Here is a 72,089-nt window from a genome sequence, read left to right as displayed (position 1 = left end):
ATTCTCACAAACAGCTATACAAATTCACATCTACACAAATGATGGATCAGGGCACCCCTCTTCCAACATCCTCACCAGCACTTGTAGTTAGCAGTCTTTTTAATGTGCACCAGTCTGATGGATGAGAAGTGGCATCTTAGTGTGCCTTTAATTTGTATTTTCCTGTTTACTAGTAAGCATCTTTCCATCGGCTATGAGTTTGTTCTTAATTTGAGTTTGTGAGACAGAATGGTATTTGAGATTGTGAGGCAGAATGGTATTGATGATGTTAAGCATATTTTTTGGCTCTTTGGATTTCCCATTCAACTGCTATTCCTATCCTTTGCCTGTTTTTTTCTTCAGGGTTTGTCTTTGCACTATCAATGTGCTGGAGCTCAGTGCAGGGTATTTATTTTTTGACATTTTTTTAAGTTCTGGAGGACCTGTGCAGGACGTGTGGGTTTGTTACATAGGTAAACATGTGCCATGGTGGTTTGCTGCACCTATTACCCATGCATGATTTTCTGACATCAAACATTGACCATTTGAAAATTATTGATTTTCTGAGTTATGTAGATTTTCTAACTGTTGACACATTTCATTGTATAATATAAAAAAATCACATCTATTAATATCACCACTGATCTTACCAGAAAAAAAAATCTGTAAGTATTGGGAGACTGCCAAGCTCACTGTGGCAGCTACAAATTTTTCAAAATTCTAATTTTTGCTTGAACACTCACATTTTATCATTGACATCAAATGCTGTCAGTTGCTCTCCTTGAAACGACAGGCTCACTTTGTTCATTTTTGAGAAAATGTCTGCCAAATACCCAAGTCTGAATAACCAGTTGGCCTGTCAGTCATTTTTTCACGAAAAAAAAATGGTGTTCCATGACAATAGTGGCTAGCTCAACTCACAGCTCAATCACACAAGTACTTTCCCTTGAAAATTTGTTATGCAGCAGAAGTGCTTTATGTTTGCGTCCCATTTTGTTGCAGAATATATTTAAAAGTATATGCAAGGGTAGAGATGCAATAAAATTAATAATATTTACTGCTTCATCATAAATATTCTTAGGAAAATGGACTTTTTCCCCCCTATGAGGATGATGTCGATGAATGCAATGACAGTTGAGTGCCACTACCTTGATTTGTTAGGCTGGCAGTTAGATCCACCATTGCTTTTTCACCATTACTGCAAATGCTAACACAGTGAAGATGGCAAATAACATCTAAGTATTACTAAGAATATAGTTTCGACTTTGCAGACTTCCTGAAAGGTTTTTAGGGCCCTGGAGACCCCTAGACTGTACTTTGATAACCGTTGAGCTAAAGTGTTGAAGAACCTTATTAAAATGCAAACGCCATCTAGAAGGGATGAGTAAAAATATAAACTCTTGGCAGTCACTGACAGCTTCGTGTGGAGGCAAGAGAATGCAGCAAGGCTGACCCTCAACTTGAGGAGTCAGATAAATCTGAGTTAGAATACCAAATCCTACACTTTCTAGCTCTGTAAATCATGTAATTTTTGAGGTCTCTCTCATTCTTTTTGTCTGTAAATGAACATAATGATCCTAAACCTTTACATTTGCTAAAAGAATTTAATAGGACAAGTGAGTACCTAATGCATAGTTTGTATAATTAACTCAATAATTATTCACTGCTTTTATAATTTATGTTCTTATAACCTAGTGAAAGTAGGATACAAGATGGCTAAGTTTTTATGGGTTTGGGGAATTGGAAGCTTCCTGGAAGTCACAGGGTAGATATTTCCTGAGTATCAACCAAGATGAGCCTTCTAGGGAGTACACAGAAAAAGGAATGAAGAAGGGACTCCAGGGGCTCCACTTTTTCATTCATTCATTCAGCGAACATTTGATGATCACCTACTGCATGCTAGTCTCCACTTTTGTCCTAAGAAAGGCCATAACGTGATGACAGTAACTGATAGGATAGACAAGATGTTGGACTCAAATCAAGGAACCTGGCTTTTGGTAGCAGTTTTATACTGGTTGTGTCACCTGGGGCATGCCCTTTAAGTTCTCTGCAATTCTGTTTCCTTGTTCACAAAATGGGAAAGATAATAAATGCTTCACTGTGATGTTTCAAAGAATAAATGTAAAAATGCGGTTAAAGTAGTCTTTCATTCGTGGTGGCTGTGGTTCTTGAAGTGACTCACTTTTTGACATCTTGAAAAGCAACATCACATGGGAAAAGGAATCCTTTCTGACTTTTTTTGTTTTTTTGAGACAGGGTCTTGCTCTGTCATCCAGGCTTGAGTACAGTGGCTCAATCATGGCTCACTACAGACTTGACCTCCCGGGCTTAGGTGATTCTCCCACCTCAGCATCCCGAGGAGCTAGAACTACAGGTGCATGCCACCATGCCTGGCTAATTTTTTGTATTTTTCTGTAGAGATAGGTTTTTCCATGTTGCTCAGCCTGGTCTCAAACTCCTGGGCTCAAGGAATCTGCCTGCCTCAGCCTCCCAAAGTGCTGGGATTGCAGGCATGAGCCGTCGCACCCAGCTCTTCTGATTCTCGATCTCTTTGACTGTAAATTAGAATAGTAATACCTGCCTCCTTTTGAGGGGTCTTATGATGTATAGTATCAATATAGTTCATATGTGGCACATAGTAGGTGCTCAACAAATAGCTACTAGTTATGACTTTGTGGTGGGACAGATATACCTCCCATGGAAGCTGGCATATAGTAAGCCAGTGTAATAAGTGGAAGAGAAAAACTTTTAGCACAATACCAAATAAAACATATACCTGCAAAGATTTAATATTGATGGATGAAAGTTCTGATCATTTAGAAACTCATTCTGTGGCTAAGTCATGGTAAAGGCATCTTCTTCCCTTCCTAGCTCCATTCTCAAGATCTAACCTCCTACCTTTAAGCAATGTTGGAAGCAAAAGAGCTGTATATGTGACTAACTGTGCTGGTCAGAGCAAATGATTAGGCAGAATCTTGGTGAAAGGTAAGAAGTAAACATAGGGGAAACAAAAGAATTGAAAGGATTAAGAAAATATGGGAGCAGACAGACAAAGTGGCACCTAAGAAGCGATGTGAGATGCCTCTGTTGACCACTGGAGCATGCTCCATGGAGCACCCCAGCCTGCAGCTGATATCCCAGGCCTGTCAGATGAGCTAGATGGCACAAGAAGCCTTCTCTGCTCTACCTCACAGCAGAATGTGGATGAGATGGGAAATGCTACCTAACTCAAAGACCAAACATTTTCCTGGATTCCTCACGGGAGCTTGGCAAGCTGGCAGTTAGTCTATTTGGTTGTGGGCTTTATTTTATGATATTTTACAACAAATATTCATATAGCATTTGCTAAGTTCCAGGAACTACTGTAATTCCTTTATGCATATTAATTCCTGTAATCCCCTAACAACTTTACGAGATAAATCAGAGTGCCTATTTTATAGATGAAGAATCTAAGGCAAAGTAACTTGCCTAAAGTCATTCCATTCATAAGGGGCAGATTCTCTTGAGCCAGAGGATCAAGCCCCAGTGTTCAGATGCCTAACTATACAGCTCTACCCTTACAAAGGGAGCAAATGGGGACTTCAATGATTTGGATGCTGGTGACAGTGATCAATGATGATGTGATGGTGAGAAGGAGGAGGATGGTGCTCATTGTCAAGGCAATCTCTGCACCACAAGATAAGATCTACAGACTGCAAACAAAATGAATGCTAATCCCAGTCTTTAAAATGCAAACAGTGTGTTTTAACTCCCAGCTTAATGTGCTGAGGAACCATGTGATGTCTACACAGGGGCAGCTTGGTGGAATAGGAAAGTGAGAGAGCTTATTAATATCTTCTTCCCCTATCCAACCCTTTTCCTAAACTCCTCATCCTCCCCCAAGACTCCCCACAGGAAGCAACTAGGCTCACCAAGTTGCTGCCACTGGAGCCCCTAGAGATGGACTTCCAGGAACCAGTCATCTCCTGCTAGAAAACAAATTGCTGGAGGATGGGAGGAAGAGAGATGTGAATTGCATTCGCTTGGGGTTTTTCAGCATGAAATGAATTTTCAGAGTAGATCTAAAGCTATAGTTCACATGATCCAGTGTAACCAGAAAGCCCCCAGAAAACCTTCTTTACTATGGCTGCTTCTCAAAGAATTCTCTTGTCCAAGAACAGCACTTGGAGTGCTGTGGTATCCCCATCAGACTCTAGTCATCCAACACTGAAGCTGCCTGCTAACCATAAAGGGAGATGAGAAAGAGCCCAAGAGGGTCGTCTAAACCTGAAGCTGGAGCCCAGAATCCATGACAGTCCAATTAAATCAGACTACCTGTGGGTAGGACCACCATTCTTTTATAAAAACTCTCCAGGTGATCTCTTATGATGACAGACACTGACAGACAAACTTAAAAATCCTTCTGCACAGCAAGGACTATTCCTGTAGCTTTCTGGTCACTATGGAAGGCTTCAGTGTAGAAGAGGAGATGTCATCACAGCAGCATTGAAAAAAGCCCAGGCTGTGGAGTTCTGAGTTTAAATTCTGGTTCAGATAGTTATATTGTATACTGTATAATTTAAGCATTATGTTTCTTGGGTACTAAGAAACATGGCAGAGACAAACGAGACATGGGATCTGTCTGGAAATGAAAGGGGCCTGGGGTGGGGCCCAGGTTCTTCCAGTCACCCATTAGCTGTGTGACTTCACATCTACATCTCTTCATCTGTAGAAAGGGTATGTGATTCCTCCCTTGCAGAGGGTTGTGCTTTGAGATGATAAATTCTGTGAGTGTAGAGCTGAGCATATGGTAGCTATTATTACAAGGACTTTAGACTCTCTTACATAATCTCCCCACCACACCCCAACAGGCCTGTGGGGTCTGAGATTTCTAAGAAGCTGGGGTAGGCAGGGGCTAGATTTGAGGTAGATTTGAAAAGACCTCTGTAATTACTAGGAGCAGCATGCAATTTATAAAAAGTATGGAGAGGTCTAATTTACCCTTTGGGAAGACCCCTGTGGCTGCTGTGTGATGAATAGGTTGGAGATGGGTGAGAATGGAAGCTGGGGGCTAGGGTAGTAGTTCTGGTGGAAATGCCTGAGGTTCAGAGGAAGGCAGTGGCAGGAAGGATGAAGAGACACTGTCTCAGTAAATGAGTTTCGAAAGTAGCATGGGGAAGCTTTGTGGAACCATTTCAGGTGAGAGGAAAAAGGCAGGTTAGCATGTTTCCCAGGTTTCTGGTTTGGACATCTAGGTGGAATATGGGTCTATTTATCAATATTGGAGAACAGTTTTGGAGGGCAGTTAAAAGTTGAGTTTTAGACATGTAAACTTGGAGATTCATGTGAGTCATTAAGTTGAGAAAACATATAGACAGTTAGGCATGCGGGTGTGAAGCTCCAGGGAGAGGACGGGACAGGTGATATATGTTTCTCAGTCATCTTCATAGAAATGGTGTGAATCCGTGAGGATGACCAAGCTCATCTAGGTGAGAATAGAAAGGGAAAATAGAAGCACAGGAAAGGAACTCAGGATGCGTCCCTGCAGAACACTCAAAGAAGCTTGCTGTGCTTTCTGCACGGAGTATAAATTCCCCAATGTCAAGGACTGTATCTTATATACTCCTTGGCTCCTATTACCTGACACACACTTACCAAATATTGAATAAATGAATGAATGAATCAACCAATTAATGAATCAATGAGTGGACGAAATCTCCAAAAAAATCTCTCTTTCGTATAATCCAGACTGGGGGTATCCACGTGCATGTTTGCATTTTCTGTGACATAGGAGCAGAGAGTTTTGGAGGAAGGGCCCAGCCCCTGGGCCAATATGAGGGCTCTTGGTCATTCAGAGAATTATCACTACTGTAGCTCCATGGCTCCCACTGTCTTGCCCGAGGAAGTTATTCAATGTTCAGGCCTCCACACAGACAGGTATTTAAGGCATTAAGAAGAACAAAAATGGTTTCATTTAATTACATGCTTTCAACCCATTTGTTCTATTTAATGAGGCTCATCTCTTGAGACACTTTAATCAAGATTCAAAATAATTGTTTCTGAATGAGACTGACATTTCCGCAGAGACCAAGGTGGGGGCTAGTTCATCTCTGATAGCTGTGACCCGCTGCCTATTTCTGGTCACCTCTTCATGCCGTCTCTGAGCTGTAGCCTCACTGCACTTTAAGATTCAGTGAATTCTCCCATTACTTCTTGTGCAGCTCTGGCTCCCACAAAGTAGCAGTTCCTCTCCTGGGCTCCCTTTAAAAAAAAAGCCACCGGCCACCTGGTTTTGATTTGTCAATAATGGTATGTTAGAGACCCAAAAGGAGGTTATTGAGGCACGTAGGAAAAAATAAAAAGAAATTATAAGGAAGAATGTTCCAGCTGGTCTCTTTTCTCCCACTTCTGGGTGGGACAGGAGAGCAGTGCAGTGGTTAAGAACACCGGGTCTCAAGCCAGCATGGCTTGGCTCCTTGCTCTCCTGATTCTTAGCCATGGTACCCTGAGCACATTGCTTCTTCTCTCTATACCTCAGTTTCCTCAACTATAAAATGCAGAGAATAAAGTTACCTATAGCCTAAGGCTTTTGGGAGGAGGACATGAGATCATGTGTATGCAATGTGTTTAGCACGGTACCTGCCCCAAAACAAGTACTCGGGAAATATACACAATTATAGCTGAAAATGTCCCAGGTTCCCTGTCCTTCAAGCCATCAGTTATGAATACAATCTCAAATTAGCATTCTAGGTATCTTCAAAGCTGTCTACAGAAATGATGACTGGTGGACCAAAACTGGGGGCTTTCCCAAGTGGCTATTATCACTCTGGATCTCTCTGATTGCTTTCTGATGCTTTAAAAAGTCCAAGTCACATCTTGACATACCTAAGCAATCAAGTATAGATTTAAAAGTATGCACGCAACATTAATAGAACTTTCCCCAACAACATGCAGATTAAGAAAACACGTTCATCACTTAGAATGGGAGTCATGTGTCCAAGGTGTCTGCATCCCATCCCTGGTGCAGAATATTTGCTGGACTAACGACTAAGGATTCTACTGGTGCATACATATGTAAATTAAACCTCTAGCTGCCTGAAACACCTTGAGGAATAAGAAATAACAGACACCATGTTTTTCATGTCTGGCATTTATATTACATGCAGGGCCCTATCTAAGCACCATTCTGGAACTCTATCAGGTACATTTTTTACATTACAAAAGCTGTTTTCTCAGATCTCGCCATGTTCCTTCTGGGAGCTCTTTTCTGAGACAGATATTAACAAATAAAGCTTGTTTAATGAGGACATCCAGGAGACAGAAGGGTTGAAATCATGTCATAAATATGTGGCAGGGGCCCTGTTAGGAAGATAATTTTGTTGTTTAGGAAAATATTTTGATAAATAGCTTTGGTATTGAAGATAAGACCCTGTGGGCATAGCTTTGAAGGGGAGAGCTCTGTGTAAGTAATGAGTAGGAATTTGAATGTTGTTAGAGAAAGGAGTAGGAAGTGGGGAGAGTCATGGAGAGGGGCAACTAGGGCAATATGCTAGACAATATAGCCTAAGGAAAAAGGCAAATAACTAATTCCTGGTGACAGAATGGATAAGGGATTTGAAGAACTATAATGTCAAATATTTTATTTTCAAATTAATTATTTGGCAGCAGAAATTGCCTCTATTACCACCTTTGGTAAACTCTGCCATGCACCCAAAGGCACTGTGAATGCAGTTTGGAGATTCAAGGGGCTGAGTACCACCATGTCAAGATGGCCATGCAGAAAGTTGAGAAAATCCAAGGCAAAATAAAAATAAAAACCCACACATGAGCTCTGTGGAATTAGGAGCTCAAAACAAGGGGTCACCTTAAGAACATAAATCCCCAGGAATTCACAGAAACCTTGGTTTGAGCTTTGGATTTCCCGCAGGATGTGGGATAGGAGGCTGTAGCCAATTTTATTTCAATCTCAAAGAACAAAGTGTCCTCTGTTGACATCTGGTTTACATGAGTAATAATGCAAGTTGCTGGCATATCTGGACTGGAATGGAAGTTATCAAGTAGATCTATGAGCTTGAGCTATAGTTCAATATCTGAAAGAAGACTAAGGGAAAAACAAACAAACAAACAAACAAAAAACATGACATATTCCATGTACCTCCAGAATGTAGAATCAGCACTAACACTCTGAATTTGCAGATCATTTGCCTTATCATAAAAGAAGACTTTTCTAAGAATAAGAATTCTTTAACAATAAACTATGTTGCCTTGCAAAAATGGTGAATCCATTAATTGCCCTCCCTCTTTGGATGTTCCCCAAAAAAGGAATCTTTCAATGAGTCAGGTTGAATTAGATGACTTCTAAGGTCCTTTTATAACTCTAAGATTTAGGCGATTTCATTTTAAGAAATATTTATTGGGGACTGTACTAGGCACTGAGATGTTATAACAGTCGAGAGAGCCTACCCAAAGAAGAAAATGGTCTATTGGAATCTGCAGTTCTTTTTTTTTTTAACTTTTATTTTCAGTTCAGGGGTACAAGTGCAGGTTTGTTACACAGGTAAACCTGTGTCATGGGGGTTTGTTGTACAGATTATTTTATCACCCAGGTTTTAAGCCTAGTACCCATTAGTTATTTTTCCTGATTCTCTCCCTCCTCCCACCCTCCACTCTCCAAAAGGCCCCATTGTGTGTTGTTTCCCTCTATGTGTCCATGTTGTCTCATCATTTAGCTCCTACTTATAAGTGAGAACATGTGGTATCTGGTTTTCTGTTCTTGTGTTAGTTTGCTAAGGATAATGTCCTCCAGCTCTATCCATGTCCCTGCAAATGACATGATCTCATTCTTTTTCATAGCTGCATAGTATTCCATGGTATATATGTACCACATTTTCTTTATCCAGACTATCATTGATAAACTAGGTTTAGGTTGATTCCATGTCTTTGTTATTGTGAATGGTGCTGCAATGAACATATGTGTGCATGTGTCTTTATAAAAGAATGATTTATATTCCTTTGAGTATATACCCAGTAGTGGGATTGCTGGGTTGAATGCTATTTCTGTCTTTAGGTCTTTGATGAATTGCCACTCTGTGTTCCACAATGGCTGAACTAATTTACACTCCCACCAACAATGTATAAGTGTCTCTTTTTCCTCCACAACCTCGCCAGCATCTGTTATTTTTTGACTTTTGAATAGTAGCCGTAATGACTGGTGTTAGATGGTATGTCATTGTGGTTTTGATTTGCATTTCTCTAATGATCAGTGATATTTAGCTTTTTTTCATATGTTTGTTGGCTGCATGTATGTCTTCTTTTGAAAGGTGTCTGTTCATAAATGTATCTGCCTTTGTAGCCAAGTAATGATATTGAGTACTACTGCATGCCAGGCATATTGCATAATTACCTTATCCAATCATCCCATCAAAGCTAATTACTATTTACCATTTTACAGATGGAGAATATAAAGTTTAAAAGCTATGTAAGAACTTACTAAATGTGTCAATTTGGATGACTAATTAAACTTTCTTTGCATCAATTACTTCATGGATTTGTTGTGATCATAGCGAGTTTAAACATGTAAAGTACTTAATAATTCATGTCAGTCTTTATAATTATATTTTACTACTGTCATTATTGCATAGTTTTAATAGTGAAACTTAAATGGAACATAAGCCTAATGCATTCAGATTGCCTTGGCCTCACACAGAATGGGGCAGGATGAGCAGTGAAGGAGCTTGGAACCCTTTATTTTTCTTGAATAGGAAAACAAAAGTCATTAGAGCCACTGGATATGGAGGACAGGTATCTGAATCTCCAAACTGATATCATCTCATTTCAAGTCTCACTAAACTTGGCAGTCACTCCTGCCAACAGAGAGCTCTCAGCTGAAAGATGAAAGGGGAAGAAATTAAAGTACCCCCATAGACTTCGTGACCTTTTATTCATTCCATATTTTGAGAAATTAATACACTGTGTTGCCTCTCCTATAGACCATGTAATCTTGGAGAGTGTTAAGTAGATGAAGGCTAGAAAGACTAATAGGATTTATTTTCCAGCAGACACAAAAAACAAAACATGAGATAAAAAACAAACCAGACAAATATCTCTTCTATAGTCAATGGATAATTAGTTAAAACTTTTTAAGAAGTAGAAAAGGGTTCAAACCATTCTTTAATGATTTCTGCCCACTCCCTCCTGATTATTTTAGCCACAGAAGTAAATCTGAACTGGGAAAATGTTTTCTTTCAATTTGCATAACTTAAAGTTCTCAATGAGGTGCTAATTATATGATCATTTTTCCTCCTGCAAAAGAGATTTAATGGTTGCTGCATAGATGTAACAATTGGTAAGATGTAGTCCTTGCTAATAACATGATGATAACAATAGCTATTTCTGGTTAAGAGTTCATTATGTGTCACATATTTTGCTAAATATTTTGTTTATATATCATTTGGGTTCTCACAGATCAATATTTATGGACCCTATTTTATAAATGAAGAAATAAAATTTTGTTGGGTAATGGTAGATTAAGCAATCTTCCTGCTGAAGAAAATTTTTTAAAATTCTAGAAGAAAATGTAAAACATACTACTCTAAGAGCATCAAAGAGTAATCAAGTTAGATTAGAAATATTAGGCAAAGATATGGGAGAAAACAGACATCTGAAAAGTGAGCCTACATTTGGTCCTTTTTTAGCCCAGAGGATATTTACTAATGTGGGAGAAGTAGATGAGAGGCTGAGCAGTACTTTTCACAGTGTCGTATACAGTTAGGCAAACAAAAGTCGAAATCCAGGGCTTGCCAAAGTAAGGAGTCCTTATAAAATACTCTACACCAAGGATTAGGACCTGGAAGGACTTGATCCTAGAAATAATCACAAAATCACATTCATATGGAGTGCACCCTGGTTTTAAGTCATTTTGGTGGCCTAGAAAATTTCAAGCCCTAAAATTGAATTCAGATGATTTTATATTGCTATTATCCCCCACCCCTACAAGTACCTGGAAAAAAACAAGTGAGAATCCTCTCTGGACAAAGACAACAGCATGATAGTCATCAAATTATTTTTATAAATTAATTATTATATACAATAGCCAGACCACAATCGATAACAAGCCAGGAAGAGATAAGAAAATATTAGAAAAGAAAAGCAGAACAACAGAAATGGACCACAAGTACTTCAAATAGTGCAATTTTCAGGCATAGACTGTAAAAACAATTAGCTTACTATTTCCATAGATATGAAAGTTGAATTTAAGGTATTTAGCAAAGAACTGGAAATTATGAAAGCTGGCTTAGCAGATTTGGAAAATAACTAAAACCTATAGAGCTGAAAAAGGGACTCATTGGTTGTACTCAACAGTCTGTTAAATACAGCTGAAGAGAGATTTTATAAACTGGAAGAAAGGTCACAAGAAACTATTCAGAAAATAGCATGGGGAGAAATAAGTATATAACACAGAGAAGAGCAGGTAGGATCCTAAAGGATATAGTTAGGAGATCCAACATACCTGTAACTGAAGACCCAGAAGAAACAGGGAAAAAGAGATAATGGCTGAGAGTGGTTTAAAATTGATAAAAATATTAATCTACAGATTCGAGATATACTAATAAGTCCTAAGCAAAATATAAAAATAAGCCCACACCGAAACACATTATATTGAACCTTTTAGAAAAGAAATATTTTTTAAAATAACTAAAGGAAAACACAGATAACCTTTAAAAGAATAGCAATAAGAGTGACAGATAAGTTTTAATGGCAATCAGGAAAGCCAGCAGAGTGGAATGACAGCCTTTTATTTGCTTTAAGAAAATAATGCCATTATAGAAATCTATTTTCAGCAAAAATTATTTTCAAGAATAAAGGTGAGAGGAGAATTCTGGGAAGATAGCTATAGTGATGGCAGTGAGTGTTTTTCAATCTTTCTAAATCATTTTATAAAAATTAGAGAAAGTGAGATTGCAAAACTAAGAGACCAAGAACAATATCTGAAACAAAAATAAAGTATAAGGTATCTTCACCTACCCAAGACACAAGTGATTTGGATAGATAGCTACTGGACATGTGTGGTGTAGCATGTATGTAAGAGAAATCAGAGGGAAGCAACAGGGCATTTGATTGTCCTGAAAAGAAAACCACAGGATCCCCAGTAGTTATTATCTGAAAAGTGTGAGTCCAAATTGAGATTTAGGAGCTTTAACTGGGAAGAATTTTCACATTACAATTGACAGTTGCAGGCAAGGGACCTGTGGTAAGATTTCAATAGCTGGAACAGCCAGACCCCTACAGATTCTCAAAACTAACCAGCTCAAGGTTTCTTTCAGGATGAAACCCCACACGAGAGAAAAACTTCTATAAAAGATTTCAAATTGAATACAACAGGATCAAAAACAGAACAGGAAAGTGAAGAGCCAGATAAAAGTAGGGGAAAGGTAAAAAAGCCAGGAGGTCTCAGGAAATATGAGGCCATTTTTTTTAACACTCTACAAAACAACAGAAGGAGGAACTCTAGAGTAGCAAGGTTAGAAAAACTATAGTGATTCACTCTTCTTCCTAAATGTTCAATAACACAAATTTCATATAAAAAGAAGGAAAATGGAAGATAACATTAATCATTATCCATATGAAGTTACGATGAAAGAAATAAAATGAAGAATATAATAACATTTCTACAGGGCTGAAGATACACCACAAAGACATGTCCACAAAGATTGTAACCTAATATAGCAAATCAAAATACAAGAGATTAAGAAAACCATAAAAGACATAAAAGAAGAGCAAATATTAGAAATTTTAAAACTCAGAAATAAAGTAATAGAATTCCAGAAAGAATAAAAAATGAAAACAAATGTATTTCGAAATAATGATTAAACTAGAAGGAACACATGAGCAAACAAAATAGATAATGGCTCAAGAGAACTAGAAGGTGAAAGGGAGAAAAAAAATAACTGAAGTGAAAAGACTAAAATTATTCGAGCGAAAATAAGAGAATGGAAGTGAGGAACCATATTAAACTACAATTTACCAGGCGCAGTGGCTCACGCCTGTAATCCTAGCACCTTGGGAGGCTGAGGTGGGAGAATCACTTGAGTCCAGGAGTTTGAGAACAGCCTGGGCAACATAGTGAAACCCCATCTCTAAATAAACAGAAAAAAATAAAAATAAACTACAATTCAAGAAAACTTTGTAGAAATTGAAATGAAGAGACATGAAAATACATATTGAAATGACACACTACTTAGCTGGGAAAATCAAAACTGAACAACTAATATCAAATGTATTCTAGAAAAACAACAGAACCTCATAGAAATAGAAAAATTCCTTTGAACATCCAGACAAAATTATGAAGTCACTTATTTAAAAAATTATACTGTCATCTGATATTTCAATAGTTATATTTTATGCCAGAAGACAATGGTGTAATATATTTAAAATTCTCACGTGGGAGAATGTGAGCTGGTTATGTATTCAGTTAAACTCTCTTTCAATGATAAAGGCCCCAAACAAACCATGAGCATGTAAGAATATTATTGTCATTGGTACTTTTGAAGAAGGTACTAGATGAGAGGCAATAACCAAAATTAAGAGAGAGTTACTGGCATAATATGGATGGAATTGATCATCAGTAACTTCTGTCACCAAAAAAAGGGCAATCTGATATTATGTACCTCTTAATGCATATTATCATTATCACTCAATATCATGCCTAACTGGGAAGGCTTGTTTTCATATTTAGGTCTACAATCCACTTAGAATTATTGTTTTGTGTGTGTATTGTGTTAAGATAGTAGTCAAATTCCTTTTTCCCCATGCACATATCTAATTATCCCAGCAATGTTTATTGAAAATGCCATCCTTTCCTCACTGCTCTGCAGTGACACTTGGACATAAATCAAATAGCCATGTATTGTGTAGCTCTGCTTCTGTTATGCCCAATCATTGAATCTGAATCCAATAAATTCTTTAGATCTAACTATCAATTTGTGGAAAATACAAGAGAGAGAGGAGCATGTTAAGTGACACTCCAGAAAGGCCATCAGCAAAAGCTAAGTTAACGGGAAACTACACAGGATAAGTAACAGTAGCTTCAAAAAATAAATTGCAAGAAAAGAAAAGCTCTATAGAGATAAAACTACAGGTTAAAAGGATTAAAATTTTTATTAACAAATTATCATGTATAGACTTCATTAGGATCCTTATTCAAACAAACAAACTGGAAAAAGATGAAAGTGAAATATAGACATTTTCAGACCAAAGAGACAATGGAGAGAATTTGCCACTAGTGGGTCTGCACTAAAGGAAATAATAAAGGATGCTGTTTAGACAGAAGGAAAATAATGTGCAGGAAGGGTCAATGCATAATGAAGATGGTAAATATGTGAGATAATCTAAATGAAATGACTAAAATAATCAACAAGATCAATATAAAAAAATCAACTGCATTTCTAAATTTAAGCAGCAGTTTGAAAATCAATTTTATAAAAAGATGCCATTCATGATAGATTTTAAAATATCAAGTTTCTAGGAATGAATCTAACAAATATCTGCAAAACCTCCTCACAGAAAATTATGAGAGAATTTTTTTAAAATCCTAAACAGATGGAGATATACCTTGATTGTGAATTAGAAGACTCATTGCTGCAAAAACGTTCAATTCTCCCCAGATTGATTTTGCATTAAAAAAATCCAAACTGTTTGCTTTAGAAATTTTAAATATGATTTTAAAATATAAATAGAATTTCAAAGGGACAAGAAGAGTAAGACAACTTACAGAAGGAAAATAAAATGGAAAGACTTGCTCTATTGGACATTAAGATTTATTATAACGTTATAGTAATTAAGATAATGTTTTGGGCCAGGCAAGGTGGCTCACACCTGTAATCCCAGCACTTTGGGAGGCCAAGGCAGGCGGATCCCTTTAGGACAGGAGTTTGAGACCAGGCTTGCCAACAGGGTGAAACCCTGTCTTTACTAAAAATACAAAAATTAGCTAGGTGTGGTGGTGTGCACCTGTAATCCCAGCTACTTAGGAGGCTGAGGCACAAGAATCACTTGTACTCGGGAGGTGGAGGTTGCAGTGAGCCAAGTGGGCAGCCACTGCACTCTAGCCTGGGCAACAGAGTGAGACTCTGTCTCAAAAAAAAGAAAAGAAAAAAGAAAAGGTGATGCTAAAAGGTAAAAGATGGGCAATATCAAATGCTGATGAGAATGGAAAGCAACAGAAATTCTTATACACTGTTGGTAGAATTATAAATTAGCACACATTGGAAACACTTCTGCATTATCAACAAAATTTGGACATAATGCATGCCTGCAACCCAGCAATTCGGAAATCCATGCCCATGTGCCCCAGGAGACCAGGACAAAATTCACAGCAGCATTACTGATCATGGCCCCAACTGAAAATAACCCAAATACCTATCACAAGTAGAAGGTCTACACAAATTGTGGTATATTCATACAATGGAGTACTACAAATAACAAGAACAAATGAATTATATCTACAAACAAAAAGGAAGCTGAATCACAAACATAGAGGAAAATAAGCCATGCACAAAAGAATACATGCTGCAGAGTTTCACTTAACTACATTCTAAACAGGCAAAACAAACTACAGTATTTGGGAATATTTAGGTGGTAAAACTAAAGAAATGCAAGGAATTCCACCATATAATTCAGAATTGTGGGTGTATTTAGGCAAGAGGGACAGAGTGTAATAGATAAATGGCACAGAGAGGGCTTTTAAGGTCCTGGTAAAATTGAATATCATGCCCTGATTGGTAGTGACCTGGATGCATTCACTTTATATGAACTCACTAAGTTGTATACTTATGTATATGTATGTTTTATATGTTTTTTGCATGTCTATTTCACGTTATACAGTTTTAAGGGGTTTTAAAAGAAGATAGAAAATCAATGCTCAGAGATTTTGAGATTTCCAAGGAGATATACTCATCAACTCAAGGCTGCCCTGGTTTTCCTAACCCCTGAAGCCTGCACTCTCAAGCGCTACCTACAAGTTGGTCATCATCTAGTAAAGGATATTGGTTATATCTATAATACAAGAAAGAAAAGAGACAATGATATCAGAGAGGCAGAAGGAGAACCAAACAAAGGAAGAGATCGTGTCAACCCAGCTATTGGAAGGGATGTAGCATGTACAAGTCCAAAGGGCCACAGCTTTAGACTCTCAAAGCTACCAGGTTGTATGGATGTGGTCATCCTAACCTCGAAGGGTAAATACGATCCCAGTGTTGCATCTGGTAGCCTGGAGACACAGCCTCTTCAGCACTCTCTGAAACAAAGGTAAGACTTATTTTCGGAGTAAGCAGCCTGGAGAACAACCATCTCAGACCTGAGCACCCACGTTTTCCACACAGGAAATCATGCCTTCCATGAATAAACTTTGCCACAAAATTGCAGTTCTTTTCAAATTACAGAACATTTAAGAAGGACCAGCTCTGTCAAGTTGTCCGACAGGTGGTGTAGACATGACCTAGACTCATGCCCATTCTCAGAAGGACAGTCTAGCAGGTGAGTTGCCACATTAACACATGAATGCCTTTTAAAGGGACTAGTATTATCACGGAGAAAGATTAGAAGGTGCTAGGGGAGTGGATGTATTCTACCTGGGAGAGCATGGAAGGCATACTAGAAGAGATGGCATTTGAACTGGATGTTGAAGGATGATTTGGTTTCTACCAAATCTAACAATAGCTTAATGAGTCGAATGAATGACCCATATGGATTAAGTTTCTCCTGCAAATTTATAGATGACCTCAATGAGCAAGAGGGAAAACACGTGAGAGTAACCATCTCTAGAGAGCCAATCAAACCTCGTGGGACTAGAGGGAGGAGACTGGGAGCTTAAAGCCAGCTAAAAACAAATCTAGATGTCCCCCACCCAGGCGATCTTCTTCTCCCCACTCTCAGCCTGAACTTCCACCCCAATCTTCATGTTTCTTCACAGGCATCCAGGAGCTTCTGAATCTTCATTCTGGTTCACAGAGAAGTGACTCACAGCAATAAATGCCAAGAAAGGAGCCTTCCATAAATAAAAGGGAAGGATCAGGACCAGCATAAAGCACCCAACTCTCCTTTCTATGAAACAGATAAATAAAGCAATACCAACAACCTAGATAAATAAAGCAATACCAACAACCTAGAAGTGATGTGCCTCCTATCTACGTTCCCTGTCACATGCCCAAGTGTCTTCACTGCATCTGACAACATGGCAAGGCAGAAACACTCACCAGTTCCTGTCATTCTGGCAGAGACATGGTGTAATTTGCAGAGACTTTTTCAATGCCCCCCAAAACTGGCACAGTTGGCCCATCTCCTGTGAAAAGAAACACTGTTTGTAATTCATATAGTACATCTGGGTTGGAGGGATCCATCTTGATTTTTTTCCCAGTAATCAGACCTCTGGACACTTCCTGATCTGCTTGTCTCATAGGCAGTTTTTGCAGTTCTTTTCAAATTACAAAACATTTAAGAAGGACCAGCTCTGTCAAGTTCTCTGACAGGTAGTGTAGACATGACCTAGACTCATGCCCATTCTCAGAAGGACAGTCTGAGGACAGGTGAGTTGCCACATTAACACATGAATGCCTTTTAAAGGGACTAGTATTATCATGGAGAAAGATTAGAAGGTACTAGGGGAGTGGATACATTCTGCCTGGGAGAGCATGGAAGGTATTCTAGAAGAGATGGCATTTCAACTGGATGTTGAAGGATGATTTGGTTTCTACCAGTTTCACAAGGGGAAGGGCCAATACAGATAGAGGCAAAAAATGTGCAAAGACATGGGTACTAATTTGATATTTGTCCTAATTCTAATTTCAATTCCAATTGGTAATGCTCATGCTAATTCTAATTTATTGAGGATTATTGTGAGTTGGGATGCTATACCAATCTCTTTACATTACTTGTTTTATTTAAATCCTGTAAAGCCCATATGGTATAGAAATTATTATCATCATCCCCATTTAGATAAGGACCTGTGGTTGGAGGAGTCATACTCCTGGTAGTTGAGGGAACCTGGATAGTGAGATATTGAGGCATGTATTTGGGCACTAGGTTACACTACCCTTGGGGGTATAGGCACCCTAACCAAGAGTGGAGTTAAGATTCAATAAGGAAGATAATCCAATATTTAGAGCCTTTCCATTTCTCCTAGAACACCAAAGAGATGAGAAGGGAGATGTGTGAGTGGCTCTTTAAACACGTATCTGTACTTGTGAAGAAATTCTTTCTTGTAGGAAAGAACTAAAGAGAGGTGTGTAATAGCATGCTGGGCGTTGATAGAGTGAACAGAGATAGGTTCAGACAGTCCCAGAAAACTAGACCTCCAGGGGTCAGATCAGCAGTAGCTAAAAGTGCTATTTTACAAACCAGGCAGGAATCCTTGGATTCATTAGCTTGTGCACATAGAAATAACTCTAAAAATGGTTTAGGTAAACTCCTGAATAAAAATCAATATGTTTGGGATATAAAGCTCGCATCAAGAACATACACGTCTACTTGGGCCCCAGCGAGTCTTGCCCCTGCCAGTCTGTGCTATAACTATGGAGAACAGAAAATAGGGAAGCCAGCTTCAGAGAATCCCATAGGATAAGGCTGTGTCTTTAATTTAGGACATTTATAAACACCTTTTAAAAATTTATGTTTAACTGAAAAACAATAACTGTACATATTTATGGGGCACATGTGATATTTGATACATGTATATGATGTGTAATGATGAAATCAATTTTATCATTTCTTTGTGTTGGGCACATTCAAAATTCTCCCTTCTAATTACTATGAAGTATACAATAAATTATTGTTAACTATAGTCACCCTGCTGTGCTATAGAACACCAGAACTTATTGCTCTAACAGTAATTTTGTCCTTGTTAACCAACCTCTCCCTATCCCCCAGTACCCTTCCCAGACTCTGGTAACCACAATTCTACTCTCTGCTTTTATGAGCTCAAATTTTTTAGTTCCCACATATGAGTGAGAATATCTAATATTTGTCTTTCTGTGTCTGTTTTATTTCACTCAACATAATGTCCCCAGCCTCATCCAAGTTGCTGCAAATGACAGAATTTCATTATTTTTATGGCTGAATAACATTCCATTGAGTATACATACCACATATTCCTTATCCATGTATCTGCTGATGGATACTTAGGTTGATTCCATATCTTGTCTATTGTGAGCAGTGCAGCAATAAACATGGGAGTGCAGATGTCTCTTCAACATGCTGACATCCTTTCCTTTGGATATACAGCCAGTAGTGGAATTGCTGGATCATATGGTATTTCTATTTTCAGTTTTTTGAAAAACTATTTATACTTTTTTCTGTAGTGGCTGTAATGATTACATTCCTACCAAAATAAGGGTGGTTTTGATTTGCATTTCCCTGATTATTAGCAATATTGAACATTTTTCGTATATTTCTTGGCCATTTATACGTCTTCTTTTGAGAAATGTCTTTTGAGACCATTTGCCCATTTTAAAAATCAGGTTATTATTATTATTTTGTTGTTGAGTTGTTTGAGTTCCCTATATATGCTAGATATTAATACCCTATGGGATGATATCCAATTATTGTAGAGATCTTTCATCTCTTTGTGAGTGAGTGTGAGAATATCCCCCTGTAAGTAGCATCAGGAGGCCCAAGGAGGAGAAAGACCATATCTGGGGCTTGATGCAGGTAACTCCCACTAGCATTAGAGGCCCAGCAAAGTCCCTTGCTCAACCCCTTGAGTCAGCAGTGCTTTGTTAAGGTGAATATGTATATGTGTAGGGGTGGGAGTGGGGGTATAGAACTTCCTTCCCTCTAGACTTAGGCAGAATTTTGAAGAAGAGGGGTGAAATTCTTCTTCTCTGCACAAAGGCCTTTCCTCAGATTAGGATGCCCCATTAGGCAAACTCCATATGAAAATGACCTAATCTAGAAATTATCATTCACCAAGATGAAAACTGACCCTGGGTCCTGTGTCAGTGAGACAGGGTGTGTCTGTATATAAGTGCACCTACATGTGTGCTGTGAACACAGCTGGAGAGAGACAGTGCCTTGGTAAAGAGAGCCATCCCTCACTCCTTGTACTCACAGGAACACATAGTGAGACTGTGGAAGAAGAGTCATTTTTATATGAAACATAGCACTTATTCTGTATATATTTTGTGAGTGAAATATAGCATTTATTAACACTATACAAGCAGAGCAGTGGTGAGTGCTTGAGTCACAAGCTTCAGAAGCCCTCTTCCTTCTAGCACCTTCTCCTTAGACCAGCTAACCTGCCATGAGACTGTTGTGTAGCCATCTCCACCTCCTCATCTTCAGGGAAGGGGATGGAAATATCTGTGCACTGCAGATGTAAACTCTCTCTCTCTCTCTCTCTCTCTCTCTCTCTCTCTATATATATATATATATATATATATATAGTAGGCCCTCCATAACCTGACGTTCCACATCTGCCTATTTTACCAACTCTGGTCCCTGCTACTCAGGACGCTACTTGGGCCCCAGCCCAAGGGAGGACTGCTTGAGCCTGGGAAGTCGAGGCTGCAGTGAGCTATAATCATGCCACTGTACTCCAGCCTAGGGGACAGAGCAAGAACTGTTTTTGATGGATTTGGGGGCAGGTCTTTGAAGCTGTGTTGCCTCTTCTCAGCACTTGGTTCTCCTCTATCTCCAAAGAGGAACTTCAATCCCAGCCATTACAATGGGATACAGCTCAGTGATTCTCTCCTACTCCATGAGGAAATAACTTGTCTACCTATTTCAGACACGTGTCCTTTCATTTGGACCTAAAATATTTCTGGGAAAATGACATCACAATTTCATTTGAAAACTCTCCTCAGTGTCCTGAGAGGAATTCTTCCAGTTGTCCACTTGCAATGGGAATCTATATCCTTTCCCTAGGTCCTTGCTGGAAAGTGTGGGTGGACTTTATTAAGCCATTTGTTGGCACTGACTCCTGTCACTAGGTAATCATGATCCAGTCAGCATTTCCTCATATCCCACCTGTCAATAATTAATCAACCTCTCTTGAGATCTCTGAGAGCTTTGATAAGCTTAAGTGACAATATCCAGAGTCCATCTTGTCTGACTGTCAGGTCTAAGACTTGCCTCACTTCCCTTGCACTATGAGAGGCCATTCCTGCTGAAATGTGTAGATATGAACTAATTTTTCTCATTAGGAAATCTAGAAATCTGTGTTTTCAACTACTCATTTCATTCTACTATCCTATCTGTGACCTGCTAAATTGTAGGATGACTGGTGCCAAGCTGGGCCTTCCAAAATCACAGTCAAGAGACAGAGAGATGTTCAGGCCACTTTGATGGAGGCTGGTGGCATTTTGGGTTTTGCAAACAAAATATTGAATCACTTCCATGCATTCAGGCATCAGCATCACAATTTGAAAATGACATCGTGAATTTGATGTAGGAGATGGACCCCTGCAAAGCTGGGAACGTGCAAAATTTTTGGAAACCAGAATTAACTTCCCATATGGATTGGCAACCACATTTCAAAGTTCCTGAATTTCTGATTCATTGTGGTCAGTTTTAGGTTTCTCTCCAAATTCTTACTCCATCCTATTCCTAGACGAATAGTTAATTTTATGAAAAACAACAATAAAAACCCAAACTTTGTGAAACTAGTGGTGGCCTCTATTAAAGAGCAGATTATTTTCATAAAGGAAACTCTTTAGCCATAAGAAATGAAAATAGATATGTCCTATTACAATGATTCCCACACTTTTAGATTTTACTGAGTAGTAAAATAGCCTCAAATATTTTAGGACTGACAGAGGACTGACAACATTTTATTTTGCCAAGTTAGGATATTATAAAATAAATGTTAAAAACAAATAAATACCATTTGCAATTATCCTTATTTCATAATAATAGATGGGATATCAACACCGAAATGCAAAAAGGCTATAATCTCAAAATGAATTAAGAGATGACAGTTGGCATTAGTGCGCTGGTTTTTAAATAGAGATTTTAAAAGCTTCTAAATGTTGAAAAATTGCAAGATACATTTAATTTGTGGTGTTATTTTGAATGTAACTGATTTTTTGGTACAAGTTTGATCATGTTAGAAACACACATTCACCAGAAGTACATAAATAGAAGCTCAAACATTCAATTTTTGTTTTTATCATAGACCTTATTTAAAATCCAGGTTGGACCAGGCGCAGTGGTTCACGCCTGTAATCCCTCCCTTTGGGAGGCCGAGGTGGGCGGATCACAGGTCAGGAGATGGAGACTACCCTGGCTAACATGGTGAAACACCGTCTCTACTAAAAATACAAAAATTAGCTGGGTGTGGTGGCACGTGCCTATAGTCCCAGCTACTTGGGAGGCTGAGGCAGGAGAATCACTTGAACCTGGGAGGCAGACATTGCAGTGAGCTGAGATCACGCCACTGCACTCCAGCCTGGGCAACAGAGCGAGACTCCATCTCGAAAAAGAAAAAATAAAAATAAAATAAAATCCAGGTTGACACAGGCATGTGGACCTAAGTGGAAGCAATATAACTAATAATACCATTGCTCTCAGTGAACATTGTTGTGGGTTGAATTTCATCTCCCAAAAAGATATGGCAAAGTCCCAATCCCCAGTACCTGTGAATGTGACCTTGTTTGGAAATAGAATCTTTACAGATGTCATCAAGTTAAAATGGGGTTATACTGGATTTGTGTGGGCCCTGGTCCAGTGATGGGGGTCGTTATAAGAGAAGGGAGGGGGACACAGAGACACACACAGAGGAAAAACAGCCATGTGAAGACAGAGGCAGAAATTGCAGCAATGGGTCTACAAGCCAAGGAACACCAAGGACTGCTAGCAACCACGAGAAACTACACAGAGGTGAGAAAACAGTTTTCCCTAGAAGCTTCAGAGGGGGCATGGCCCTATCAGCACTGATTTTAGATTTTTGCTCTTCAAAACTGTGAGACAATAAATTTCTGTTGCTTTTTTTTTTTAAGCCATCCAGTTTATAGTAAATTTGTCACAACAGTCCTAGGAAACTAATGCCAAGACTATCCTGGGTGAACTAAAGAAGCCAGGAAATATAGCCCCTCACTTTCTAGTTCCTTGCTCTGTCTTCTTGCTACATGGTCAAAAAAAGAAGAGCAGGGAAGGTAACCAAGGGTCTCAGCAACAGGGGTTGCAGGAAAGTGTGCCCATTCAGCAGAGTCATATGTGGGGACAGAGGTTTGCAGGGCTCTGGTCACTCTCAAGAAGTAGAAATTTACATAAAAGGATTGCAATAAATTTCATCCCAGATAGCATTGGTCATCAGAGCTTTCCCAAATGGTAAAAAACAAAACAAAACAAAACAAAACAAGCAATCATGACAAAATAGCAAGAACACTGTGCAAGTTCCCATTTTCACATAGTAGATTTTCTTAAAGCGAGGCACCCTTGAACTGAAACATCCCATGGACCAGGAAGGCTCCTCTGGAAACCTAAGCCCAAATGGCCAAGACTGAAAAGAAACTCCAGGGTCTGTGGCCTTCTGAGTGAACAATTATCCTCCTCTGCCTTACGGGCTCTTCAGCTGCCTCCATTAACCTTAAGTTTCGGGCAGAGCCCAGCTGTCCCCAATGGTGATGGGGCAATATCTCTAGGGGGACCACTGTGCGGGCCATTCAGAGCACTTAAACAGCCCTATCAGAGCAGCTCCTGGACCAAACACAAGTGTTCCCATCTGTGTTTGCCTTCCTCCACTCTTGTTTTCAGGCCTAGGGAGGGTGGTATCTGTCCAGAGGCTCCTGGGTTATGGAATGTATTTAAATGCCTGGTTCAAAACCTCGTCCACCTCTCTCAAATTTGACAATTGTTTAAGTATTATTGCTTGACTGGATGCAGATGTTCGGCTCATCTTTTGTTGGGAGGAGTACTTCTTTAGAAGAAGGGGGAAAATTGGCTTTTTTCTTCTTTTTTTTTCAGACACATATTTTATCTTTATGTTTGTATCACGGGCTGCCAAGAGATGCATCTGGTCCCCAAATCAAGAATCTCACACTCCTCCTCCCAACTCACAGCTTTCCAAGTGTCTTTCTTTGTGATCTCTGCCCAAGCAAGCTGTCGGCAGAGCTCAATGGACAGATGACCAACACCTCCTGAAGGAAAGCGGAGCCTGTTCTCATCAATGCCAGGAAGAACAGCACCGATGGCATTTTTAATGTCATCTCCTGCCTTTTACTTTTTTTATACAACTCATTTTCTGATTAATATTTTCAGCCGCTAGAGCAAATGCCAGTTTAATTACATTTCCACACCATCCCCCCTTTATCCAATTAGTGGGTTCACTGGCTCCTCAACAACCTTCAGTGTCTGCGTTTTCAGTGAATGCTCAGTTGCTTTTGCTCTCGCCAAAAAAAATCTGTTACATATTAAGTTATAATAAGATATAGGCAATTATAGTAGCAGCAGGACAAATAGATTTGTATGGTTCATTACAAGGGATTTCTGGAACATACGTAGTGTAAATAACCAGTTTCTGGGGCAAAGCATATTTTGGAGGAAAATATTAAAAAAAAAAGATTGGAGGGGAAGAGGCCATTATTAGTTATGATAAGAAAGCTCTGAATGTAAAGAACTCCTACCAGTTCAGTAGCTCTCTGTTATTTCAACACATGAACCAGAAACAGAAATAAATGATGAAGGGGCTTTCCATGGAAAATGGGTGGTGATCTGTTTTTCATATTTAGAAAGAAAGAGTAAATAATACCATTGTCATTGCCTTAGAGGAGACTGAACAAACAGGAAAACAAACTAACCTGAAGGGAGCATGTGATATGTGATAAGCCATGTGCCCACACTTTGCCATTTGCACACATTACCTCATTTAAATCTCATGACAACCCTGGGAGATATTAGGGTGAGATATTGGAATGACAATTTCATAGAGTTCACCCTAATAGCTATTGTTTTATAAAGGAGAATACTGAGGCTCATGAAGTTGGTGACTGCTCAGGGCCACCCAGCTAGTAAGTGGCTGAGTCAGAAATACATTATGGGTCTTTCTGGCTCCACAGACAGTGCTATTTCCATGATACTATTCTAGGCCAAGACACTCTTCTAGGGTCAATACCTAAATAAAGTAAAAGAGGAGCCTTCCTGCCTGCAACAATTTCAGAAATGTCAGAGAAGTTCCTCTCCTAAATTAATTAATACATTGGCTGATGAACATCACTCAATATACATTAGATTATGCATCATGTCTAGCAGATCTTAGTAATGAAGTAAAGGACTGGCATTCCACTTCAAGGGAAAGAAAGGGGCTTCCATAATGGGAATGAAAAGATATCAAAAGAAATGATAGATTAGGGAAAGCAAGATTGCCTGCATTTACAATTTTTTTCTAAGTAGACCCAAAGCTGGTTGACCTTAATGACTCAGCTCTGCCTCAAGGATGTAATTTTTTAAAAATCTGACATTGGGAAATATATCTTCTTCTTTACTTAAGAAAAATACTACTTCCTAAGAGCTGCACCTGAACAAAACCTTGAGAAATCTTGCTCTTCCTGTCACCCAACTTATCTCTAAGCCATAAGCATTATTGTTTTTATCTTTAAAAAATAAAACTTCCAGGAAGGTGGTTCTTCAGCACTCTTCAACGTTCCATATGGAGAACTATTTTTCAACCAATACCACTCTGCAGAATCCATTTTATGACTCCCAGGATAAATGCACGGCATTTTGCCTAATTCTTCAGCCCACATTGAAAAGTTGGGTTGAAAAATCCCATATAAGTAAATACTCCATGAGTTTATACAGGCTGAAGTCACTAAGCTCAGAATATTATCCAGCTCCCCAGAGAGCCTACTGCAGCATGTGAACATGACTTTAAAGAGATGTGCCAAGATGCTGACCTCTTTCCCTTTGAGAAACAAGGGTGGGAATGGAAGATTCTGAGCCAATGCTGGTCACTGGGATGGGTACAGAGTGGGGCTGAGTGAAACTTGCATTCAATCTTACAGGCAGGTCAGCTGGATGCAGATGCCAGCAGCCAACCTGGCAGCAGAAATCTGGCTGTTGAATTCTCAGGTGGTGAGCAGGGGGGTTGGTGGTGTCAACATGAGCCCACCTGCTATCTTTTGAGCTCCGTGTGTCCACTTTCACTGGCTCCTAAGTTGCCTCTTCCTTCCAAGGAAGCAGTGCAGTGAAGTGATGAGTGCTGGATTTGGAGTACTGAGAGGTGAGTTTTGTAGGTCTCTGCCTTTACATACTTACAAAATGTTTAATCAATCCATTTCTAAAGTCTCTGTTTCCTCATCTCTAAAGTAAGGGGTCCAGAATTTATAACCCATTCTCTTTTCAAGCACTGAGATACATGAGTGTATTCTCTGAGTCATGGACAACAAAGGCCAAGGTTAAATTCCAGGATTCATAGAGTCTATTCTAATAGAACTCATATGTGGCAGAATTTAAAAAGCTGCAAACTGGACATCAGACATAATAAGACAGAGGAACTCAAACGTACCTCTCTGGACTCCTGGTCCCTTTAGAGTTGCACTACTTTATTATCAAATCCTATGGGAAAGAGCAAAAGAAAAATAATTTGTATGAGACATGTCTCCTAGAGGGACCTCCCCACCCATGGTTGTATTGAGAAGGCAAACCTGGGTTGCTATGTTGAATGCTGTTGGGCCCCACCCAAATCTAGCCATAGCTGATGGGACGGGGTCCAAGAGAGCAATCCACGTGCTGTCCAGTGAATCTCAGATCAAGCGGAGTCCTCCATCAAGATTTTAAAATTTGAGAACTGGATGATGAAGCCAGTAAGAGTAGGGACAGGAACTGAAACAGTATCCTGGAAAAGTGTCTAGAGAGTCCAAGGGCAATTGTCAGGGTGGATCATGAGTAAATTAAAGCTATGAGGGAGCATACGGTATGGGTGAGCAAAAGAGTGGTCCTGTGGTACCAGAGATGGCCCTTCCAGTCCACCAGTCCTCTTGGCATTCATGACCTTTCATAGTCTTCTCACTTTGAATTGGGACTGACCCTATAACTGGTCAAACATGGTGGAAATAACAGAGTGTGGTTTCCAAAAACAGGCCATAAAAAGCCTTGCAGCTTCCACCTGGGTATCTTGGGATGTTCTCTTAGAACCCAGCTGCCACGCCAAGAGAAATCCAAGCCACATGGAGAGGACACAGTTACTGGAATTGGCAGCCTCAGCTAAACTCCCAGCCAGTAGCCATGTTAGTGGGCCACCTTGCAAGTCTAGCTAGGTTCAGCCTTTGGATCAATCTAGCCCCAGCTGCCACCTGACTGCAACTACAAGAAACACCTTGAGAAAGAACTAGAGAGTGCAGTCAACCCACAGAGGCATGAGAAATAGTGATCACTGTTCTTTTGAGCCACTCCGTCTGGGAGTGGTTTGTGGCATAGCAACAAGACCATAGAGAAGGAACCACCGTAAATATTAGGTTGGTGCAAAAGTAACCGTGGTTTTTGCAATTACTTTTCGTGGTAAAAACCACGATTATTTTTGCACCCACCTAATATATATACCTACTATATACTCACAAAATTAAAAAAAAATTTCTTTGAGACAGAGTCTCACTCTGTCACCCAGGCTGGAGTGCAGTGGCGTGATCTCGGCTCACTGCAACCTCCACCTCCTGGGTTCAAGTGATTCTCCTGCCTCAGCCTCCCAAGTAGCTGGGATTACAGGCGCCTGCCACCACACCCAGCTAATTTTTGTATTTTTAGTAGAGACAGGGTTTCACCATCTTGGCCAGGCTGGTCTTGAACTCCTGACCTTGTGATCCACCCACCTCGGCCTCCAAAAGTGCTGGGATTACAGGTGTGATCCACTGCGCCCGGCCAAAAAAATGTTTTTTTCAAAAGAGACGATATCGGATAGATGGAGAGAAGACACTCTCCAAGAAAGATATTGGTGCCCAAGATTTCTAGCTCTCAACAGAGCCATATCTATCTTTAAACCAGCATTCTTTTATTTGAAGCAATTTGAGGGGATCTCCTTTCCTTATTACATAAACCAACTAAAGTCCAACTGGAACAAGATAGAAACAGATACTTAGTGAGTAGAGAGTCTAGGACAGAGGTTTCCAGAAGCTAGTCTATGAATAATTACTTGCACTAACAAGGTTTTTACAACTCTGTAATGTAATGAGAAATACAAAAACAATGTAAGAATTTATGTGCATGAACCTAACTTTATTCACACTAATAAAGGCAGCCTGTGAAATGATCTACTCTGAGAGTCTGAAATATGAAGCAGAAGAGCATCAGATCCCCAGCACCAAGGGTTACTCACCAGATTCCTGGTCATCAAGAGATGAAGACATTTATGTCTCTCCCTGCCTCTCCTCCCTCTGTCTTCCTTTTTCTCCCTATAAGCCCCAGAAATGCAACGGCCGAGAATTGCTTTTACCTCCCCTTCCTGGTCGCCTGTACTGTGCTTAGGGAAGAACTCTCACTTCTGCTATGTCATGTCCTTCTTCCTCTCTACCCCGGAACCATGGCTGGGCATCAATAGCGATGGCAAAAAAAGGAAAAACAAATATTGGGGAAAGGGAGAGTATGCATAGCTTTTATCAGAGTCAATAAAGGAAGCCCCCAATATGACAGGTGGAGAATCTATTATTTCTCAATGCCTTGGCCTTGTTCTAAACTTAGCTACTTAACATATATTTGAATAAGATAAATAGATATCTGTTAAACAAGATGCCCTCTCCTGTCTAGCTCCTCCAACACTTCACGTGGTGCACATTACTGGAACTCAGGTAGTTTAACGGCTGCTGCTTTTCACAAAGACGAAAGAACAGTCCTTCCTCAGACTCCACCTCGCCCAAGGTTACAGAGAACCTGGGGCTGGGGCCCATGGCATTCCCTGCCAGCCTTCTCTTGGGTAGGAGATCAAAGCCTGGGCAGAGAGCCCGCCGACCCTGATTTGCATCGTGGAAGTCACCTGTCCAGCTCTGCCCCAGAGGCAAAGAGATCAAAGCTGGAAGGGCAGCTGGGAGCAGGGAGGAAATAAAATATTGATTTAATGAGATGCATGGTAATTCTCCTCCATCCACCTTCTCAGTAATGAAAGTGAGGCTGTGAAGTGACCGTTATCCATGCTCCTTCCATGAACCCACATTATGGCTCCCACTTGCCCTGCCATATGGGCCTCATGCAGCCTTTCCCAGAAAAAGAAAAACAGGAGGGAAAAGACTGAGAGAGGCCATGCAATCAGATGGTTTCCCAAGCACCTCCATCACCTTGGTGGAAGTATGCCATAAGGAGGTGTGTTCTGAACTGTTTCAGTCCCAGTTCAAAAATAATTACATGCAGAAACTCAAAATCTAAAACAGATAAAAGAGCATCTGCTCAAAAGACATGGGGGAAGGGTACTCTAGAGCCCCCGATGCTTCTTCTCCAGTAACTGAAGAAGCCACAGAGGACAAATGGAAAATAACTTTGCTAACTTTGAGAATTTCTACTGCTGAAGTGCTCTGAAGTTTACCATACTCGAGCTGGGCTTCAGTTAAATGGGGTGAGGGTGGGCAGACATGAGAATAAGAAGGCATGTCAAGCTTGGTGGCAAGCGGAGATCTTAAAGCAGCAGACAAAACTCAAGTAATGGGCCTATTTTCTGGCTGGAAAGGCAAAGGAGGGCAGAGACATATTGATTTCGAGGTCTTGGGGGAATTCTCCGTCTGAAACTCCTGCCGAAGATGACGTCACTGACCCTCATCAGAGGCTGGGCCCTGGGGAGCTGTGGCTCACCACAGAAGCAGCTACAGTTTCTGTGTAAGAGGAGCCAAAGCCCTTTTGGCCCTGGCTGCAGAGCGTGGGAGGGCAACGGAGGATTTAAGGATTAAGTGGTGAAAATGTTAAGTGAGCACGGGCTCCTTATTCATTGTCTAGCTTTTAACATCTTTCAGCTTTACTCCGATACCCAAGAAGGACCGTTTATGTGTTTGTTCACCTTATTTTTTAAAATATGATTAAGTTTGTCTTCAAAAAAACTGGCCTCTCTCCCCAGGACAGTTACCCTGGTGCCATTTGCAATCTGGTCAGTCTGGTTTCCAACTGAATTTGACTTGCCTCAGCCACCGTGAACTTCTTACTGGTCCCCAGCCATGTCGGGCCCTAAATGAAGGGGTGCTTCATCCTTTATCCTCTATATGCACATCATCCTCTTCACAGATGGTCTTTCCACCTTTTTTAAAGCAAAGTACTGCCATCAACAACAGGGGATTTGGGATTCTGGGTTCAAATTCTGGCTCTACAATTTACTGGTTACGTGACTTTGGGAAGGTTATTGAAAGTCTCTGAGCCTCCGCTTCTGCATTTATAAAGTAAAGTAAGGATGAAAAGAGACAACCGATATGCAGCTACCTCTGTGCCCAGCAAGAGCATGTGCTCGTGAAGACTTGCCATTTCCCTGGCAAACTCCAACACCATGCTTCAACATGGAGCTCTGGGGAAACAAGCCCTGAGAATTGCCAGTGACTGGGGGCTCACTTCTTCCCAAGCAAGTCTCTGCATGATTGATAGAAAGTTGCCATTGCATTGCAGCAAAACTGACTTCCACCAGCAGACGCCAAGAAATGAGCACGCCCCACTTCTGTCACACTGTCTGGGGGAGATAGACCATCTGCTGCCCCAGCGTGCCTGACTCCCGCCTAAGGAGTCACAGTGGAGCCAGGAGGATGAAATTTGCCTCTTCGAGGTTCCATGTGGATCCAAACAGGAAAAGAAAGTCACTGAAGGTCTCCTTTTTCACTATCTCTGAATCCAACCATCTCATCTCCAGTAATGCAGCAGCCCAATGATTTTCAAGCCCAGTTATTTCTTACACCATTCATCTAGGCCCAAATGTCCTTTCTTTGCCAAGAATCCACCCAAAACATCTGGAGCTTTGAATGTAAAGCAGGTATATTGAATGCTAGAATCTAATTAAGGAAGGAGAAAAAAAGAACCTTTAGAGATAGCTGAAGACTGGCTGTGATGCAGAAGCCTGATGGGCTTATACTTGTACGGCCTCAGGGTGATGGGGTAGAATGTTCCAGTGGGCAGGATGTAGACAGTAAGAGAACTGGAGTCTGCAACATTCAAGGTGTCTGTCCCAAAACCCAAGCTCAGCAAGGGGAAGAGATGGAATCTCCATGGTACTAAACTACACAAAAGCGAAAGAAGAGACCAAAATAGTCTGATAGGGATTTAAAACAAGATGGCCCTGCAAATATGTCTCAGTCAGAAGAATTTTCTTGGCTTCTGCTACTTCTCATCGCTCCCTAGGGGATCCCGTATTTTCAGCAGACCATCAGCCCCAAAACACATAGACCACACAAAGATATCTTTCATTCATTCATTCACTCACAAATCTGTATTGCAGGTCCAGTACTCTCCAGACACTGCTCTAAGGAACATTTAGACACAGTCAAGAAAACAGATGACAGTTCCTGCCCTCATGGAGTTTACATTCTAGTGAGGCATTCTTGTCTGGCTAATGCAGAACACATCATTGAGATTCAAGGCCAGGATTCATAAACCCAATGCATCCAGGGGCTGGACAGGGAACAGCCATGGGCAGAGTGATCCAGTTGCAAGGCAATAGGGAAAGGTGTGGACTGTGGGGACCAGAAATCTCATACCTCATCTAAAGGAGGAAGCTGCTGTTTGGTTCCAGGCCATTGTCTCCACAAAAGAATATAATGTCATTGCTTCCAGATTTCCTGGTTTTTCAGTAGAAGTAAAAAATCTAGAATTCTGTGAAATTCTCTGATTTTTATTTTTTTATTTTATTTTATTATTATTATTATACTTTAAGTTTTAGGGTACATGTGTACAATGTGCAGGTTTGCTACATATGTATCCATGTGCCATGTTGGTGTGCTGCACACATTAACTAGTCATTTAGCATTAGGTATATCTCCTAATGCTCTCCCTCCCCCCTCCCCCCACCCCACAACAGTCCCCGGAGTGTGATGCTCCCCTTCCTGTGTCCATGTATTCTCATTGTTCAATTCCCACCTATGAGTGAGAACATGCGGTATTTGGTTTTTTGTCCTTGCGATAGTTTAGTGAGAATGATGGTTTCCAGTTTCATCCATGTCCCTACAAAGGACATGAACTCATCATTTTTTATGGCTGCATAATATTCCATGGTGTATATGTGCCACATTTTCTTAATCCAGTCTATCGTTGTTGGACGTTTGGGTTGGTTCCAAGTGTTTGCTATTGTGAATAGTGCCACAATAAACATATGTGTGCATGTGTCTTTATAGCAGCATGATTTATAATCCTTTGGGTATATACCCAGTAAAGGGATGGCTGGGTCTAATGGTATTTCTAGATCTAGATCCCTGAGGAATCCCCACACTGACTTCCACAATGGTTGAACTAGTTTACAGTCCCACCAACAGTGTAAAAGTGTTCCTATTTCTCCACATCCTCTCCAGCACCTGTTGTTTCCTGAATTTTTAATGATCGCTATTCTAACTGGTGTGAGATGGTAGCTCATTGTGGTTTTGATTTGCATTTCTCTGATGGCCAGTGAGGATGAGCATTTTTGCATGTGAGTTTTGGCTGCATAAATGTCTTCTTTTGAGAAGTGTCTGTTCATGTCCTTCGCCCACTTTTTGATGGGGTTGTTTTTTTCTTGTAAATTTGTTTGAGTTCATTGTAGATTCTGGATATTAGCCCTTTGTCAGATGAGTAGGTTGTGAAGATTTTCTCCAATTTGTAGGTTGCCTGTTCACTCTGATGGTAGTTTCTTTTGCTGTGCAGAAGATCTTTAGTTTAATTAGATCCAATTTCTCAATTTTGGTTTTGTTGCCATTGCTTTTGGTGTTTTTGACATGAAGTCCTTGCCCATGCCTATGTCCTGAATGGTATTGCCTAGGTTTTCTTCTAGGGTTTTTATAGTTTTAGGTCTAACATTTAAGTCTTTTATCCATCTTGAATTAATTTTTGTATAAGGTGTAAGGAAGGGATCCAGTTTCAGCTTTCTACATATGGCTAGCCAGTTTTCCCAGCACCATTTATTAAATAGGGAATCCTTATCCCATTGCTTGTTTTTGTCAGGTTTGTCAAAGATCAGATAGTTGCAGATATGCGGCATTATTTCTGAGGGTTCTGTTCTGTTCCACTGATCTATATCTCTGTTTTGGTACCAGTACCATGCTGTTTTGGTTACTGTAGCCTTGTAGTATAGTTTGAAGTCAGCGTGATGGCTCCAGCTTTGTTCTTTTGGCTTAGGATTGACTTGGGGATGCGGGCTCTTTTTTGGTTCCATATGAACTTTAAAGTAGTTTTTTCCAACTCTGTGAAGAAAGTTATTGGTAGCTTGATGGGACGGCATTGAATCTATAAACTACCTTGGGCAGTATGGCCATTTTCACGATATTGATTCTTCCAACCCATGAACATGGAATGTTCTTCCATTTGTTTGTATCTTCTTTTATTTCATTGAGCAGTGGTTTGTAGTTCTCCTTGAAGAGGTCCTTCACGTCCCTTGTAAGTTGGATTCCTAGGTATTTTATACTCTTTGAAGCAATTGTGAATGGGAGTTCACTCATGATTTGGCTCTCTGTTTATCTGTTATTGGTGTACAAGAATGCTTGTGGGTTTTGTACAGTGATTTTGTATCCTGAGACTTTTCTGAAGTTGCTTATCAGCTTAAGGAGATTTTGGGCTGAGACAATGGGGTTTTCTAGATATACAATCATGTCATCTGCAAACAGGGACAATTTGACTTCCTCTTTTCCTAATTGAATACCCTTTATTTCCTTCTCCTGCCTGATTGCCCTGGCCAGAACTTCCAACACTATGTTGAATAGGAGTGGTGAGAGAGGCCATCCCTGTCTTGTGCCAGTTTTCAAAGGGAATGCTTCCAGTTTTTGCCCATTCAGTATGATATTAGCTGTGGGTTTGTCATAGATAGCTCTTATGATTTTGAGATACGTCCCATCAATACCTAATTTATTGAGAGTTTTTAGCATGAAGGGTTGTTGAATTTTGTCAAAGGCCTTTCCTGCATCTATTGAGATAATCATGTGGTTTTTGTCTTTGGTTCTGTTTATATGCTGGATTACATTTATTGATTTGCATATGTTGAACCAGCCTTGCATCCCAGGGATGAAGCCCACTTGATCATGGTGGATAAGCTTTTTGATGTGCTGCTGGATTCGGTTTGCCAGTATTTTATTGAGGATTTTTGCATCAATGTTCATCAAGGATATTGGTCTGAAATTCTCTTTTTTGGTTGTGTCTCTACCAGGCTTTGGTATCAGGACGATGCTGGCCTCATAAAATGTGTTAGGGAGGATTCCCTCTTTTTCTATTGATTGGAACAGTTTCAGAAGGAATGGTACCAGTTCCTCCTTGTACCTCTGGTAGAATTCGGCAGTGAATCCATCAGGTCCTGGACTCTTTTTGGTTGGTAAGCTATTGATTATTGCCACAATTTCAGAGCCTGTTATTGGTCTATTCAGAGATTCAACTTCTTCCTGGTTTAGTCTTGGGAGGGTGTATTTGTCAAGGAATTTATCCATTTCTTCTAGATTTTCTAGTTTATTTGCATAGAGGTGTTTGTAGTATTCTCTGATGGTAGATTGTATTTCTGTGGGATCGGTGGTGATATCCCCTTTATCATTTTTTATTGCATCTATTTGATTCTTCTCTCTTTTCTTCTTTATTAGTCTTGCTAGCAGTCTATCAATTTTGTTGATCTTTTTAAAAAACCAGCTCCTGGATTCACTAATTTTTTGAAGGGTTTTTTGTGTCTCTATTTCCTTCAGTTCTGCTCTGATTTTAGTTATTTCTTGCCTTCTGCTAGCTTTTGAATGTGTTTGCTCTTGCTTTTCTAGTTCTTTTAATTGTGATGTTAGGGTGTCAATTTTGGATCTTTCCTCCTTTCTCTTGTGGGCATTTAGTGCTATAAATTTCCCTCTACACACTGCTTTGAATGTGTCCCAGAGATTCTGGTATGTTGTGTCTTTGTTCTCGTTGGTTTCAAAGAATATCTTTATTTCTGCCTTCATTTCATTATGTGCCCAGTAGTCATTCAGGAGCAAGTTGTTCAGTTTCCATGTAGTTGAGCGGTTTTGAGTGAGTTTCTTAATCCTGAGTTCTAGTTTGATTGCACCGTGGTCTGAGAGACAGTTTGTTATAATTTCTGTTCTTTTACATTTGCTGAGGAGAGCTTTACTTCCAACTATGTGGTTAATTTTGGAATAGGTGTGGTGTGGTGCTGAAAAAAATGTACATTCTGTTGATTTGGGGTGGAGAGTTCTGTAGATGTCTATTAGGTCTGCTTGGTGCAGAGCTGAGTTCAATTCTTGGGTATCCTTGTTAACTTTCTGTCTTGTTGATCTGTCTCATGTTGACAGTGGGCGTTAAAATCTCCCATTATTATTATGTGGGAGTCTAAGTCTCTTTGTAGGTCATTCTGGACTTGCTTTATGAATCTGGGTGCTCCTGTGTTGGGTGCATATATAATTAGGGTAGTTAGCTCTTCTTGTTGAATTGATCCCTTTACCATTATGTAATGGCCTTCTTTGTCTCTTTTGATCTTTGTTGGTTTAAAGTCTATTTTATCAGAAACTAGGATGGCAACCCCTGCCTTTTTTTGTTTTCCATTTGCTTGGTAGATCTTCCTTCATCCCTTTATTTTGAGTCTATGTGTGTCTGTGCATGTGAGATGGGTTTCCTGAATATAGCACACTGATGGGTCTTGACTCCTTATCCAATTTGCCAGTCTGTGTCTTTTAATTGGAGCATTTAGCCCATTTACATTTAAAGTTAATATCATTATGTGTGAATTTGATCCTGTCATTATGATGTTAGCTGGTTAGTTTTCTCGTTAGTTGATGCAGTTTCTTCCTAGTCTCAATGGTCTTTACAATTTGGCATGTTTTTGCAGTAGCTGGTACCGGTTGTTCCTTTCCATGTTTAGTGCTTCCTTCAGGAGCTCTTTTAGGGCAGGCCTGGTGGTGACAAAATCTCTCAGCATTTGCTTGTCTGTAAAGGATTTTATTTCTCCTTCACTTATGAAGCTTAGTTTGGCTGGATATGAAATTCTGGGTTGAAAATTCTTTTAAGAATGTTGAATATTGGCCCCCACTCTCTTCTGGCTTGTAGAGTTTCTGCCGAGAGATCAGTTGTTAGTCTGATGGGCTTCCCTTTGTGGGTAACCCGACCTTTCTCTCTGGCCACCCTTAACATTTTTTCCTTCATTTCAACTTTGGCGAATCTGACAATTATGTGTCTTGGAGTTGCTCTTCTCGAGGAGTATCTTTGTGGCATTCTCTGTATTTCCCGAATCTGAATGTTGGCCTGCCTTGCTAGATTGGGGAAGTTCTCCTGGATAATATCTTGCAGAGTGTTTTCCATCTTGGTTCCATTCTCCCCGTCACTTTCAGGTACACCAATCAGACGTAGGTTTGGTCTTTTCACATAGTCTCATATTTCTTGGAGGCTTTGTTTGTTTCTTTTTATTCTTTTTTCTCTAAACTTCCCTTCTCACTTCATTTCATTCATTTCATCTTCCATCACTGATACCCTTTCTTCCAGTTGATCGCATCAGCTACTGAGGCTTCTGTATTCTTCATGTAGTTCTCGAAACTTGGCTTTCAGCTCCATCAGCTCCTTTAAGCACTTCTCTGCATTGGTCATTTTAGTTATCCATTCGTCTAATTTTTTTTCAAAGTTTTTAACTTCTTTGCCATTGGTTTGAATGTCCTCCTGTAGCTGGGAGTAGTTTGATCATCTGAAGCCTTCTTCTCTCAACTCATCAAAGTCATTCTCCATCCAGCTTTGTTCCGTTGCTGGTGAGGAACTGCGTTCCTTTGGAGGAGGAGAGGTGCTCTGCTTTTTAGAGTTTCCAGTTTTTCTGCTCTGTTTTCTCCCCATCTTTGTAGGTTTTTCTACTTTTGGTCTTTGATGATGGTGATGTACAGATGGGTTTTTGGTGTGGGTGTCCTTTCTGTTTGTTAGTTTTCCTTCTAACAGACAGGACCCTCAGCTGCAGGTCTGTTGGAGTTTGCTAGAGGTCTACTCCAGACCCTGTTTTCCTGGGTGGCAGCAACGGTGGCTGCAAAACAGCGGATTTTCGTGAATCGCAAATTCAGCTGTCTGATCGTTCCTCTGGAAGTTTTGTCTCAGAGGAGTACCCGGCTGAGTGAGGTGTCACTCTGTCCCTACTGGGGGGTGCCTTCCAGTTAGGCTGCTCAGGGGTCAGGGACCCACGTTAGGAGGCAGTCTGCCTGTTCTCAGATCTCCAGCTGTGTGCTGGGGGAACCACTACTCTCTTCAAAGCTGTCAGACAGGGACATTTAAGTCTGCAGAGGTTACTGCTGACTTTTTGTTTGTCTGTGCCCTGCCCCCAGAGGTGGAGCCACAGAAGCAGGCAGGCCTCCTTGAGCTGTGGTGGGCTCCACCCAGTTCGAGCTTCCTGGCTGCTTTGTTTACCTAAGCATACCTGGGCAATGGAGAGTGCCCCTCCCCCAGCCTCACTGCCACCTTGCAGTTTGATCTCAGACTGCTGTGCTAGGAATCAGCGAGACTCCGTGGGCATAGGACCCTCCGAGCCAGGTGTGGGACACAATCTCCTGGTGTGCCGTTTTCCAAGCCCATTGGAAAAGCGCAGTATTAGGGTGGGAGTGACCCAATTTTCCAGGTGCCGTCTGTCACCCTTTCTTTGACTAGGAAAGGGAACTCCCTGACCCCTTGTGCTTCCCGAGTGAGGCAATGCCTTGCCCTGCTTCGGCTCGGCTTGCGCACGGTGTGCTAAACCGACTGTCCTGCACCCACTGTTTGGCACTCCCTAGTGAGATGAACCTGGTACCTCAGATGGAAATGCAGAAATCACCCATCTTCTGCGTTGCTCACGCTGGGAGCTGTAGACCAGAGCTGTTCCTATTCGGCCATCTTGGCTCCACTCCCGAAATTCTCTGATTTTTAAAACCTGGAACAAATCAAACTAACCATATGTGACAGCCAGTTCCCATCTGAGAGACATCTGCTTGTGACTCTCACTCTTGATGTACAGTAGGGATTGGTGGGCATCGAGGGATTGAGTAGATCAGTTACAAAACCTGGATCAGAAAGACATGGTCTCAAAGCAGCTTCACCCTTTGCTACCAGTGACTTTTTAAAGGCAGGTCATTTGGACTCCTGAGTCCCCATTTTTTAATCTGTAAAACAGGAATAAAATAATAGAATTGTTATTCATTACAGGGTTCTGGCAGGAAGCAGATGCACATTTAAAGGTTTCAAGTGAAGGAGTTTAATTGTTCTATTGACAGAGGCATATACAGAGGTCAGTGGGGAATGCCTAAGAGCTGATGAAACACCCTGGGACTAGAAATACCAGGGAGCCATTACTACCCCTGGCCTGAAGGAGGAAAGGCAGAAAAAGATCCCAGATTCTGGTGAGAGACACAGCTGTGGATGAAGGGCACTCGGCAAGAGCTGTGGTCCTAAAGGGATGCCAATCCTCCCAGTGTTGAGGGAATAATACCCCTACCTGACAGTCTCTCCTTCTAATCTCCTGCTGCTGCCTCCTATTGGCCCTACCAATCCAGAAGCCAGAAGGCAAGAGAGCTTGGGTGGTGTAGTCTGCAGAGCTCAGTCTCACAGGGCACAGGCCAGGGTGAAAAAGAGCAGAGCATGGGTCAATGGATCTGGAAGAGCACACAGTTGTCCTTTATGTCTCCTTTCAGGTGAGTATGCACCAACCCTCTTTCTCATTCCCTCAGCATCCTAGGGGGAAATAGTCTGGTGGAGTCCTCTCCACTCTACCTCAAAAATGCTCATGACTTTGAACTTGTCAAGCAAACTGAGAAGTGCTCAAAGGGTGATTATCTGGGAAAGACTAGGTTCCCCATGGAAAGGCTGGGCTCTACACAAACTCGGAGCTAAAGTCATGGTTGGTCCAAATGATTAATTATGAGGACTCCTCTTCATTACAGGTCACCAGGATGGGAAGCCAAAAAAGAATCGAGTGAGAGAAAGAGCCCACTCAAAGTGAGGAGGGGAAGGCAAGGGAGTGGTAGGAGGTAGGCTAACCTTCTCTATTGCCACCTTGTACTGGATGTGGAGGGCTGACTAAGAAAAAGGGTGATCCGGAAAAGCTAAACCTCAAGCAACACACGTGTTAGGCTGCAAGTAACTGAAAACTCACTGGTGTAACCAAACAAATCCAGAGGTTAGCACAGTGATCAGTGTGGCTTGAATAGATCTGTGCAACTAAGGCTGTGGGTCCTGCTTTCTTTCACATGAGGCTTCCTCCTCTGGCTCATTGTGTGAGGGCTGCCGCAATCTCAGGACTCCCATTCAGACATGACAGTATCTAGAGGGAAGAAAAAATTTAGCTTATGATAGCTCAGAAAAGGACACTGTTTTTCAGATGCATCCTTGAATAAATTCCTGTAAGGAAATACCATGTGATGATTGCCTTAGGTCTGGTTACAATAAACAATTTCTATAGCAACAAGGGTGGGTGTGATTTCTCTGATAGAGTGACAATTCTCTCAATTCTCTCGTGGCTGGCACATAATTAGTACTATTCAGAGGTATAGGAGAGAAAATAATTCATTACGTACAATGGATGTCTGGGGGCATTTAGACTTAATTCTCTTGATGAACCCCATCAAAAACGATAATCAAATTTCAGTCCTTTTTAAAAGCAAAGGTTTATTTCTCATTTATGCAAAGTGTCCAGTGAGGGTTGACGGGGAGTTTTCTTTGCCCCAAGTCTCCTCCCCTAGAGACCCAGGCACATAGAGCTTCCAACATCCAGAATGTCCCCGGTTGTCCTGGCAGGAGGACAAAAACTAATTTTCACCTGGCCACGTAAGCTTCCATCTGGAAGTGACATATGTCAATTTCAATCAGTGGAATTTTAGTGACCAAAGCAAGTCACACAGGCACTTCTAACTTCAAGGCAGTAGAGTAGTGTAATTTTACATTATGCCTAAAAGGAGGAGAAAGAAAGTTGGCAGTGCATGTTAAGGAACTAAAGGGAAGTTTATATGCTTCTTCATGTCAAACCCTCAGGAAGTAAAAACTCAGAAAATGATTTATGTACAAACATGTATATTGAAGCACTGCATACACAAACAAAAAATAAAAACAGAAACTATCAGAACATCCAACAGTAGGTCCTAAAATATTTATTCTTAAATAAATCAGTCTAGCCATAGGATAGATAATTTTCTCGTGTTCTAAAGTGTTGCTTGTGAAGACTGTTTAATGATACAGGAAAATTCTCACAATAAGTTAAAGTGAAGTAAAGAATAAAGAATTGCACTGTTTTATTAATATTAATATAAAAGTAAAGTACCAAGAAAACAAAGGAAACATACTAAAATATTAATGATGGCTGTCTCTACATTAATGTTATTATTTTCTTCGTGCTTTTCTATATTTCTTTAGTTCTTTATGCAGATGAGTAAATTTTTAAATAATCAATTTAAGAAGATTATTTAACATAGAAATATATGGATGTTCATCACAGCAATTTTTGTAATAGCAAAAATTGTAAACATCTAAAATCTACAAGAGGGAGTTGGTAAAAAATTATAGTTCAGTCAAATAATAGATATGATGAAGCATTTAAAAATTGAGATCTATTTGATCTGCTATGGAACATTTGCTAAGATATATTAAGTGAAAAAACATGGTGCAGAAAAGAGGGTATAGTATACTGCCATGTATTTAAACGTGTATGCATACACACATTTTTGAAAAGAATGCACAAATACTGCTAAAAGTGGTGCCTTTGGGTGGGGAAAACTAAGAGACTGAAGAAATGACTCACAGCTGTCTGTGGAAGGATGACTTTCAATTTTAAGTCCTTTACATTATTTGATTTTTTTAACCCTGTGTGTGCATTATTTACCTTGAGTTCTATTTTACAAAAAAATTATAAACAAATAAATAAATCAGATGCCAGCTCTGGCAGATATGTCATAACTGCTGGTTTCCTTCCCTGCCCTTTTCCTATCTTTAGGCTATTTCACTCAATGCCTCAGTCCTAGGCTAGACCATAGCTACAGTTTAACAAGGCTTAGGGATTGAAAATGAATTTCTTTGATCTGTCTGCCATTCTAAGCACAAATAACAAAGGGTCCCCCAAAGCTGTCTGACTCAGGTATAGGGAATACCAGTCATCTTTTCACCTGGGCTACAGGCAGCTGACACTTTTCCCATGGACCCATGAGCTAAAAACGCAAAGGCCTCCACACGGCTGAGAGTCAACATTTCCTGCAAAATAGTTGACATTGTGAGCCCATGCCTTTGTGTCTGCTCAGAACCATTTAATTCTTGGGAGTTGCTTATATTCATAGATATTGAACTGGACCAATCACTGTGGATAACTTCAAGGTCAAACTTTCTGAAGAAAAAGCGGCACCAATACTGATACAGGAAATCCAGCTCCCAGCTCCCTGGAGCAAGGCATTAGAGAATGGCTTCTTGTAGTTCCATGTCCCAGGACAAATTTGGTGACAGGATAGTCAAGAGTAGAAGAGATTTTGCACCTTAACTTTGTTCTGAAATTAGGCTCTCTAGTTCCCTCCTTCCCATCTCCACTGGGAATGGGCTGTGATAAGTGTTACTCATTCATGCAGCAAATCCCTGGTCCAGGCACTGGGGATATAGTAGTAAAGAGATCCAAGTAGGAAACAACTCTGCTTACAAATTATAAACAAAATTTAAATATATAGGATGACACAAGTGCTATGGGGAAAAATTAAGCAGGAATGTGGACAGGAGGTGCAGAAAGAGGCCTCACTCCAAAGCTGAAGCTCTGGTAAAAATCCGAGGGCAGCAGAGAGGGCCTGTGTGGATATGGGGGATGCGTGTTTTGGGAGAAGTGGCTGAGTTTTACCCCCAGTTTGGCAGAAGGTAGAAGTAGTCAGCCAGTGGAGGAGCAGAAATAATGTTTCAATATTTCTGCAATGAAATGTTTTAAAATTTTGTTTCCAAGATCTGAATAGTTATGAGAAATAATATAAATGTTCAGCAGCAGTTATGGTATAAGCATGAAGTAGACTATAATCTAGTCACTAACAACCCTGGATTTGCAAGAATATTCAACAAGGTGGGATAACACACTCAAAGTAAAACGTTGAGTGGGAAAGGCAGAATATAAAATTATCGTCACATTTGTCATGCTCTCTGTAATAACCTAGTGTGGCACCCAGAACAGTGGTTGGTACATAGTGGATATGCAATCAATAGTGATAAATAGCTGTTAAGTTAATTGCTGAGCATAAGCATGGTGGAAAAATAACTTGAAGAAAACGCATCAAATTATTAACAGTGGTTGGCCCACAGTGATGGAATTCTTGATAATTTTCAACGGTGTATTTTAAAGCTTCCCAGATGATTCCAATATGAAGCCAGGGTTGGAAGTGACTGTTTTATGCATGTCCGGTTTTATTATCTGAGGTGCGTATTTCAATCCTCCATGCATAGATAAGGAACTGAAGTTCAAAGAGGTGAGGGTCAGCTTGCCCAAGGCCATAAGGTAGGCAGTGAGAGAGCAGGTGATCTAGCCCCAAACCTTATGGAACTCATTTAGCCTGCTATTTTTACTTGAAACAGCTGATACCCAAGGAAAGCTCTGGGAGGACTTCCCCAAGGCACAGACTGGTCGCTGGTGAGTCAGCACTCAACCTGAAGTTCCTACACACTGTTTGGGATTCTTTTCAGACACCTCGTGCTGTTGAGACAGGGAGAGCAGATGACAAAAAAAACACTCACAACTGTGACAGGGAGTTTCACCTCCGACCAAGCTCAGTCTGAATTCCAGGTTTGGCTCCATCTAGTCCTACCTTAGTGAGAATGCAGAGGCTTCCCTCTCATGCCAGAAGCTGGCCTCTAAGAGTGCAGTGTCCACTCTTCTCTTCAGGATACATGAGAATCCTGGGAACCCATTAAATAAGGGTTGTCTGCATGGGGTGCTTGAATGGAGGCCAGGCAACATCTTAAGCACATTATTTGATTATGGGGACTCTCTGGCTGATGATTGGTCATCCTCACTGGGTGACAGTTACAAAGATAAATGTGTGCTACCTTGGCTGCTATTTAACTCTAGTAATGAGTAGTTTCTGCTGTGTTGGAAGCTCCTAGTTCATCATTCTCTAACTGTGGGGTCTCCCTCGTTTTTCCTCAACCCAACTACCTTTAGTCTTAAGGTAGGAAAACTGATCTAAAGGTGTCCACTAGAAACTTCCTTCCATCTCACCTTTTGGAAACATATAGTATGGATTTTTGTGGCCTTTGCTTCTTGTTTCTGCAGTGGGTGACTCAGGCCTTGTGACAGAAACAAGGAGGAGGATGGAGGAGCCTTCAGGGTTATACTCCTCTTGTCTTATTGACTCAAATGTAGAGAGGAAACCAAGATGACTGGCAAAGCAATACCTCCCTGTGACAAAGGCAACAGGCCAAGAACCTCAAGGTAGCTTTTAGAATGCTTCTTTTTACCTCTGGGTGATATATGTGAAAGAAAACTGAGTATTATCAATATTATTGCAACTATTATCTACTGTAGTCTATTACACTAAAGCTTAAAATTAATCTGTCCAGAAGCCTGCCCCTCCAACAATTGATTTCCTTTTCAGGCAGGCTGAAGAATTCCCTTGGAAGGATAAAACTACCAGGCAGTCTGAGCTGGATGGAACAAATGCAAAAGGTCACCGTTGGACTTGGCCAAGCTGGTAAATGTCAATAAGCTGGAGCTCCTTGCAACTTCAGCTTCTGCATGTCGGGCAGTGCACCTCACCATCAAGCCTAGGCCCCCACCTCTGCAGCCCACGCTGACCCAGCTTGTCCCATTGAGAGACCCCTTCTGAATTGTTGACATGGGAACCTATCCATCCAGAGTTCTCAACATAACAAAAGCTCTGGCCAGGCCTTTTTGCAAGCTAGCCTTTTTCTGCATATAACCATTTACAGATTTGAGCCTTTCCCTCCTTGATACGAAGAAAAACAATAACAGAGAGGCTTGTGAAATTGCTAAATCATGGAACACAATTCTCTGTACCCTTTCTACAGGCACACCCTCTCAGCTCCATGAAGGAGCCCAATTCTTCATTGTTCCCAGGGCTTTTTGCCAAGAAGTGAACTTTAAAGAAATAAGATCATAAAGATCCACATATCAACAAGTCCATAGAAGCCCCTGGGAATCTCATTGGAATGGGAGGCCTAACATATCCTAGACATTAACTTCCCCAGGCCCACTGCATTGGCTCAAGCCAGTTGAGAACTCGGCTTTCTACTAAAATATATGCCTTCCTGGGAAAGGTTCTGTTCCTGGTTTGGCATCAGCATCTCTGGGAATCTGTACTGTGTATGCAGATTGTCTGCATTCAAATCCAGGTTCCAGCACTTATTAATTAGGTGGAGTCAGGAATGTTCACCTAACTTCCTTGGCTCTCAGTTTCTCCATCAGTAAAATGGAAGATAGTAATATCTATCTTATAGGGTGTTGTAGGTAAATGTACTTATTCTATTCCTTAAAAGTAGGATCTGATCAGGAATTGTACTTAGGCAGAACAGGATCCTTCTGGGGAAAAGCGATAAAGAAGAAGGTGGAAAAGGATACAGTAAAAAAAGAAAAGCTGGGGTTACTGAAATTGAAAGGCCATCTTCAAATGGTGCCCCTGGGATCAGCTGCCGACAAGTGCACAGGCCCAAGTAGTGATAGGGACACAGGTATCAGTGATAGGGACACAGCACTGGCAGGGTGCCAGGGAAAGCATGAGTGGCCTAAACAATGCTCTGCAGCTTTAAGGGGTTCAATATACATTAACATTATGAACATAATGAATGCTGCTATTAAAAATTTGGAAGAATGCAAATAAAAGTTTTGTAAATCAATACTTCTACTATCCACTGATCATTTTGAAGTATTTCATTCCAGTCTTTTCTGCCATGCATAACTTATAATATTCATTTTGTCCCACTTTATGTCCAATTTTAACCATATTGGAGTCATATTTTAAACAAGTTTTTCCCACTTAATACAGCTTGAACACTTTTCCCTCATTAAAGATGGCTTCTAAGGGCTATATTATATTTCATCATATGGATTCATTTATCCAATTCGCTGTAAACATTTAGGCTGTTTCTAATTTTTTATTATTGCAAATCATACAGCATTCAGCATCTATGTACATAAATCTTTATGTGCACATCTGATAACTTCCTCAGGAGAAATTCCTAGAAGTGGAATTACTGGATCAAGAGTTATACTCATTTTGAAGGACCTTGATATATATTGCCCTGTTTCTTGCTATGAATGTGCACACACAGGTATGGCACAGTCATAATTCAAACACCCTTTCTTCCTACCTCTATTTTCTTGCCTTAGTTAAATCCTTCTCATACTTCCATATTCAGCCTGCCTTACTCTATCTTTCCAGACTGGTTTATGTGTCCCTTTGTCTATACTCCTGCAGCTCTTGCCCTTCCCTCTTTTGTTGCATGTAGCATGCTATGTTGCACTTGCTGACTTACATATACGTCTACCTGGCTGGACTAGAAACACCGTAAGGGTAGAATAATCTCTATAGTCCTGGCACCTGGTGCAAAATGGATGCTAAGTCCATTTGTGTTGCTATAAAGGAATACCCAAGACTAGGTAATTTATAAAGACAAGAGATTTACTTGGCTGACAGTTCTGCAGGTATGACACCACCATCTGCTTCTGATGAGGGCTTCAGGCTGCTTCCACTCATAGCAGAAGGAAAAGGGGAACCATTATGTGCAGGGGCCACAGAGATCACATGGTGAGAGAGGAAGCAAAAGGGTGGGGGAGGTGCCAGGATCTTTTTAACAAACAGTTGTCATGGGAGCTAACAGGGTGAGAACTCACTCCCATGAGAATGGCACCAAGTTATTCGTGAGGGATCTGTCTGCATGAACCAAACACCTCCCACTAGGCCCCACCTCCCAACATCGCCACCCTGGGGATCAGATTTCAACATGAGGTTCAGAGGTGTCAAACATCCAAACTACAGCAGATGCTCAATGGATTGTTGGAGTAAGTGCAAAGCAAGCATGTGCGTGGGCCAGCACCAGGTAGGAGTGCATACAGTACACAGCTCTGCTTGTGTGAATCGCCTCCGTCATAACCACTCTAGGTAATGTGCTCTGGGGCAATGCTGTCTGTCCTTCCAATGACCTCTGAGCCACTGAAAATGCTGGTCCAGGAATATTATTTCATCTCTCACAGAAGGCTGACCTACCTGCAAGACTGAGGAAAGTAACCTAAAGGCTAGTTTAGTAGAAGCCAAGACTCTTAACAATCTTGACTCCTGATCAGAGGTGCCAGGATAAAAGGGCCCTGAATGACCCACAGCAGGCCATTAATGAGATCACAGATTCTTAACGTTGAAAGGAAACTAAGAGACTACCTTGGATTACAGCTCAGTATACCAAGCCCTAGAGAACGACAGATAGTAATAATTATACCATAGTAGTGGTGTAAGAACTTAAAAAACAAAGAATTTTAAGTCCCTATAAATATCTGATATGTAATATTTGCTCAACCAATGGGATTCATTCATTCATTCATTCGTCTGTTTACCTAATATTTACTGAGTGTCTCTTATGTGCCATGGTCCAACAGCTAACATGTGATAGTGCTCACATCTGGTGTAACCTGTTCTGGGAGATGATAAAAAGACAACTGAGATGAAATGGAGCAATATCCTTTTGATCATTGTGGGGTCTGTGTTTTCTCATTAATGGAGGATGCTTCCCTGCTCCAAGCTGAAAAGCTAGCCATTCATTACATTCTACCAGCTGCCACCTACAGCTGGCACAGAAATGTGAGGGGGGCAGCTTGCTGTCCCAGAAAGAGCAGGCACCCCTGAGTCATGCAGACCTGGGTCTGAATCTTAGGTCCATCAGTTACTACTTCTGTGACTGTGGGAAAGTCATTTTGCCTCTCTGGGTCGTGGTTTCCTCATCTGTAGCATGGGGCTATTTGGCATAGATTTGTGGAAAGCAGGCCAGGTGCAGTGGCTCAAGCCTGTAATTCCAGCATTTTGGGAGGCCAAGATGGGTGGATCACCTGAGTTCAGGAGTTCCAGAGCAGCCTAACCAAAATGGTGAAACCCCATCTCTACTAAAAATACAAAAAATTAGCTGGCCATGGTGGCACATGCCTGTAATCTCAGCTACTTGGGAGGCTGAGGCAGGAGAATCACTTGAACCCAGGAGGTGGAGGTTGCAGTGAACTGAGATCGTGCCATTGCACTGCAGCCTGGGCAACAAGAGCGAAATTCCATCTCAAAAAAATAAATAAATAAATAAATAAAAGATTTGTGGAAAGCAGAATAATTGCTCCCTAAATATGTCTACACCCTAATCCCCAGAACTTGTGAATATGTTATCTTACATGGCAAAAGGGATGTTGCAGCTGTGTTAGCACTTTGAGATGAAGATATTATCTTGCATCATCCAGGAGGGCCAATCTAGTTATATGAACCTTAAGAGCTGAGAACATTTCCCAGCTGTAGTCCCAGAACGTGGTCATGAAAGCAAGTGCGGAGAGAGAGCAGCATGAGGAGGATTTGACCTACTGCGGCTGGCTTTGAAGATCAAGGGGCCACAAGACTAGGAATTCAGGCTGTCTCTAGAAGCTGTAAAAGAGAAGGAAATTGGTTCTCTCTTAGAGTCTCTAGTGCATCCCTGCTGATAACCTTGATTTTAGCCCAGTGAGACCTGTGTTGGACTCCTGACCTAAAGACAAATTTGTGTTGTTTTAAGCCACTAAGTTAGTGGTAATTTGTTACAGCAGCAATAGAAGACTCATACAACTTTATAGGATTGTTATAAGTTTCAAAAGAGAATATGTGCTTGTCACCTAGGAGGCCTGCTACACATCTTTCTTTATGGTCCTCTATGGTATCCAGGCCCTCAGTGAGCTTATGACAGCCTTTGCCTGCCTGCTTCATGACTACTCTGCCCAGAACAAAGGCTTCTTGAAAGAGAGCAGGAAATAATTATTGAAGAGAAATGCTGTTTGTATTCAAATGTCTCAGAATAAGGGAAGCAAAGGAACAGATAAACAAGAGTCTCTTAATCACTGACGATGGATGTGTGCTTGGCCTCTGCTCTCTGCCTTCCATTTCTCACCATGTCACTGAATCAGCAGCAGCAGCTGGCACAAGCTTCTTTCCCTGTGGCCAACCAAGGGCCTGGCTCACAGCCCCAGCCTCCACCTTTCCCTCCAAGGACACACATCTTCTCCCCTCACCCCACCGGAGGTGGGTTCCATAATGGCTTTCTTAAGCTTCAGCACACACATGGGCCAATCACCTAGCCCTGGGTTCAGGTTTTGGTGCTGCCATGACTTGGTTATGTGACCTTGGGCAATCATTGCACCTCTTTCTGTCCTGAATTTCCCTCTTGAGAATTAAGGGTAACTCCTTTATATGGTTGGTCAGAGCATGAAAACAGATGAATTTGCTACTTGCTTAATATAGTGCCTGTCATATAGATGGTGCCAGTAAATGGATTCATTTACCCAAGAATATAAAAGGAGTACTGAACAAATAATATGTGTATACACAAGCAAGAAATATATATTACATAAAATATATCTATATTGTTATATATAAATATCATAAATAGAAAATATGGATATATATATATGAGATGAGACATAAGATCTAGGGCTTATATTTAAATTTTTCACAGTCCAATGTGGACAAGATGGGTAAAATAGGCAATTATAAGATAATGTAGTGAGTGCTCAGACAGGAGAAAGTACCAGTATTATGGCTTCTGAGAGGAGAGGCAACTAAATCCAGTTCAAGTGTAGTTTGGGTGAAGTCACTTCTAAACTGAATCTTTCAGGATTAACCAGGATCGAGTGGGTAAAAGGCAGAAGAAGTAAATAGCATATGCAGAGGAAACAGCAAGTACAAAGCCCTAAGTCTAGGGAGAATACTAGAAAGAAATCAAGAAAGGAACATAATATAATACTGCAGTGTTGATAGAGAAGAAAGAATAAAATAGGTACTTATTGATGTAATTGTTAGGTATGGGTATGACTATTATCATTAGATGTGTCAGACAAAACACATCTTTACAATATGCATAGTCTCATTTCCTCCTTTATCCACCAAAGAAAATTCTGGTTGCCACGCAACCCTGTCCCTTGCCTTTGCTTCCTGAGACTTAATGGTAAGATTGAGGTAATCAGTGAAGCAGAGACACACTGAAAGAGGAAGCGTAATTCACCAGAAGGATAAGAACCTAAGGGGAGAGAAAGATCAGTGGTAAGGGGCAAAAGTAGTCCAGCTCTTGTGTTTTTTTAAGAAGCTATATGGGTGGGCATGGTGGCTAATACCTATAATCCCAGTGCTTTGGGAGGCTGAGGTGGGAGAATAGCCTGAGCCCAGGAGTTCAAGACCAGTCTGGACAACATAGCAAGACTCTGTCTCCAAAATAATTTTGTTTTTTAATTGGCCAGGCATGCTTCCTTGTGCCTGTAGTCCCAGCTACTTGGGAGGCTGATGTTGGAGGATCATTTGAGCCCAGGAGTTCATTGCTGTAGCAAGCTATGATCTTGCCACTGTACTCCAGCCTGGGCCACAGCATGAGACTCTGTCTATAAATAAATAATAAACATTAACATAAAATAAAATAAATAAAAAGTAAAAAGTTGTAGTAAAGATTCAAATTAGTTTCAACATTTCCAACTGTTCTTTGAATTTGATTCCATGCCAAGAGTGGGCTTTGCAGAGCCTGGTTTTAAATAGCTTTCACTTCTATAAATAAATCTGAACCTTCTCTAGCCATACAATTTTATTAATTGTTCCTTTAGAGATAGGTTAGAGAAATACCTATCTCTAACCCTTCACTGATGTAGTGTGCCCTACCTGGAATGTTTTCCCTACTTACATAAATCCCTCCCATTCTTTAAGGCCTAGTTCAGGCTCCCCATGGGCTCTGTGAAACCTGCCTCTTTGATGAATCTAATTCATTTGTCTCTGTAGCATGGACTTACTACTTATCTTCCAAAAATCTTCATAAGATCAAAGGAAAACATAGAGGAAAATGCATCACTCATTAAGACTACTGCCCTAAAAAAACAATTATTTACAACCATCCCTTCCAATCCTTTACTGTAGATATATCTAGATAATCAGTAATATCATAATCACAGTAGAAATTTTGATTTCACCTCCTAACCTTCTGCGTTACAACGTTAGTGACTTTTTATGTCTACATCTAGAGAGCATATCCCTCTATGTTTTTGGCTTTTACATTGCATGGGGTCTTATAAGGTTGTAATCTTAAATCCTTAGTAAAAAGCAATATTTCAAATGGAGATAATGCCCAATAAATGTTCAGTGCTCCCTTGAGTAGTTTTTTCTTTTCTTTTAAATCTCCCCAGCAACTTTACAAAGGTCACTGACTCAATCACCTCTAGGAGCCAAGCATATTTTAGAAATGAATCAAACAGTAAGGCGATATGGACAGATTCAGTAATGTGCTGGAATGACTGTTCATTTCTTGCAAGAGCTGGTCATTATCAGGTCATTATTAGCTGGTCATTGTCAAGAACTTTGTGAGCAGTTTAAACAAACCTTTTATTAGCTTACCATTAAATAAATTATATTATAAATAAATTACATTAAAAACAAAGAATAAATACTCAAAAGTCATCACTTCCTAATTATTTTACTAAATGTTGCTCTGAAGGTCATTTGTGTCTATTGTATCTGTATGATGGAAATGCTGTATGATGCTATATAATCCTTCATGTGTCTTCCCAGTTCCTCATTCAGGGATGTCACTTTGGAAGATTAAAGCTGGCTATGGTGGGAGTATATACATTATGGAAACTGGTAAATACCATGAATCAGGGTGTGGTTTATAGTTTTGTTGATTCTCTAGACTCAAGAGAGTGATGAAGAAAATGTCATGAATGAAGATAAAACTTAAAATTGTCTTCTGTGTACAGTTGTTACATTCCACACAACACAAAAAAATTGAGATAATGTTCTTCTAGCATTCAAAAACTATCATGTGATTCAGCATAGAAGTTATGTCACTGAAGAACAAGTGAAGTTCTTTGAGCTGGATACAAGCTAGGATTCCCAGTTAAATCTGAATTTCAAATAACCAATATTTTTAGTATAAGTGTATCCCAAATATTGTTCAGAGCACACTCACACTAAAAATTTAGTTGTTGTTCATCTGCAATTCAAATGTGGAGTTTCCTTTATATTTATTTGCTAAATCTGGCAATCCTAGACATATATCTTTATTGTTTCATTTTCATCTTATTTGTTAACATAAGCAAAAGCATCAGCAGTCATAATGGAACTATGCTTGTTCGTCAGTTTTAACCAAAGATTGTCTGTGGATATAAAAGTTTGATAGCAATCATCAAAATAATTCCACAAGAATCAACTGGCTATATGAGATTTGCAATAAAGAGTATTTTATATGGTATTGTTTATAAATTTCTTGCAACAAATCCTTTGTATCAGTAAAATGTATAATAAACTTACATGTGTATGCGTATGTATATATATATACATACTTTTTCATTTTTGGAGAGCTGGTCATTAAATATTTATCAGCAAACCACTGGAGACAGTGACAGAGTGGTACACCATCCCTTCAAAATGCATACAAATTCACTTTTCTAAACACTGTTCTTCCAAACTAAACTTTCTCAGCTACTGTCTTCCAACTGTTCTTCTGCTGTGTCAGACTTAGGACAGGTCAAAGTCAGGGCCCCATTGAGTAATAATGACCAAGCTCACACTGTTGAGAAATCAATCATCTCCAAAGTATCTGAGCACAAACAACTGAAATAAGTTTTCTCTCTGCTTAAAGGCTAAGTTTAAAAATAATAAAGGGAGGAAGAGGATAATTCCACCCTAACCCCCTGCCCACCCTCTTTGTGAGCCTAATTCCAACATCTGAACTATTAAACATTCACTCCCATCTCCACCCAATTACCCACCCAAGCTGAGAGGCATCTCTGGGTGCCACCAGGCTCTGACATATGGGACTCATAACCATGAGCAGATAGCATCCCCATTCTTGCCAGAGTACTGCTACATCTTGGAAAGATTGATGCATTTGCAAGACGGCCCAGTTATGCTTCTGCTACTATTCTTTCTGACTATGACTAAAGGCCACATGGACCGTGATTAGGGCAGCCATGGGGCCCAAGAGGTCCACGGAATGAAGAGTTCTTCTCAATTATGGTTAAATGCATGAAGAGCAGGAAGCACATCAGTGAGGCAACATCTTTAGGTCGTCCCATCCCCAGAGAGACAGACTGGCAAGGGCAGACAGGAAGACAGGCTGGGCCTCCAATCCAGATGCCTGGAAAGAGCCAGGGGCTCCAGACAGGCTGGGTTTCCACATTCCAGGGCTTAGCTCTGCTCCCACTTGATTCTCATGCCATACACTTGCTTTGTGTTAGCAACAAGAAAGAATCTACAAACTCTGGAGCAATGCACACTCTGTTGCTTATTTTATGCTCACTCTCTCTATCTTTCTCTCCCCTCCCCTCCCTGTCTTCAGAATGAGCAAAGACACCATAGAAAAACACGTAAGTACAGAATCTCTAGTTTTAAGTAGGGAAAAGAAATTAGTAGAAGATTGACCCTAAATGTAGGACATTAAACTTCTTATTTGGGTGTAATTATAATATTGCACATAGTATTAAACACTCCCATGGATATATTCCCAACTCTAAATCTCTGTTTTAGGCCAGCATTTCCCAAAGTGTGTTCAGATAGCTGTTTATGCATATTTTATGGAAAAATGGAGGAACAGTTCCACGGTCAAATAAGTTTGGAATATTTCATGTTAAATTTTTAATTAGATGTGTTTGCCACAGGACTTCTCAGAGACTTCAATGTGCAGATGTGCTTTGGGAATCTAGTCACTGGAGGGAAGCTCACCACGTTTCCTAAATTTATTTCAGTGCAGAATCCCTCTTTCATGGAGTACCTTGTAGAACTAGTGTTCTAAAGAGATTTATAAAATGCTACTTAGGCTCCAACTGTTTTCAATAGCTTCCCATTAATCAGTGTTCAGATTTCCATGACTTTATTCACCTACTCTCTTCTCTCATCTTCAACTATCAAATGATTTGTCTTTCTTTGAGATCCTTTAGGTGCTCTCAAAGCCCCCATCATAATTCTCTTCTCTTCTTTCTTTGCTTGCACAAGACTTTGTCTGTGCCAATGCCACTATCATCACCATAAGCTTTGGGAAGGCAGTGGAGCTTGGCGGGGCAGGGGGTGGTGGTGGCCTGGACAAGAAGCCAGTGATTTGGAGTCAAAGGCCAGCCCCACGTGACCTTGGTCATGCTACTTTACCTTCTAGAGGCTCAGTTTCCTCTTATCTAAAATGGAAAAAATAATATTTTTGTCACAGACCCATTGTGAGGAACTCATGAAAGGGTTTCATGAAAGTACTCTGCTATCATAAAGTGAAACTGAAAAATTATCATTTGCCTCATTTTTCCTAAATTTCTTTTATCATAAGAATCACCTGGGGCCCTTATTAAAAAGAGAGATTTCTCTGAGGAATCTGTTTCTGGGACCTAGAATTTGTAATTTTAACAAGCTTGCCAGGTTGTTAAATCAGAAGAATTTAAAAGGCACTGAATTATCTGAAAGAAATTAGAAATAAATGGTGATTCTCATAGCAAAAGCCACAGACAAGTGGGAGATAGTTGGCTGGGGGGTGGGAGGAAGGAAGTAAAGCCAAACACTACAGGTCTCCTCTTACTGATTACACCAGGTAGGTGTGTGTATATCCCTTCGTTGGCCAGAGCTTGGTTGGATATTTGAACTTTGTGCAGTAATTCTTGGAGTACACACTTCTGAAACTATATTGTAAAGTACCCCACTGGTCAGGATTTCTCTAAAGTGGTCCTGATGACTTCTTCATTTGAATCTTGAGTCTTAAAAAAAATCAGTCATAACCTATGGATCATCATAGAGATCTTCATTCAAGAAATCAATTTCACTGCATTTCTAATTAAGGATTCGCTGAGCCCAAGAAAAGGAACGTATCTATGCACCTCCTGGTGACACATAAGGCATTTATAACTCTGTATATAATTGTTGAAGTCTTTATGAATGACCAAAAGAGAAAAAATGACCCATCTCTGAAATAATCTCTTTGTGTGTATTCTTTATGCTTTCTCCATCTAAGAGCTGGGATTACTTTGGGAATTTATGTCTTCAACAGAGGAGCAAAGAAATAAAAATGATATTTGCTTTATTAAAAATAGAATCAACACCCCAAACATAAACTCATTATTTATAGAAAATCCCCTTTTTGTCAAACCACCAACGGACCCTCTACTGCAACTGATTTTTTTAAAAAGTTCAAATAAAAGCTGGGAAAATCTTGTAGCCATTAGACCATCATCGGTATGAATCACCAATTTGTTTTTCCTGACTTTTTCTGCATTCCTTCTATATTTTGCAGTTTATTTTGTTCAATGTTTTCAGCAACAGCTTTGCCAAACCCCAGAATCGAGAAGTCATCCAAGCAAGGAGTGCGTGTGTCCCACTCTGCAAGCTGCTTGCTCAAGTAACAAGGCATACGTTTGACTTCTCTCCCTTCTCATTCTTTTTTGTCTGGTTACAGGGACAGGCAGAGAACAATCAATCCTAAACACTGATAAGTAAGGCCTTAAAGAGTTGAGGATGCCACAAGAAAATTCCGAGCATTAGGACCCTTTCTTTTCCAACTACTCAACGTGCATCTTACGGAGATTGAGGCCTTTAAGAAAAAAACAAAACCAAAAAACTGCAGTTGTGACCAGTTGGCAGCAGCCACACTGTGGCTTAGTTAGTACAATAAATAGTTTACTTTAACTTAGCTCCAGCCTACTGAGTCTCTCTCTTCTACTCCTATACACAGTCTACTTTTTATTTACAAATATTACACATCTGCATGTGAAACCACACTCTCTCTTGTTAAATAGGTATTTATTTCTCTTTCTCCTAACATGGGGAACTAGTTTTGAAGTAAGTTAATCAGATCAGCTCCTTTCACTGCACTAAATATACTGGTATTTCTGGATCTATCCTAGTGGTGGCAGCAGGATGAGTATCAAGTTTATTCATTCAACCATCAATTCATTAATCCATTTATTCATTTATTTATTGTGTAAATATTATTAAGTGCCTATTCTGCGAGGCACAGGCATTGGGTTAAGTAATGGCAATTAAATACATGAAGTCCCTGCCTTGGTGAAACTGTATGGTCTAATGGGAGAAACAAACATTAAGTGAATGATTATATATATATATATATGTTAAATTTTAATTCTAACAAGGGATGCAAGGAGAATTAAAGGGAGCTATGAAAGTTCGTAAAAAGGGAACTAAAGACCATGTATTATATGATTCCATTTATTAAAAATGCCCAGAGTAGGCAAATCTGAACAAACAGAAAAAATAGATTAATGCTTGCTCAGCACTGAGGAGAGAGACTGGAGGGGTTGGGAATGATGGCTAAGGGGAGCAGCAGTTCTTTTTGGGTGAATGGAAATATTCTAAAAGGGATTGTGGTGATGGATAGACAACTCTGAATATACTCAAAGCCATTGAATCTGCTTTTCTCTATGCAACACTACCTTCTTTGGTGCTGGATTCATTCTCAGGGTACTCCTGAGACATTACTCAGGTCTGACCTGGTAATGTCACCTACCTATGCATCATTCATTTGTTGGTCAAGAGAATGTGGTACCAGCATGGGCCACATGCTCACCCCAGGAGATGGAGTCAGCTCCACCAAAGCCTTATGCTCTAAGAATAGGGGAAGAGATGGCTCTGTTACCAGATTAAGAGAGGCTAAGCATGCAAAAGCAGTCGACATCCACTTTGTCCAGTTTCCTCTTGCAGCCTTGGAATCAAGCTTTTGTCTTGAGGGGCCATGGCCCTTCCGGATACAGACTCACTATATTTCAGCTGCTGGATGCAGCCTGCAATTGCTGGGTCATTCAAAATGTCACACAGAGACCCTTGCACTCTTAACAAATTCTATTACTTAGTTAAATACAACAACAACAAAATAGTCACTAGCTATAACGTAAGATTTTTTTAAAGTTACTATTTTTTGTAAACTGACTTACACAAACATATTAATAATGCCAATTTGCATTGTGGGTTTGAGGGGTTGTTTTTTGGTGGAAGGGGAAGTTGGGATTTTTGTTTGGTTTGATTTCCCTCCTATGCACATAATCAGCTTCTAGGAGCTCTGAAGTTCCAAGTGGTGTGTAATAAAAGGTAGTCAAGTAACTTACATCTTGAGATATTTCCACTAACAAATGTAGAGGAATTATAGGCAACACGTTTATCTGCTAATTACTGTCATATGAAATTTGCTTTGCTAGCAGGAAAATGGAATCACACAATGATGGCAAATTCATAACAGGCATGTCTCGCTCCCCTCTCACATGCAAACATAATGGTTCTCATTTCTACTGTGATCAGATGTGACCTCAGAATCTTCCTCAACACCATGCTTTTGGGACCTATCACCAATCAAATGGAGTTAGAGACCTAGATGAGCTGTGTGAGCGTGGCAAAGTTATTAAATCTTATGAAGCCCTAGTTAACTTGCTTGTACTTAAAAATATACTTGCACTTGATAAAAGGTAGTTATGATTGGAATTATTATTATCATGATTGCCTTCAGATTATACCAAAAAAGAATTGCCTCTGCAGCTTGTCTCCATAGGGTAGTGGTGAGGAGGGCAGGCAGCATCAATGATTCCTTTTTTGGTTTATTTCAGACTTTTTCAATGCCTCAGAAAGAGAGTTCCTGATTACTAGGAAATGTATACTTTCATGAGTGGCCAAGATGAGAACCTCCAGAAGAAAAACTGCACAATTCCGTAGGAAGCCATGGAAAAAGATACTGTCCATTCTGTCTCTCAGTGTCTTTTACACAATGACTCATGTGATAAATGCCTAAGTATAGTTCCAGGAAAAAGTTTGTCTCTACAGAAAAATTTGTACGTTGTCCATTGTCATACAACCAAAACTAAGTAACCCAACATGTTTCCACTTCTTCTTTGCTGCCAGAAAGCTTGTGCCAAGATGTATTACCCAAGTGTTATAATTAGCCCCAATCAGGTGCCTAAAGCCATCAGCTTCTTTTGCATCCTTCAGACAGTCCCAGTTTTCTTTTACCCTTGAATGGTTTATTTTATGGTGATTGAAGCTGTAAGTTTCTTCAGTCTCCCTGGAAGAGTTGGGTCACCTGACCTTTTAATGTCTCTTTCAACTACAAAACTCTATGAAGTCTTCAGTAACAATCATTAGAGTAAGATGATTAGCTCTAAATGGAACTTATAGCCTCTGGTATTCCAATAAGTGGAGGAGAGATGAAGAGATTTAAAATGCATTAAGAACCTAAATAGGCTAAGCACTCTACTACTCTAGTGTTCTTAAGCTTACCAGCCTGGGAGTACAGATGTGGCCATGTTGACATTTGCAGCCACATCTGCAGCTCAGCGTCCCCACCACCCCTTGCAAAGAAGCAGAGCTTCAGAGTCTCTCTTGATTATTCCTGGGAGTCAATAGCAGTGTCTCATGGGACTTCCATGTTCTTGGGGTGTTGCTATCGTGAATACAGGTTTTGTCAGCTGGGCATGTTCCCATCCAGTCAACCCTCACTGCTCCTCTGGTAGGCTCTGATCTACATAGAATGAAGTCTTCTGAAAAAAAATCCCAAACATGCAAACAATGTGCCAAAATATTGCTATATATTTTCTTTCCCTTGGTGCTGTTCCATGAAGTAATGGGAAAACCATCTCCCCACTCCTTCCAGTGGAGTAAAAATGGGTGTAATACGGGCAGAATTGCCCATGAAAGGAATATCAAGGGTGAAGACCATTGTTTCTAGATCTAGCCTTAAGGAGCTTCAACTCAAGCTGGCTGGGGAGGCAGCAAAGGAGACTGAAGAGGAGGAGCCAGAAAGGTGGGAACAAAATGCAAGACAGGATGGTGTTGAAAACTCTGAGAGCCGAACATGTTTCACACAGGAGCACCAAACACTGCTATAAGCGTTATTAAGCTTTCACAGCACCAAGAGGCCAATGCTATCCCTCCCGTGTTGCAGGTGAAGAATCTAGGCTCAGACAGATTAATGTGGTTTGCCCAAGAGCATAAAGCTGGTTAGCATCGGGCTGAGATTCAAAGCCAAGTTTGCTGTGCTCTGGCCATGACACGCCTGTGTGAGACGGATTGCAGAACATGCCTTTTCTGTTCCTCTAATCTTGTCAAGGTTTATTTCCCAAACTTACAATAGACTATGTTTCTATTATTATGCTTCCAAAGTCAACTTCTCCCTCTGACAAATGCCAAGGGCAGCGACTGAATGGCTGAAGAAATCAGACACCCATCCTCTTATTTGGGCCATGGCAACAAGGAGGAAAGAACTTACAAGGGCAGATTTGAAACTGAGATAGGGTTTGGAGATTTCTCTTTTTAATGTTGTTTTCTACCAATATTCTAGTAGATGTAAATATGCTTCATAAAATTATAAAGCATATATATATATATGAGATTATCAGCTTTATTGGAGCATGAGAAAAGAATGGATCTTTGGGTATTCGGTATTTGCTTATTCTAGCTACAAGCCAACATCAATACATAAAGCAAGATTGAGAAACTCTATAATAATATTCTATTTTTACTGAGAGAAGTCTCTGCCCATCTGTGTCATCTGTGTGACTGACTTTTTTTGGAAGTGGGGTGGATGAAAAAGACTAGAAATACTCTGAGAGTTAGGAGACAAAATATTGTTTTGAGGGGAAAAGCATATTATCTGAATATTTTTCTAGGTTCTGGCCTTCCATTACTGCAGCCTCCTTGACTCTTTAAAAAGGGACCAACAGTATTTTGAAGCTCCTGGGAGCAAGCTGGAGGATGCTCAGCCAGACTAGGCACTCAACCTATGCTGCTCCTGAGTTCATTAACATAAGACATGTATTGAGGCATCTCATACCACCAGGAAGCTTTATTTCCCCATAATCATAGGATAGTTAGAGAGAGTAAACACTCTGAAGACGTGGCCAGTGTTTTTAATATTTTTTTAGGGATATGGAACCCTCTGTGTGCATGTGTAAATATAACAAGTTGAAAAATATTATCTTGACATTTGACATCTTAATCCCTCTAAGAGAGGAAGCTATCATTGTTTAAAAAATACCTTGGTAAACATGCCTGGGATATGACATCAGTGGGAGCCAAGACCTCAGAGGAGAAAGAAGACAAACTATTCTGGATGAGAACAGAGGAGGGACATGGGCAAATTTTTGTTTTTGCTCCTGAATGGGAGGAGGACTGGTGAGTGAGGGGGAAAAAATGGAGACAGGACTGAGAAGAACCAGAAATTAAAATAATAGTAGCAATAGCCTAACATGTATACATATATGAGATTGATCGATCGATCTATCTATCTATCTATCTATCTATCTATCTATCTATCTATCTATCTATCTATCTACCTATCGATCTATCTATCATCAATATATCTATTATCCATCATCTATCTATCTATTTGCATATATAAGCTATAATATCTGGCTCTGTTCTAATCGTTCTACTTACATTAACTCATTCCATCTTCATATGAATCCAAGTGGATACTATAATACTATAGTCCTCATTTTAAATATGAGAAACTGAGGCACAGAAAGGCTAAGTAACTTGCCCAAATCCCACAACTAGCAAATATGGAGGAGTTAAGGAGTAGGGGAAATGGCATCTTAAAACCACAAATGTCAGCTATTGAAGTTAATTTGCCTTGCTGTAAAATAAAACTGTTTTTACTTCTTCCCCCTCACCCCAATCAAAAAATGCCTTTTGTAAAATCTACACATATTTTGGGTAATTGAGTTCATTTTTATGGAATCCAAAGAAAGGACCCATGTCTGGGCCCAGTGCAATGTCACAGGGTGATCCAGTGACCTGAGAGATAGGAGGGGCCATGAAAAATGTGCTCCAATTCCGGGAACTCAGAGTCTTGCAGAAAATTTTGAACTTTGGAATTGGTGGATTTTAAGCAATTTAAACAAGATCTCAGGAGGCAAGGAAAGCCCAAATGATGTCTGGGAACCCTGATGGAAGCAGAGCTCCTCTGGTTGAAATGGGTGGGGCAGTGCCCTATCAGGATGGCCTCCCTCCTGCCCCAATGGCAGCCCTGAGGTTATTATGCAGATGCCAGACTCCACTGACTTAGAGCTCTTATTTTACCCATGATCAAGCTGAGAGGAAGGAAGGACTTCATTTTTACCCTAAGAGGCTGTAAACTGGCTTAATTTTGTGTTGATCAGTGATTTAGAAAGAAAAAAAAAAACCTTTTACTGTAATTACTAATATTTAAAAAGCAGTGAATTTTGTATTTTAAAGGTCAGCTTTCTTGTTTGTCTTGAAAATCTGGACACCAGTGCTGTTTTCCAGCAGAAAAACACTTCACCAAAGGTGGGTCACACCACCACCTTTGCAGAGGAAGGCATGAAATTTCCAGAGTAGCCGGGTCTCCACTCTACCAGCTGTAGTTATTTACTACCTGATCAGGGGTAGAATCTGAGGCCCCTGCTATAACACACAGATGACAGAGTTAGTGCCAACTCAGACTTGCACCTAAATTTCTGGCTTCCTTGTTCAGAGTTTTTCTGTATCATAGTGATCAGATCCCAGAACCAATTTTTTTTTAACTAAAGTATTCCAGTGCCTGGTATAGCACTTGGCACGCCAGAAGAACTCAATACATATTTCTTGACACAAAGATAAATAGGTAGATGAAAGCTCGCAGTGGCCAAGGAGCAAAAGGAGATACATCCCCTTCTCTCCTTCCCCACACCACCATCACCAAAGAGCTTCACAGACAGGACAAGGGTCCCTGCTGACTTTGCTCCTTTAAAGAGAATCTGCAAGATACACTATTCTATCGAGGCCTGAAGCTCTCCATCTAAGGAAGAAATGCACCACCTCTTCTTAAGTATCAACTGTTCCAGCCAGTTCCCAAGGTCATGCTTCTCAGACTCTGGACCTGAAGAGGACAGGGCAACTCAAGCCAAAAGCAGGGGTGTGGGCAACTCAGAGAGGTTTCAAAAGATATGGTGGAACTCAAGGAAAAATCTCAAGGGAAATCAGAAGCTGAGTCATCATGATAAACCTCAGATCCCACAGCACAGCTCTGAGCAGCTCTGCTGTTGGCTGGGTTGTATTTTAAGCCTTAATTATTATTCTTTTATGTTTGCAGTCTTGGAGCCTTGCTATTAAAGTGCTTTCAAATGTTTGGGAAGTCAGTGGTGTTTAAGTTTATCCTCTTACTATTTGGATGACAGGAACTATTTGTAAACGGAGCACCCTGCCAGTTACCAGCATTTATTTGCAGTTATATCACTAATGTTTTTGAAACTTGTGTTTATCTATAATTTGACACATCAAGAGGACTTTTGCTCTTGGCCCAAGCTCCTGCCAAAGCAAAGGGTTATGTGTTAAAGTTGCTTTCATCAGACCTTCACAGACCCAATGGCCGACTCTCACACCTCCCTCGCATCAGGGTTACCCAAACTGAAGTTAAGAAAGCAATTGAACACATATGTGAAAAGTTGGAGAGCCCAAGTAAGAGAAAAAGGGGTAGAGGGTGGAGGGCAAGCTCCACTTGGAGTAATGTTTTAAATAAAGGGCTGTTTTCAGAGAAGCTGGCTCTGACATCCACAAAGGCAATTTGGCAGAAGACCTAGCAACTCTCATCCACCTCTGTACTGATTATGATGATTGCCCTTTGCTCTGCTTCAAAACTCAGAGGAAGCTGTGTCGGCACCCGGAGGCATCTGTTTCACTCTGCTTGCTTACCCACCATTGCAGTTAAGCCCTGGGAAATCCTATCTTGGCCGATATGTGGAGAAAAGCTCTCAGTTGGAAAGACGAATGCTTTTTGTGATGGATTTTGAAAATCACAGTACTTCATAGCTGGAAGGAGACCCTCAGAGATGATCTAGTCCAAACCCCAGCTTATCTAATTCATGTATTCATTCAACAGACATTTGCCAAGCTGCTTCCACATGCCAGGCACCATTCAGCACGATGGAGAAATACCGCAAACCGAACAGACAGACAAGGCTCTACTTTCATGCAGCAAATAAACAAATACCATCATCTCAGGGAGTGCAAACTTCTTTGAAGAAGACAAAACAGCGTACTGTGCTAAAGAGTTATTGAAGAAGTGGTTCTTTAGATAAGAAGATGCTGAGAGGAGGCAATGTTTGTCCTGGGAATAAATGATAAGAAACTAGTCAAGCAAAGATCTCCGAGAAGGTAGACAGAAAAAACAGCAAGTGCAACTGAGATAGAGCAAGCCTGGTATGCCAGAGAGCAGAAAACTCGAGCTTATATGGTGAAGTTGAAGAGGAGCAGGGACCAGGTATGTCCAGGGCTCACCCTGGAGCCCAGGGTGAGGGGTTTTATCTAATCCAAATGGAAGCATGAACAGTAACAGGACTCAGTGGCTGTCACAGAGCAGATGCAAGCACAGGTCTCTCCACCCCTATTTGGGACTTTTCAACCAGCACATGTTGTCCCTAAAACAAAAGCTGCTATCCTTTCTCTCATATTTTCTCACCAGATTTGTGCTTCCAGGAGGCACTGCATATAGGAAAATAGGGTTTGGCACAACACAGAAGAATTAATCTATGAATATGTTGCTGTCATAATGAAAATTACTCTTGATTAAAATGATCCCTCGGCCTGAGTTGTTTTATGTTTGTGATGGTTAATATTGAGTGTCAACTTGATTGGATCCAGTGAGCAACAGGTAGCAAACAGATTGGACTTATTGGTGAGACATTTGTGTGCCAGGGGATGGGAGATAAATCCAACTAAAATTCAGGGACCTTCTACCTCAGTAAAATTTCTAGTGGTCCAATGGTGTGGGGCATGTCGAGATACGCCTTCTAAGGAGAAGGATAAGTTGCTGCATTTGGCCCCTCCTACAACCAAGAAAGAGGCTCAATGCCTAGTGGGCCTACTTGGATTTTGGAGGCAACACATTCCTCATTTGGGTGTGTTATTCCAGCCCGTTTGTTGAGTGACCCAAAAGGCTGCCAATTTTGAGTGGGGTCCAGAAAAGGAGAGGGCTCTGCAACAGTTCCGGGCTGCTGTGCAATCTGCTCTGCCTCTTGGGCCATATGACCCAGCAGATCCAATGGTGCTTGAGGTTTCAGTGGCAGATAGGGATGCTGTTTGGAGCCTTTTACAGGCCCCCATAGGTGAATCATAGTGGAGGCCTCTAGGATTTTGGAGCAAGGCCCTGCCATCTTCTGCAGATAACTACTTTCCTTTTGAAAGACAGCTCTTGGCCTGTTACTGGGCTTTGGTAGAAACTGAACATTTGACTATGGGTCATTAAGTCACCATGTGACCTGGACTGCCTATCACGAACTGGGTACTTTCTGACCCATCCAGCCATAAAGTGGGTCATGACAGCAGCATTCCATCATCAAATGGAAGTGGTATATACGTGATCCGGCTCAAGCAGGTCCTGAAGGCACAAGTAAGTTACATGAGGAAGTGGCTCAAATGCCCATGGTCTCCACTCCTGCCACCCTGCCTTCTCTCCCCCAGCCTGCACCAATGGCCTGTGGGGAGTTCCCTATGATCAGCTGACAGACAAAGAGGAGACTAGGCCTTGGTTCACAGATGGTTCTGAACGATATGCAGGCACCACCTGAAATTGGACAGCTGCAGCACTACAGCCCCTTTCTAGGACATCCCTGAAGGACAGTGGTGAAGGGAATTCTTCCCAGTGGGCAGAACTTTGAGTGGTGCACTTGGCTGTGCACTTTGCTTGGAAGGAGAAATGGCCAGATGTACAATTATATACTGATTAATGGGCTATAGCCAATGGTTTGGCTGGATGGTCAGGGACTTGGAAGAAGCATGATTGGAAAATCAGTGACAACGAAATTTGGGGAAGAGGTATGTGACCTCTCTGAGTGGTCAAAAGTTGTAAAGATATTTGTATCCCATGTGAGTGCTCACCAAAGGATGACCTCAGCAGAGGAGGATTTTAATAATCAAATGGATAGGATGACCCATTCTGTAAACGGCGTTCAGCCTCTTTCCCCAGCCACCCCGGTCATTGCCCAATAGGCCCATGAATAAAGTGGCCCTGGTGGCAGGGATGGAGGTTATGCATAGGCTCAGCAACATGGGCTTCCATTCACCAAGGCTGACCTGGCTACAGCCACCACTGACTGCCCAATTTGCCAGTGCCAGAGACCAACACTGAGCCCTCGATATGATACCATTTCTTGGGGTGATCAGCCAGCTACTCGGTGGCTGATTGACCCAGACTATCAAGGTGAAATCAGTCCACTACTCCACAATGGAGGTAACGAAGAGTACATGTGGAATACAGGAGATCCCTTAGGGCGTCTCAGTATTACCATGCCTTTGATTAAGGTCAATAGGAAACTACAATCCAATCCAGGGAGGACTACAAATGGCCCAGACCCTTCAATAATAAAGGTTTGGGTCATTCCACCAGGTAAAAAACCATGACCCACTGAGGTGCTTGCTGAAGGGAAAGGAAATACACAATGGGTAGTACAAGAAGGTAGTTATCAATACCAGATACAACCACGTGACCAGTTGCAAAAACAAGGACTGAAATTGTCATGAGTATTTCCTTATTTTGTTAAGAACATTTGTGCATGTATACACTTGTCCTAAGAAAATATCTTCATTTTATTTCCTTTATTTTTCCTGTATCATGGGACATAAGATTTATTGACTTTATATCAGCATTTAAGACTTGTTAACTTTATGTAACACTATTCAGATTAAGGATTAGTGCACTTCCAGTTGTACGAAGGATAGCTGTATTATGTTGTGCATAATTGCGACCTTATTGTTGTCTTTATTTGATAATTATGTGTGATTTCAGGGGATGTGTAATGTGTTCAAGTTGACAAGGGGTGGACTTGTGATGGTTAATTTTGATTGTCAACTTGATTGGATCAAAGGACGCAAAGTATTGTTCCTGGGTATATCTGTGAGGGTTTTGCCAAAGGAGATTAACATTTGAGTCAGTGGACTGGGAGAGGCAGACCCACCTCAATCTGGGTGGGTACCATCTAATCAGCTGCCAGTATATCTAGGATAAACCAGGCAGAAGAAAGTGGAATGAAGACTTGCTGGGTTTTCCAGCCTTCATCTTTTCTCTTGTGCTGGGTGCTTCCTGCCCCCGAACATCAGACTCCAAGTTCTTCAGCTTTGGGACACTTGGACTTACACCAGTGGTTTGTCAGGGGCCCTCAGGCCTTTGGCCACAGACTGAAGGCTGCACTGTTGGCTTCCCTACTTTTGAGGTCTTGGGACTCGGATCGGCTTCTCTGCTCCTCAGGTTGCGGACGGCCTATTGAGGGAGTTCACCTTGTGATCATGAAAGTCAAAACTCCTTAGTAAACTCTCCTTCATATATACATCTGTCCTACTAGTTCTGACCCTTTAGAGAATCCTGACTCATACAATGTTCTTGTTTCTCCATGTGCTTTTCAGCATTTCCCATTCTCTCTGATCCAGGTTAATAGGAGAAGAAAATTCCCATATCCAGCATTTCCCAAACTACACTAATTTGTTGATTAACTTTAGAGGTTTTGCCATATCTGTGGCTCATATTTACTATTTTTTCACCTTTTGTTTTTTGTAAGAGACAAGGCCTCATTCTGTTGCCCAGGCTGGAGTGCAATGGCATGATCATAGCTCACTGCAGCCTCAAACTCCTGAGCTCAAGCAATACCCTTGTCTCAGCCTCCCAAGTAGCTGAGACTACAGGCGCATGCCATCATGCCCAGCTAATTTTGTATTTCTTTGTAGAGATGGAGTCTCACTATGTTGCCCAGGCTGGTCTCAAACACCTGGTCTCAAGCAATCCTCCTCCCTTATCCTCCCAAAGTGATGGGAGTACAGGTGCGATCCACTGCACCTGGTCCTTTTTTACTGAATATTTTTATTTAAACTGACTTAATATTTTAAAATTATCTCTACCTGCCCCAATTGATAGCACTCATAAAATTATGTTTGATATGCTAACCAGACTGTTTTTATTTTATTGCATTGTAAAGTAAACACAATATTATAGCTTAAAAGTTTTGACTTTTGTACCACCTAACATCATACCCCAGGGGCATAGTTTTAGGGGAAAACCCCACTTCTTATACCTAATAGAGGGCATGCTCTCTAAGAAGGTAGGGAAGTAAGATTCCCTTTCTGCTTCTTTCTTTTATTTTATATAATCCAGCATATAAACAGAACCAAAGACAAAAACCACATGATTATCTCAATAGATGCAGGAAAGGCCTTTGACAAAATTCAACAACGCTTCATGCTAAAAACTCTCAATAAATTAGGTAATGATGGGACGTATCTCAAAATAATAAGAGCTATCTATGACAAACCCACAGCCGATATCATACTGAATGGGCAAAAACTGGAAGCATTCCCTTTGAAAACGGGCACAAGACAGGGATGCCCTCTCTCACCACTCCTATTCAACGTAGTGTTGGAAGTTCTGGCCAGGGCAATTAGACAGGAAAAGGAAATAAAGGGTATTCAATTAGGAAAAGAGGAAGTCAAATTGTCCCTGTTTGCAGATGACATGATTGTATATCTAGAAAATCCCATTGTCTCAGCCCAAAATCTCCTTAAGCTGATAAGCAACTTCAGTAAAGTCTCAGGATACAAAATCAATGTGCAAAAATCACAAGCATTCTTATACACCAATAACAAACAGAGAGCCAAATCATGAGTGAACTCCCATCCACAATTGCTTCAAAGAGAATAAAATACCTAGGAATCCAACTTACAAGGGATGTGAAGGACCTCTTCAAGGAGAACTACAAACCACTGCTCAATGAAATAAAAGAGGATACAAACAAATGGAAGAACATTCCATGCTCATGGGTTGGAAGAATCAATATCGTGAAAATGGCCATACTGCCGAAGATAATTTATAGATTCAATGCCATCCCCATCAAGCTACCAATGACTTTCTTCACAGAATTGGAAAAAACTACTTTAAAGTTCATATGGAACCAAAAAAGAGCCCGCATCACCAAGTCAATCCTAAGCCAAAAGAACAAAGCTGGAGGCATCATGCTACCTGACTTCAAACTACACTACAAGTCTACAGTAACCAAAACAGCATAGTACTGGTACCAAAACAGCATAGTACTGGTACCAAAACAGAGATATAGATCAATGGAACAGAACAGAGCCCTCAGAAATAACGCCACATATCTACAACTATCTGATCTTTGACAAACCTGACAGAAACAAGCAATGGGGAAAGGATTCCCTATTTAATAAATGGTACTGGGGAAACTGGCTAGCCATACATAGAAAGCTGAAACTGGATCCCTTCCTTTCACCTTATACAAAAATTAATTCAAGATGGATTAAAGACTTACATGTTAGACCTAAAACCATAAAAACCCTAGAAGAAAACCTAAGCATTACCATTCAGGACATAGGCATGGGCAAGGACTTCATGTCTAAAACACCAAAAGCAATGGCAACAAAAGCCAAAATTGACAAATGGGATCTAATTAAACTAAAGAGCTTCTGCACAGCAAAAGAAACTACCATCAGAGTGAACAGGCAACCTACAAAATGGGAGAAACTTTTCGCAACTTACTCATCTGACAAAGGGCTAATATCCAGAATCTACAATGAACTCAAACAAATTTACAAGAAAAAAACAAACAACCCCATCAAAAAGTGGGCGAAGGATATGAACAGACACTTCTCAAAAGAAGACATTTATGCAGCCAAAAGACGCATGAAAAAATGTTCATCACTGGCCATCAGAGAAATGCAAATCAAAACCACATTGAGATACCGTCTCACACCAGTTAGAATGGCGATCATTAAAAAGTCAGGAAACAACAGGTGCTGGAGAGGATGTGGAGAAATAGGAACACTTTTACGCTGTTGGTGGAACTGCTTCTAATGTAAACATTTAAGCCAACTTCCAATTGCTGCTCTTATTTCAAGTATCGAATGTACAAAATCCAGCCTGGGCAACATGGTGAAACCCCATCTCTACAAAAAATAAGAAAACTAGCTGGGCATGGTGGCACACCTGTAGTCCCAGCTATTCAGGAGGGGAGACTGAGATAGGAGGATCACCTGAGCCCAAGGAGGTCAAGGCTGCAGTGAGCCATGATTGTGCCACTGTACTCCAGCCTGAGCAACAGAATGATACTCTGTCTAAAAAATAATATAAAAAAAGGAATACGCAAAATCACCAGAACATCTTATTTCTGAAAAGCGTAAGAAACCATGAACTCTTCAACTTCCTTGGAAAGTACCACCTGTAAGTGACTACTGTAAGTAACATGGGAGAAGAGCAGACAGAATTCTCTCTGGACAGCCATCACCAAATGGCAGAGGCACGCATGTGCCACCGAGCAACAATAGCCAACATTCAACAAAACCAAGCACATTTTAAAAAATCTTTAGTGTGAAAATTCAAACATTTAAGAGAACAATATCTCATGGACCCATCACCTGCTTTTGGCCAATTTTGTTTCATCCATACTCACACCCATTTCTCCCTCCCCAGTGTGTTACTGAGAGGCAAAATCACAAACATGGTTTCATTTCATCTGTAAGGATTTCAGTATGTGTCTTTAGAAGGAGTTTTATTTTGACTATGATCATAGTATCAGTAGGTTGCAACAAAATGAAAAATTCTTTAATATCATAAAATAATTAGTGTTCAAAACGTAATTTTTTACCATTGTTTTGTCCAAATCAGGATCCAAATAAGATTCACATAACCTATTTGGTTAGTATCTTCATAAGTAATTTGTAATCCATTGTCCCGCCCCCCCACCTTTTTCTTATAATTTATTTGTGAAAGAAATTTGCCCTTTCTTTGTCCTAAAGACTTACCTACATTGTGGATCTTTTTTGATCGCATCCTTGCAGTGTGCATTAAACATATTGCTCTGTTCTCTACTTGCTGTTTAACTCCGGAGCTGTTCTGTCCAATATGTAGGCACACGTACCTATTGAGCACTTGAAATATGGTCTAAACGGGGATGTTCTGTCAGTGTAAAATACATACCAGATTCCAAAGACTTAGTTTTAAAAAATGTAAAATATCCACTAATAATGTTTATATAGATTATATGTTGAAACAATAACATTTTGTGTTGGGTTGAATAAAATTATTAAAATTAATTTATACTTGTATCTATCTATTTATTTATTTATTTATTTATTTATTTATTTATTTATTTATTTTTGGAGACAAAGTCTTGCTCTGTTACCCGGGCTGGAGCACAGTGATGTGATCATGGCTCACTGCAGCCTAGGCCTCTGGGGCTCAAGCGGTTCTCCCGCCTCAGCTCCCCAAGTAGCTGGGACTACAGTCATGCGCCACCACACCTGGCTAACTTTTTTGTATTTTTTGTAGACACAGGGTTTTGCCATGTTTCCCAGGCTGTTCTTGAACTCCTGGGCTCAAGTGATCTGCCTGCCTCAGCCTCCCGAAGTGCTGGAACTACAAGCATGAGCCACCGCACTTAACCAATATCTTTTTATTTTTAATGTGGCTGTGAGAAACTTTAAAATTATATATGTGGCTCACATATTTTTATTGGCCAGCATTATGTAAGAGCCTTAATCAGGTTCAGATTTGATGCTTCGGCAAGAGTATCTTGTGTGTACTCTCTAATATATTATACCAGGGGACACAGAATGACTGTTGTCTTTGTGTGTGTGTGATGTTAGGATTGATTAGTGGGTCCACATGTTGTTAGCTTTATCCATTTATCCTAAAACTACATATCAGACTGTCACATAACAATCTTAGCAGCCATTCATAGTTACTGTCTTAAACAAGTTTCTCAGCCTGAGTACTATGGACATTTAGGGCAGGAGAATTCTTTGTTGTGGGAGGCTGTTCTGTTCATTACAGGATGTTTAGCAGTTTCCCTGGTCTCTATCTACTAGATGCCAGCAACACTTTTCCTGGCCTCTAGATGGGACAATAAAAAAGTCTCTAAGAGATGGTCAAATATGCAAAATCACCTCCCAACCCATCTCCCCACCCCCAATTTAAGATACATTTGGTCTAGAGCCATTATCTCACTAGGGCCAAACATAAATTGAACCTCTTCAGTGATGTCTTCCCTAACACGATCTTCCTACAACCCAAAATTAACCATCGTCATTGTGCTACTTCCCTAGCACTGTGTTGCTCTCTAGGAGCATTTATTGTATTATTTCACAATTGCTTGAGTCTGTTTTCCTCTCTGGAATGTAAGTTCCTCAAGGGTAGCTTCCACACCTATGTATTCTACTGCCTGGCAAAACACCTGAATGTGGGCTCAATGGATTAAATGCCAAGTAAAGTTAAGAGCCAAAGTCTCTAGGAGTTCCCTGATCCATCAAGTGGAAAAGCGGGACCACCCAACCAGTTCCTCAGTAATTATTTGTGGAGTTTGCCTATAAGAAGATTCTTAAGTAAAATGTACTGTTTTTGATAAGAAAATTAGAGCCATATCTGCCATCAGACTTGGGAATTTATTTGCTTATTCAAGAAACAGGTACTGGACAAACTATTGGACAAATGCTTTTCTCAAAACTAGAGATACAGTGAAGAATAAGCTGGAGAAGGTCCTCCCCTGCAGATGGTATATCCTTACAGTAGAGAGTACTGCTAGGGGCCAAAAAACAGATACAGAAATAAATACATAAATAAGCCAGAGAATCTCAACTTGGGATATAAGTGAATAAAGAAAATAGACAACATGATGTGCTAAAAGTATGAACGGGAAAGCAACTACACTAGACAGATTGAAAAAATGAGATGGGAAAAGCCACGGACAAAGCAGGGAAGAGAATTCCAGACAGAAGAAAGAGAAAATGCCAGGGCTCTGCAGTAGAAAAGAGCAATCCGTTTTCAAAGTGCAGAACATCGGCCTATGGGTCGGGGTGAGCAGAGCACGCTGAGCAAGAGGCTGTGGAGCATGATAAGTCAGAGGTATGGGCAGGACAGCGTGGCTATAGTCCAGATCTGGGCTTTATTCAAAGAGTGAGAAGCTATTGCACAACTTAAACCATGGATGTAAAATAATATGAGATACATATTTTTAAAATAACAGCTTAATTGAGATATAATCCACCTACCATACAATTCATTCTTTTAAAGAGTATAATGCAGTGGTTTTTAGTATGTTTACATACTTGGGCAACCATTACCACTATCTAATTTACAACATTTTGTCATCTTAAACAGAAACCCCATACCTGTTCACAGTCACTCACTCTCATTCTCTCCTACTCCCAGATCCTGGCAACTGCTAATCTACTTTTTTTTTCTATGGATTTGCCTATTCTGTATATTTCATATAAATGGAATCAACAATATTTGACGTTTTGTGTCTAGTTTCTTTCACTTAGAATACATTTTCATGGTTCATTTATGTTATAGCATGAATCAGTACAGTACTTCATCCCTTTATATGGCTGAATAATATTATATGGTATGAATATATCATTTTATTCATCTGTTGATTAACATTTGTTTGTTTTCACTTTTTGGCTATTATGAAAAAGGCTGTTATAAACACTTGTATACAAGTTTTTTGTAAACATATGTTTTCATTTCTCTTGGGCATAGGTTTAAAAATGGAATTATTGGCTCATGTGGTAATTCTATGTTTAATTTTTTGGGGAATTGCCAAACCATTTTCCAAAATGGCTGTACAATTTTACAGTCCCATCGACAACCAATGGTGGCTTCACTTTCTTCACATCCTTGCCAACACGTATTAATGTCTCTCTTTTTTTATTTTAGCCTTCTTAGTGGGTATAGAGTGATATCTCACTGTAGTATTGATTTTCAGCTCCATAATGACTAATGATATTGAGCATCTTTCCATGTGTCTCTTGGTGGTTTTACATCTTCTTAGAAGAAATGCTTATTCAAATCATTTGCTCATTTTTAATTGGGTTGTCTTTTTATTTTTGAGTTGGAAAAGTTCTTTATATTTCTAGATAAAAGTTCCTTATCAGATTTATAATTTGCAA

General features: G+C 40.5%; 1 long non-coding RNA gene across 1 annotated transcript; it reads left to right on the top strand.

Annotated features, from left to right (window-relative positions):
* Positions 1-45,724: 45,724 nt before the first annotated feature.
* On the top strand, positions 45,725-67,934 carry LOC115837875. Its single transcript, XR_004032893.1, has 3 exons — positions 45,725-45,793; positions 55,331-55,333; positions 67,921-67,934. It is a non-coding gene; the product is annotated as an uncharacterized LOC115837875 (long non-coding RNA).
* Positions 67,935-72,089: the final 4,155 nt, after the last annotated feature.

This window comes from Nomascus leucogenys, chromosome 2 (genome assembly GCF_006542625.1).
Source record: "Nomascus leucogenys isolate Asia chromosome 2, Asia_NLE_v1, whole genome shotgun sequence".
Lineage (NCBI taxonomy): Eukaryota > Metazoa > Chordata > Mammalia > Primates > Hylobatidae > Nomascus > Nomascus leucogenys.
Note: the sequence above shows the minus strand (reverse complement) of the source record. Positions and strands in the feature narration are given on the sequence as shown.